Here is a 72,089-nt window from a genome sequence, read left to right on the forward strand (position 1 = left end):
TCTTTTTCCATCCTGATCCAGTTTTCTTTTTCTGCAACCATTACTGAGTTTCCCCCTCATTTAGACAGCCTTGATGGATTTGAAGCAGACAAGATGAGCATGGGATCTAGGTTGCCTTTTCTGTATGGCTTTTTTTCACGAAGAATGTTTTTAATGTTCATTTTTGTAACAAATATCAGCACTACACTTTTTTCATTGTCATTAAAAATACAAAACATGACTTTAACATTTAATTCTTTTTACGTATACAGATTTGTGGTATTAACTACCTTCATATAGTTGCACAAACAAGTTAACTAACATGTGTACCTCCTGTGTGCATGGGAGATACCCAGGAAATTGAGTAACACCCTGAAACGGCCCAAGACATCACCTTAAATACCGTCTTCATCTAAAAGGAAAAAAAGGAAGGCTATAGTTGCTTCTGCTACATTCATTTGATTGTATATGGTTTCCAATTGATGTTGTATAACTAGTTGTGGAGAAGTCATGGGATACTTGGCTTCATTGCAGTTTGAATTTCCAAATTTAGTGCATTCTGCAGGCTTGATACAAGGTTTAGAAACTTCATATTGGATCAGGACATCCCATGGTGTAACAGGGATTAATGGTTTGTTCAAAAATTAAAGTTCCCTGTGATATGAATTCATCCTGGAGTAATCCAGGTTAGTTTCTGTTATACATTTTTCCCAGTATAAAAGGAAAAGAGAAATAAGGCCTAATTTATAAAAATGCCTTCAAACTAATTGATACTGAAGTATAGTTGACTTACAATATTGTGTTAATTTCTGCTGCACAGCAAAGTGATTCATATATATATATACATACATATATACATATTTTTCATATTTTAATACTTTTATACATACTTTTTGCATACTTTAATACATACTTTTTAACCTGTTCCTTAAAACACTAGTGCTTAGGAAATCTATTGGAGGCAGAAGCAGTCAAGGCTAGCTTAGGGTTAGGGTTAGTGTTAGGGTTAGGGTACGGCTTAGGGTACGGATTCGGGTACGGCATAGGGTATGGGTTAGGGTTAGGGTCAGAGTTAGTTTTAGAGTTAGGGCTCAGTTTAGGGTACGGGTTAGGATTAGGGTACGTGTTAGGGTTAGGGTAGGGGTTAGGGTAAGGGTACGCATTAGGTTAAGGGTATTTATTAAACCTATCCCACATTCTAGATAAAACTTTGCACGTAAAGGAATATTATTTGGGGTCCAACCATGGAGAAGAGTTTATACAGTAGGAAAAGATAAGGAACAAACCCATTATAAAGAAATCACATTAGGATTTTCTTTTTAACCTGTTCCTTAAAACACTAGTGCTTAGGAAATCTAATGGAGGCAAAAGCAGTCAAGGGTAGCTTAGGGTTGGCGTTAGGGTTAGGTTACGACTTAGGGTATGGGTTCGGGTACGGCGAAGGTTTTGTGTTAGGGTTAGGGTTAGTTTTAGGGTTAGGGCTCGGTTTAAGGTACGGGTTAGGATTAGGTTACGTGTTAGGGTTAGGGTAGGGGATAGGGTTAGGGTACGCGTTAGGGTTAGGTTATTTATTAAACCTATCCCACTCTCTAGATACCACTTAGCACATAAAGGAATATTATTTTGGGTCCAGCCATGGAGAAGACTTTAGACAGTAGGATAAGATAAGGAACACACCCATTATAAAGAAATCACATTGGGATTCTCTTTTTAATTGTTCCTTAAAACACTAGTGCTTAGGAAATCTATTGGAGGCAGAAGCAGTCAAGCGTAGCTAAGGGTTAGCGTTAGGGTTAGGGTTAGTGTTAGGGTACAGCTTAGGGTACGGGTTCGGGTACGGATTCGAGTACGGCGTACAGTACGTTTTAGGGATAGGGTTAGGGTTAGTTTTAGGGTTACGGCTCGTTTTAGGGTACGGGTTAAGATTAGGGTACGTGTTAGGGTTAGGTTAGGGGATAGGATTAGGGTACACGTTAGGGTTAGGGTATTTATTAAACCTATCCCACTCTCTAGATACCACTTAGCACGTAAAGGAATATTATTTGGTGTCCAGCCATGGAGAAGAGTTTAGACACTAGGATAAGATAAGGAACACACCCATTATAAAGATATCACATTAGGATTCTCTTTTTACTCTGTTCCTTAAAACACTAGTGCTTATGAAATCTATTGGAGGCAGAAGCAGTCAAGGGTAGCTTAGGGTTAGGGTTAGGGTTAGGGTACGGATTAGGGTACGGGTTCAGGTACGGCGTAGGGTATGGGTTAGGGTTAGGGTTACGGTTAGTTTTAGAGTTATGGCTCGGTTTAGTGTACGTGATAGGGCTAGGGTAGGGGTTAGGGATAGGGTACGCATTAAGTTTAGTGTATGTATTAAACCTATCCCACACTCTAGATAACACTTAGCACGTAAAGGAATATTATTTGGGTTCCAGCCATGGAGAAAAATTTAGACAGTAGGAAAAGATAAGGAACACACCCAATATAAAGTAATCACATTAGGATTCTCTTTTTAACCTGTTCCTTAAAACACTAGTGCTTAGGAAATCTATTGGAAGCAGAAGAAGTCAAGGGTAGCTTAGCATTAGAGTTAGGGTTAGGGTACTGCTTATGGTATGGGTTCGGGTACGGGTTCAGGTACGGGGTAGGGTATGGGTTAGGGTTAGGGTTAAGTTTAGTTTTAGGGTTAGGGATCAGTTTAGGGTACGGGTTAGGATTGGGGTACGTGTTAGGGTTAAGGTAGGTGTTAGGGTTAGGTTACGCGTTAGGGTTAGGGTATTTATTAAAACTATCCCACTCTCTAGATACCACTTAGCACGTAAAGGAATAATATTTGGGGTCCAGCCATGGAGAAGAGTTTAGACATTAGGATAAGATAAGGAACACACCCATTATAAAGAAATCACATTAGGATTCTCTTTTTAACCTGTTCCTTAAAACACTAGTGCTTAGGAAATGTATTGGAGGCCAAAGCAGTCAAGGGTAGCTTAGGGTTAGGGTTAGGGTACGATTTAGGGTACGGGTTCGCGTATGTCATGGAGTATGGGTTAGTGTTAGGTTTAGGGTTAGTTTTAGAGTTAGGGCTTGGTTTTTTGGTACGGGTTGGGATTAGGTTACGTGTTAGGGTTAGGGTAGGGGTTAGGGTTAAGGTACGCGTTAGGGTTAGGGTATTTATTAAACCTATCCCACTCTCTAGATACCACTTCGTACGTCAAGGAATATTATTTGGGGTCCAGCCATGGCGAAGAGTTTAGACACAAGGATAAGATAAGGAACACACCCGTTATAAAGGAATCACATTACGATTATCTTTTTAACCTGTTCCTTAAAACACTAGTGCTTACGAAATCTATTGGAGGCAGAAGCAGTCAAGGGTACCTTAGGGTTATGATTAGGATTAGGCTACGGCTTATTGTACGGGTTCGGGTACGGGTTCGGTTATGTCGTAGGGTACGGTTTAGGGTTAGGGTTAGGGTTACTTTTAGGGTTAGGGCTGGGTTTAGGGTACAGGTTAGGATTAGGTTACGTGTTAGGGTTAGGGTAGGGGTTAGGGTTAAGGTACACATTAGGGTTAGGGTATTTATTAAACCTATCCCACTCTCTAGATACCACTTAGCATGTAAAGGAATATTATTTGTGGTTCCCCCATGGAGAAGAGTTTAGACACTAGGATAAGATAAGGAACACACCCATTATAAAGAAATCACATTAGGATTCTCTTTTTAACCTGTTCTTTAAAACACTAGTGCTTAGGAAATCTATTGGAGGCCGAAGCAGTCAAGGGTAGCTTAGGGTTAGGGTTAGGGTACGATTTAGGTTACGGGTTCGCGTATGTCGTGGAGTATGGGTTAGTGTTAGGTTTAGGGTTAGTTTTAGAGTTAGGGCTCGGTTTAGGTTACGGGTTAAGATTAGTGTACTTGTTAGAGTTATGGTAGGGTTTAGGGTTAGGGTACGCAGTAGGATTAGGGTATTTATTAAACGTATCCCACTCTCTAGATACCACTTAGAACGTAAAGGAATATTATTAGGAATCCAGCCTTGGAGAAGAGTTTAGGCACTAGGATAATATCAGGAACACACCCATTATAAAGAAATCACATTAGGATGCTCTTTTTAACTTGTTCCTTAAAACACTAGCGCTTAGGAAGTCTATTGGAAGCAGAAGCGGTCAAGGGTAGCTTAGGGTTAGGGTTAGGGTTAGGGTACTGCTTATGGTACGGGTTCGGGTACGGGTTCAGGTACGGCATAGTGTATGGGTTAGGGTTAGGATTAAGTTTAGTTTTAGGGTTAGGGCTCGGTTTAGGGTACGGGTTAGGATTGGTGTACGTGTTAGTGTAACGGTGGGCATAGGGTAAGGGTACGCGTTAGGGTTAGGGTATTTATTAAACCTATCCCACTGTCTAGATACCACTTAGCATGTAAAGGAATATTATTTGGGTCCAGCCATGGAGAAGAGTTTAGACACTAGGATAAGATAAGGAACACACCCATTATAAAGAAATCACATTAGGATTCTCTTTTTAACCTGTTCCTTAAAACACTAGTGCTTAGGAAATCTATTGGAGGCAGAAGCAGTCAAGGGTACCTTAGGGTTAGGGTACGGCTTATGGTTCGGGTTCGGTTACGGGTTTGGGTACGTCGTAGGGTATGGTTTAGGGTTAGGTTTAGGGTTAGTTTTAGGGTTAGGGCTCGTTTTAGGGTACAGGTTAGGATTAGGTTACGTGTTAGGTTAACGGTAATGGATAGGGTTAGGGTACGCGTTAGGGTTAGGGTATTTATTAAACCTATCCCACTCTCTAGATACCACTTAGCACGTAAAGAATATTATTTGGGATCCAGCCATGTAGAATTGTTTAAACATTAGGATAAGATAAGGAACACACCCATTATAAAGTAATCGCATTAGGATTCTCTTTTTAACATGTTCCTTAAAACACTAGTACTTAGGAAATCTATTGGAAGCAGAAGCAGTCAAGGGTAGCTTAGGGTTAGGGTTAGGGTTACTGTTAGGGTACTGCTTATGGTACGGGTTCGGGTACGGGTTGGGGTACGGCGTAGGGTAAGGGTTAGGATTAGGGTTAGTTTTAGGGTTAGGGCTCGGTTTAGGGTACGGGTTAGGATTGGGGTACCTGTTAGGGTTAGGGTAGGGTTTAGCGTTAGGGTACGCGATAGAGTTAGGTTATTTATTAAACCTATCCCATTCTCTCGATACCACTTAGCACGTAAAGGAATAGTATTTGGGGTCCAGCCATGGAGAATAGTTTACACACTAGGATAACATAAGGAACACACCTATTATAAACAAATCACATTAGGATTCTCTTTTTAACCTGTTCCTTAAAACACTAGTGCTTAGGAAATCTATTGGAGGCAGAAGCAGTCAAGGCTAGCTTAGGGTTAGGGTTAGTGTTAGGGTTAGGGTACGGCTTAGGGTACGGATTCGGGTACGGCATAGGGTATGGGTTAGGGTTAGGGTCAGAGTTAGTTTTAGGGTTAGGGCTCAGTTTAGGGTACGGGTTAGAATTAGGGTACGTGTTAGGGTTAGGGTAGGGGTTAGGGTAAGGGTACGCATTAGGTTAAGGGTATTTATTAAATCTATCCCACACTCTAGATAACACTTTGCACGTAAAGGTATATTATTTGGGGTCCAACAATGGAGAAGAGTTTATACAGTAGGAAAAGATAAGGAACACACCCATTATAAAGAAATCACATTAGGATTGTCCTTTTAACCTGTTCCTTACAACACTACTGCTTAGGAAATGTATTGGAAGCAGAAGCAGTCAAGGGTAGCTTAGGGTTAGGGTTAGGGTTAGGGTTAGGTTTAGGGTACTGCTTATGCTAAGGTTTCGGGTACAGATTCGGGTACGGCGTAGGGTATGGTTTAGGGTTAGGATTAGGGTTAGTTTTAGGGTTAGGGCTCGGTTTAGGGTACGTGTTAGGATTAGGGTACGTGTTAGGGTTAGGGTAGTTGATAGGGTTAGGGTACGCGTTAAGGTTAAGTTAGTTATTAAACCTATCCCACTCTCTAGATACCACTTAGCACGTAAAGAAATATTATTTGGGGTCCAGCCATGTAGAAGAATTTAGACATAAGGATAAGATAAGGAACACACCCATTAAAAACAAAGCACATTAGGATTCTCTTTTTAACCTATTCCTTAAAACACTAGTGCTTAGGAAATCTATTGGAGGCAGAAGCAGTCAAGGGTAGCTTAGGGTTAGGGTTAGGGTTAGGGTACGATTTAGGGTACGGGTTCGGTCACGTCGTGGAGTATGGGTTATGGTTAGGTTTAGGGTTAGTTTTAGAGTTAGGGCTCGGTTTTTTGGTACGGGTTGGGATTAGGTTACGTGTTAGGGTTAGGGTAGGGGTTAGGGTTAAGGTACGTGTTAGGTTTAGGGTATTTATTAAACCTATCCCACTCTCTAGATACCACTTAGCATGTAAAGGAATATTATTTGGGTCCAGCCATGGAGAAGAGTTTAGACACTAGGATAAGATAAGGAAGACACCCGTTATAAAGGAATCACATTACGATTACCTTTTTAACCTGTTCCTTAAAACACTAGTGCTTAGGAAATCTATTGGAGGCAGAAGCAGTCAAGGGTACCTTAGGGTTATGATTAGGGTTAGGGTACGGCTTATGGTACGGGTTCGGGTACGTCATAGTGTATGGTTTAGGGTAGGGTTAGGGTTAGTTATAGGGTTAGGGCTCGGTTTAGGGTACAGGTTAGGATTAGGTTACGTGTTAGGGTTAGGGTAGGCGTTAGGGTTAAGGTACGTGTTAGGTTTAGGGTATTTATTAAACTTATCCTACTCTCTAGATACCACTTAGCATGTAAAGTAATATTATTTGGGTCCAGCCATGGAGAAGAGTTTAGACACTAGGATAAGATAGGAACACACCCATTATAAAGAAATCACATTAGGATGCTCTTTTTAACCTGTTCCTTAAAACACTAGTGCTTAAGAAATCTATTGGAAGCAGAAGCAGTCAAGGCTAGCTTACGGTTAGGGTTAGGGTTATGGTTAGGGTACGGCTTAGGGTACGGATTCGGGTACGGTATAGGGTATGGGTTAGAGTTAGGGTTAGAGTTAGTTTTAGGGTTAGGGCTCAGTTTAGGGTACGGCTTAGTATTAGGGTACGTGTTAGGGTTAGGGTATGGGTTATGGTTAGGGTACGCATTAGGTTTAGTGTATTTATTAAACCTATCCCACACTCTAGATAACACTTAACACGTAAAGCAATATTATTTGGGGTCAAGCCATGGAGAAGTGTTTAGACAGTAGGTAAAGATAAGGAACAAACCCATTAAAAAGAAATCACATTAGGATTCTCTTTTTAACCTGTTTCTTAAAACACTAGGGCTTAGGAAATCTATTTGAGGCATAAGCAGTCAAGGGTAGCTTTGGGTTAGTGTTAGGGTTAGGGTTAGTGTTAGGGTACGGCTTAGGGTACGGATTCGGGTACGGGTTCGGGTACGGTGCAGAGTATGGGTTAGGGTTAGTGTTAGTTTTACAGTTAGGGCTCGGATTTGGGTACGGGTTAGGATTAGGTTATGTGTTAGGTTTAGGGTACGCGTTAGGGTTAGGGTATTTATTAAACCTATCCCACTCTCTAGATACCACTTAGCCTGTAAAGGAATATTATTTGTGGTTCCCCCATGGAGAAGAGTTTAGACACTAGGATAAGATAAGGAACACACCCATTATAAAGAAATCACATTATGATTCTCTTGTTAACCTGTTCCTTAAAACACTAGTGCTTAGGAAATCTATTGGAGGCAGAAGGAGTCAAGGGTAGCTTCGGGTTAGGGTTAGTGTTAGGGTTAGTGTTAGGGTACGGCTTAGGGTATGGATTCGGGTACGGGTTCGGGTACGGCGTAGGGTATGGGTTAGGGTTAGGGTTAGTTTTAGGGTTAGGTTTCGGTTTAGGGTACGGGTTAAGATTAGTTTACGTGTTAGGGTTAGGGTATGGGTTAGTGTTAGGGTACGCGTTAGGATTAGGGTATTTATTAAACATATCCCACTCTCTAGATACGACTTAGAACGTAAAGGATTATTATTTGGAATCCAGCCTTGGAGAAGAGTTTAGGTACAAGGATAATATCAGGAACACAGCCATTATACAGAAATCACATTAGGATTCTCTTTTTAACCTGTTCCTTAAAACACTAGTGCTTAGGAAATCTATTGGAAGCAGAAGCAGTCAAGGGTAGCTTAGGGTTAGTGTTAGGGTTAGGGTTAGGGAACTGCTTAAGGTAAGATTTCTGGTACGGGTTCGGGTACGGCGTAGGGTGTGGTTTAGGGTTAGGGTTATGGTTAGTTTTAGGGTTAGGGATCGCTTTAAAGTACGGGTTAGGATTGGGGTACGTGTTAGGGTTAGGATTAGGTTATGCGTTAGGGTTAGGGTATTTATTAAACCTATCCCAATCTCTAGATACCACTTAGCACGTAAAGGAATATTATTTGGGGTCCAGCCATGGAGAAGAGTTTACACACTATGATAACATAAGGAACACACCTATTATAAAGAAATGACATTACGATTCTCTTTTTAACCTGTTCCTTAAAACACTAGTGCTTAGGAAATCTAATGGAGGTAGAAGCAGTCAAGGGGAGCTTAGGGTTAGCGTTAGGGTTATGGTACGGCTTAGGGTACGAGTTCGTGTATGGCTTAGGTTTTGTGTTTGGGTTAGGATTAGGGTTAGTTTTAGGGTTAGGGCTCGATTTAGGGTACGTTTTAGGATTTGGGTACGTGTTAGTGTTAGGGTAGTGGATAGGGTTAGGGTACGCGTTAAGGTTAGGTTAGTTATTAAACCTATCCCACTCTCTAGATACCACTTATCACATAAAGGAATATTATTTTGGGTCCAGCCATGGAGAAGAGTTTAGACACTAGGATAAGATAAGGAACACACGTATTATAATGAAATCACATTAGGATTCTCTTTTTAACCTGTTCCATAAAACACTAGTGCTTAGGACATCTATTGGAGGCAGAAGCAGTCAAGGATAGCTTGAGTTAGGCTTAGGGTTAGGGTTAGGGTATGGCTTAGGGTTCGGATTCGGGTACGGCATAGGGTATGTGTTAGGGTTGGGTTAGAGTTAGTTGTAGGATTAGGGCTCGGTTTAGGGTATGGGTTAGGATTAGGGTACGTGTTAGGGTTAGGGTAGGGGTTAGGGTTAGGGTACGCCTTAGTTTTAGGGTATTTATTAAACCTTTCCCACACTGTAGATAACACTTAGCACGTAAAGGAGTATTATTTGGTGTCCAGTCATGGAGAAGAGTTTAGACACTAGGATAAGATAAGGAACACACCCGATATAAAGAAATCACATTACGATTGTCTTTTCAACGTGTTCCTTAAAACACTAGTGCTTAGGAAATCTATTTGAGGCATAATCAGTCCAGGGTAGCTTCGGGTTACATTTAGGGTTAGGGTTAGTGTTAGGGTACGGCTTAGGGTACAGATTCGGGTACGGGTTCGGGTATGGGTTAGGGTTATGTTTAGTTTTAGGGTTAGGGCTCGGTTTAGGGTACAGGTTAGGATTAGTGTAGGTGTTAGGGTTAGGGTAGGGGTTAGGATTTGGGTACGCGTTAGGGTTAGGGTATTTATTAAACCTATCCCACTCTCTAGATACCACTTAGAACGTAAAAGAATATTATTTGGAATCCAGCCATGGAAAAGAGTTTAGACACTAGGATAAGATAAGGAACACACCCATTATAAAGAAATCACATTAGGATTCTCTTTTTAATCTGTTCCTTAAAACACTAGTGCTTAGGAAATCTATTGGTAGCAGAAGCAGTCAAGGGTAGCTTAGGGTTAGAGTTAGGGTTAGGGTTAGGCTACTGCTTATAGTACGGGTTCGGGTACGGGTTCAGGTACGGCGTAGTGTATGGGTTAGGGTTAGGGTTAGGTTTAGGTTTAGGGTTAGGGATCAGTTTATGGTACGGGTTAGGATTGGGGTACGTGTTAGGATTAAGGGAGGAGTTAGGTTTAGTGTACGCGTTAGGGTTAGGTTAGTTATTAAAACTATCCCACACTCTAGATACCACTTAGCACGTAAAGGGATATTTTTTGGGGTCCAGCCATGGAAAAGAGTTTAGACACTAGGTTAAGATAAGGAACACACCCGTTATAAAGAAATCACATTACGATTAACTTTTTAACCTGTTCCTTAAAACACTAGTGCTTACGAAATATATTGGAGGCAGAAGCAGTCAAGGGTACCTTAGGGTTAGGGTTAGGTATAGGGTACGGCTTATGGTACGGGTTCGGGTCGGGTGTGGGTATGTCGTAGGTTATGGTTTAGGGTTAGGTTTAGGGTTAGTTTTACGGTTAGGGCTCGGTTTTAGGGTACAGGTTAGGATTAGGCTACGTGTTAGGGTAATGGTAGGAGATAGGGTTGGGGTATGCGTTAGGGTTAGGGTATTTATTAAACCTATCCCACTCTCTAGATACCACTTAGCATGTAAAGGAATATTATTTCTGGTTCCCCCATGGAGAAGAGTTTAGACACTAGGATAAGATAAAAAACACACCCATTATAAAGAAATCACATTAGGATTCTCTTTTTAACCTGTTCCTTAAAACACTAGTGCTTAGGAAACCTATTGGAGGCAGAAGGAGTCAAGGATACCTTAGGGTTATGATTAGGGTTAGGGTACGGCTTATGGTACGGGTTCGGGTACGGGTTCGGGTACGTCGTAGGGTACGGTTTAGGGTTAGGGTTAGGGTTACTTTTAGGGTTAGGGCTCGGTTTAGGGTACAGGTTAGGATTAGTTTACGTGTTAGGATTAGGGTAGGCGTTAGGGTTAAGGTACGTGTTAGGTTTAGGGTATTTATTAAACCTATCCCACTCTCTAGATACCACTTAGCATGTAAAGGAATATTATTTGTGGTTCCCCCATGGAGAAGAGTTTAGACACTAGGATAAGATAAGGAACACACCCATTATAAAGAAATCACATTAGGATTCTCTTTTTAACCTGTTCCTTAAAACACTAGTGCTTAGCAAATCTATTGGAGGCAGAAGGAGTCAAGGGTAGCTTCGGGTTAGGGTTAGTGTTAGGTTACGGCTTAGGGTACGGATTCGGGTACGGGTTGGGTACGGCGTAGCGTATGGGTTAGTGTTAGGGTTAGTTTTAGGGTTATGGCTCGCTTTAGGGTACGGGTTAAGATTAGGTTACGTGTTAGGGTTATGGTAGGATTAGGGTTAGGGTACACCTTAGGTTTAGTGTATTTATTAAACCTATCCCACCCTCTAGAAAACACTTAGCACGTGAATGAATATTATTTGGGGTCCAGCCATGGGGAAGAGTTTAGACACTAGGATAAGATAAGGAACACACCCGTTAAAAAGAAATCACATTATGATTATCTTTTTAACCTGTTCCTTAAAACACTAGTGCTTAGGAAATCTATTTGAGGCATAATCAGTCAAGGGTAGCTTCGGGTTACAGTTAGGGTTAGGGTTAGTGTTAGGGTACGGCTTAGGGTACGGGTTCGGGTACGGGTTCTAGTACGGGTTCGGGTATGTGTTAGGGTTACGTTTAGTTTTAGGGTTAGGGCTCGGTTTAGGGTACAGGTTAGGATTAGTGTAAGTGTTAGGGTTAGGGTAGGGGTTAGGATTTGGGTATGCGTTAGGGTTAGGGTATTTATTAAACCTTTCCCACTCTCTAGATACCACTTAGAACGTAAAAGAATATTATTTGGAATCCAGCCATGGAAAAGAGTTTAGACACTAGGATAAGATACGGAACACACTCATTATAAAGAAAACACATTAGGATTCTCTTTTTAACCTGTTCCTTAAAACACTAGTGCTTAGGAAATCTATTGGAAACAGAAGCAGTCAAGGGTAGCTTAGGGTTTGGGTTAGGGTTAGGGTACTGCTTATGGTACGGGTTCGGGTACGGGTTCAGGTACGGCATAGTGTATGGGTTACGGTTAGGATTAAGTTTAGTTTTAGGGTTACGGCTCGGTTTAGGGTACGGGTTAGGATTGGGGTACGTGTTAGGGTTAGCGTAGGGTTTAGCGTTAGGGTACGCGTTAGGGTTAGGATATTTATTAAACCTATCCCACTCTCTAGATACCACTTAGCACGTAAAGGAATAGTATTTGGGGTCCAGCCATGGCGAATAGTTTACACACTAAGATAACATAAGGAACACACCTATTATAAAGAAATCACATTAGGATTCCCTTTTTAACCTGTTCCTTAAAACACTAGTGCTTAGGAAATCTATTGGAGGCAGAAGCAGTCAAGGCTAGCTTAGGGTTAGGGTTAGTGTTAGGGTTAGGGTACGGCTTAGGGTACGGATTCGGGTACGGCATAGGGTATGGGTTAGGGTTACGGTCAGAGTTAGTTTTAGAGTTAGGGCTCAGTTTAGGGTACGGGTTAGGATTAGGGTACGTGTTAGGGTTAGGGTAGGGGTTAGGGTAAGGGTACGCATTAGGTTAAGGGTATTTATTAAACCTATCCCACATTCTAGATAAAACTTTGCACGTAAAGGAATATTATTTGGGGTCCAACCATGGAGAAGAGTTTATACAGTAGGAAAAGATAAGGAACACACCCATTATAAAGGAATCACATTAGGATTCTCTTTTTAACCTGTTCCTTAAAACAATAGTGCTTAGGAAATCTATTGGATGCAGAAGCAGTCAAGGGTAGGTTAGGGTTATGGTTAGGGTTAGGGTTAGGGTACTGCTTATGGTTAGGTTTCGGGTACAGGTTCGGATACGGTGTAGGTTATGGGTTAGGGTTAGCGTTAGGGTTAGTTTTAGGGTTAGGGATCGGTTTAGGGTACAGGCTAGTATTGGGGTACGTGTTAGGATTAGGGTAGGGGTTACGGTTAGGGTACGCATTAGGGTTAGGGTATTTATTAAACCTATCCCACTCTCTAGATACCACTTAGCACGTAAAGGAATATTATTTGGGGTCCAGCCATGGAGAATAGTTTACACACTAGGATAACATAAGGAACACACCTATTATAAAGAAATCACATTAGGATTCTCTTTTTAACCTGTTCATTAAAACACTAGTGCTTAGGAAATCCATTGGAGGCAGAAGCAGTCAAGGCTAGCTTAGGATTAGGTTTAGGGTACGGCTTAGGGTAAGGATTCGGGTACGGCATAGGGCATGTTTTAGGGTTAGGGTTAGAGTTAGTTGTAGTGTTAGGGCTTAGTTTAGGTTACGGATTAGGATTAGGGTACGTGTTAGGGTTAGGGTAGGGGTTAGGGTTAGGGTACGCTTTAAGGTTAGGTTATTTATTAAATCTATCCCACTCTCTAGATACCACTTAGCACATAAAGGAATATTATTTTCTGTCCAGCCATGCAGAAGAGTTTAGACACTAGGATAAGATAAGGAACACACCCATAATAAAGAAATCACATTGGGATTCTCTTTTTAATCTGTTCCTTAAAACACTAGTGTTTAAGAAATCTATTGGAGGCAGAAGCAGTCAAGGATAGCTTAGGGTTAGGGTGAGGGTTAGGGTTAGTGTTAGGGTACGGCATAGGGTACGGGTTCGGGTACGGGTTCGGGTACGGCGTAGGGTATGGTTTAGGGTTAGGGTTAGGGTTAGTTTTAGGGTTGGGGATCGGTTTAGGGTACGGGTTAAGATTAGGGTACATGTTAGAGTTAGGGTAGGGGATAGGTTTAGGGTAAACGTTAGGGTTAGGGTATTTATTAAAGCTATCCCAGTCTCTAGATACCACTTACCATGTAAAGGAATATTATTTGGGGTCCAGCCATGGAGAAGAGTTTAGACACTAGGATAAGATAAGGAACACACCCATTATAAAGGAATCACATTAGGATTCTCTTTTTAACCTGTTTCTTAAAACACTAGGGCTTAGGAAATCTATTTGAGGCATAAGCAGTCAAGGGTGGCTTCGGGTTAGTGTTAGGGTTAGGGTTAGTGTTAGGGTACGGCTTAGGGTACAGATTCGGGTACGGGTTCGAGTATGGGTTAGGGTTAGGGTTAGTTTTAGGGTTAGGGCTCGGTTTAGGGTAGGAATTAGGATTAGTGTAGGTGTTAGGGTTAGGGTAGGGGTTAGGGTTAGTGTACGCGTTAGCTTTAGGGTATTTATTAAACCTATCCCACTCTCTAGATACCACTTAGAACGTAAAAGAGAATTATTTGGAATCCAGGGATGGAAAAGAGTTTAGACACTAGGATAGGATAAGGAACACACCCATTGTAAAGAAATCACATTAGGATTCTCTTTTTAATCTGTTCTTTAAAACACTAGTGCTTAGGAAATCTATTGGAGGCAGAAGCATTCAAGGGTACCTTAGGTTTAGGGTTAGGGTTAGTGTACGGCTTATGGTACGGGTTCGGTTACGGGTTCGGGTATGGCGTATGGTATAGTTTAGGGTTAGTTTTAGGGTTAATTTTAGGGTTAGGGCTCGGTTTAGGGTACAGGTTAGGATTAGGGTAGGTGTTAGGGTAATGGTAGGGGATAGGGTTAGGATACGCGTTAGGGTTAGGGTATTTATTAAACCTATCCCACTCTCTACATACCACTTAGCACATAAAGAATATTATTTGGGGTCTAGCCATGTAGAAGAGTTTAGACATTAGGATAAGATAAGGAACACAACCATTACAAAGAAATCACATTAGGATTCTCTTTTTAACCTGTTCCTTAAAACACTAGTGCTTAGGGAATCTATTGGAGGCAGGAGCAATCAAGGGTAGCTTAGGTTTAGGGTTAGGGATAGTGTTAGGCTTAGGGTATGGGTTCGGGTACGGTGCAGAGAATGGGTTAGCGTTAGGGTTAGGGTTAGTTTTACAGTTAGGGCTCAGTTTTGGGTACGGGATAGGATTAGGTTACGTGTTAGGATTAGGGTAGGGGTTAGGGTTAAGGTACGCGTTAGAGCTAGGGCATTTATTAAACCTATCCCACTCTCTAGATACCACTTAGCATGTGAAGGAATATTATTTGTGGTTCCCCATGGAGAAGAGTTTAGACACTAGGATGAGATAAGGAACACACCCATTATAAAGAAATCACATTAGGATTGTCTTTTTAACCTGTTACTTAAAACACTAGTGCTTATGAAATCTATTGGAGGCAGAAGCAGTCAAGGGTAGCTTAGGGTTAGGGTTAGGGTTAGGGTACGGATTAGGGTACGGGTTCAGGTACGGCGTAGGTTATGGGTTAGGGTTAGGGTTACGGTTAGTTTTAGAGTTATGGCTCGGTTTAGTGTACGTGATAGGGCTAGGGTAGGGGTTAGGGATAGGGTACGCATTAAGTTTAGTGTATGTATTAAACCTATCCCACACTCTAGATAACACTTAGCACGTAAAGGAATATTATTTGGGTTCCAGCCATGGAGAAAAATTTAGACAGTAGGAAAAGATAAGGAACACACCCAATATAAAGTAATCCCATTAGGATTCTCTTTTTAACCTGTTCCTTAAAACACTAGTGCTTAGGAAATCTATTGGAAGCAGAAGAAGTCAAGGGTAGCTTAGCATTAGAGTTAGGGTTAGGGTACTGCTTATGGTATGGGTTCGGGTACGGGTTCAGGTACGGGGTAGGGTATGGGATAGGGTTAGGGTTAAGTTTAGTTTTAGGGTTAGGGATCAGTTTAGGGTACGGGTTAGGATTGGGGTACGTGTTAGGGTTAAGGTAGGTGTTAGGGTTAGGTTACGCGTTAGGGTTAGGGTATTTATTAAAACTATCCCACTCTCTAGATACCACTTAGCACGTAAAGGAATAATATTTGGGGTCCAGCCATGGAGAAGAGTTTAGACATTAGGATAAGATAAGGAACACACCCATTATAAAGAAATCACATTAGGATTCTCTTTTTAACCTGTTCCTTAAAACACTAGTGCTTAGGAAATGTATTGGAGGCCGAAGCAGTCAAGGGTAGCTTAGGGTTAGGGTTAGGGTACGATTTAGGGTACGGGTTCGCGTATGTCATGGAGTATGGGTTAGTGTTAGGTTTAGGGTTAGTTTTAGAGTTAGGGCTTGGTTTTTTGGTACGGGTTGGGATTAGGTTACGTGTTAGGGTTAGGGTAGGGGTTAGGGTTAAGGTACGCGTTAGGGTTAGGGTATTTATTAAACCTATCCCACTCTCTAGATACCACTTAGTACGTCAAGGAATATTATTTGGGGTCCAGCCATGGCGAAGAGTTTAGACACAAGGATAAGATAAGGAACACACCCGTTATAAAGGAATCACATTACGATTATCTTTTTAACCTGTTCCTTAAAACACTAGTGCTTAGGAAATCTATTGGAGGCAGAAGCAGTCAAGGGTACCTTAGGGTTATGATTAGGATTAGGCTACGGCTTATGGTACGGGTTCGGGTACGGGTTCGGTTATGTCGTAGGGTACGGTTTAGGGTTAGGGTTAGGGTTACTTTTAGGGTTAGGGCTGGGTTTAGGGTACAGGTTAGGATTAGGTTACGTGTTAGGGTTAGGGTAGGGGTTAGGGTTAAGGTACACATTAGGGTTAGGGTATTTATTAAACCTATCCCACTCTCTAGATACCACTTAGCATGTAAAGGAATATTATTTGTGGTTCCCCCATGGAGAAGAGTTTAGACACTAGGATAAGATAAGGAACACACCCATTATAAAGAAATCACATTAGGATTCTCTTTTTAACCTGTTCTTTAAAACACTAGTGCTTAGGAAATCTATTGGAGGCCGAAGCAGTCAAGGGTAGCTTAGGGTTTGGGTTAGGGTACGATTTAGGTTACGGGTTCGCATATGTCGTGGAGTATGGGTTAGTGTTAGGTTTAGGGTTAGTTTTAGAGTTAGGGCTCGGTTTAGGTTACGGGTTAAGATTAGTGTACTTGTTAGAGTTATGGTAGGGTTTAGGGTTAGGGTACGCAGTAGGATTAGGGTATTTATTAAACGTATCCCACTCTCTAGATACCACTTAGAACGTAAAGGAATATTATTAGGAATCCAGCCTTGGAGAAGAGTTTAGGCACTAGGATAATATCAGGAACACACCCATTATAAAGAAATCACATTAGGATGCTCTTTTTAACTTGTTCCTTAAAACACTAGCGCTTAGGAAGTCTATTGGAAGCAGAAGTGGTCAAGGGTAGCTTAGGGTTAGGGTTAGGGTTAGGGTACTGCTTATGGTACGGATTCGGGTACGGGTTCAGGTACGGCATAGTGTATGGGTTAGGGTTAGGATTAAGTTTAGTTTTAGGGTTAGGGCTCGGTTTAGGGTACGGGTTAGGATTGGTGTACGTGTTAGTGTAACGGTGGGCATAGGGTAAGGGTACGCGTTAGGGTTAGGGTATTTATTAAACCTATCCCACTCTCTAGATACCACTTAGCATGTAAAGGAATATTATTTGGGTCCAGCCATGGAGAAGAGTTTAGACACTAGGATAAGATAAGGAACACACCCATTATAAAGAAATCACATTAGGATTCTCTTTTTAACCTGTTCCTTAAAACACTAGTGCTTAGGAAATCTATTGGAGGCAGAAGCAGTCAAGGGTACCTTAGGGTTAGGGTACGGCTTATGGTTCGGGTTCGGTTACGGGTTTGGGTACGTCGTAGGGTATGGTTTAGGGTTAGGTTTAGGGTTAGTTTTAGGGTTAGGGCTCGTTTTAGGGTACAGGTTAGGATTAGGTTACGTGTTAGGTTAACGGTAATGGATAGGGTTAGGGTACGCGTTAGGGTTAGGGTATTTATTAAACCTATCCCACTCTCTAGATACCACTTAGCACGTAAAGAATATTATTTGGGATCCAGCCATGTAGAATTGTTTAAACATTAGGATAAGATAAGGAACACACCCATTATAAAGTAATCGCATTAGGATTCTCTTTTTAACATGTTCCTTAAAACACTAGTACTTAGGAAATCTATTGGAAGCAGAAGCAGTCAAGGGTAGCTTAGGGTTAGGGTTAGGGTTACTGTTAGGGTACTGCTTATGGTACGGGTTCGGGTACGGGTTGGGGTACGGCGTAGGGTAAGGGTTAGGATTAGGGTTAGTTTTAGGGTTAGGGCTCGGTTTAGGGTACGGGTTAGGATTGGGGTACCTGTTAGGGTTAGGGTAGGGTTTAGCGTTAGGGTACGCGATAGAGTTAGGTTATTTATTAAACCTATCCCATTCTCTCGATACCACTTAGCACGTAAAGGAATAGTATTTGGGGTCCAGCCATGGAGAATAGTTTACACACTAGGATAACATAAGGAACACACCTATTATAAACAAATCACATTAGGATTCTCTTTTTAACCTGTTCCTTAAAACACTAGTGCTTAGGAAATCTATTGGAGGCAGAAGCAGTCAAGGCTAGCTTAGGGTTAGGGTTAGTGTTAGGGTTAGGGTACGGCTTAGGGTACGGATTCGGGTACGGCATAGGGTATGGGTTAGGGTTAGGGTCAGAGTTAGTTTTAGGGTTAGGGCTCAGTTTAGGGTAAGGGTTAGAATTAGGGTACGTGTTAGGGTTAGGGTAGGGGTTAGGGTAAGGGTACGCATTAGGTTAAGGGTATTTATTAAATCTATCCCACACTCTAGATAACACTTTGCACGTAAAGGTATATTATTTGGGGTCCAACAATGGAGAAGAGTTTATACAGTAGGAAAAGATAAGGAACACACCCATTATAAAGAAATCACATTAGGATTGTCCTTTTAACCTGTTCCTTACAACACTACTGCTTAGGAAATGTATTGGAAGCAGAAGCAGTCAAGGGTAGCTTAGGGTTAGGGTTAGGGTTAGGGTTAGGGTTAGGGTTAGGGTACTGCTTATGCTAAGGTTTCGGGTACAGATTCGGGTACGGCGTAGGGTATGGTTTAGGGTTAGGATTAGGGTTAGTTTTAGGGTTAGGGCTCGGTTTAGGGTACGTGTTAGGATTAGGGTACGTGTTAGGGTTAGGGTAGTTGATAGGGTTAGGGTACGCGTTAAGGTTAAGTTAGTTATTAAACCTATCCCACTCTCTAGATACCACTTAGCACGTAAAGAAATATTATTTGGGGTCCAGCCATGTAGAAGAATTTAGACATAAGGATAAGATAAGGAACACACCCATTAAAAACAAAGCACATTAGGATTCTCTTTTTAACCTATTCCTTAAAACACTAGTGCTTAGGAAATCTATTGGAGGCAGAAGCAGTCAAGGGTAGCTTAGGGTTAGGGTTAGGGTTAGGGTACGGCTTAGGGTACGGGTTCGGGTACGGGTTCTAGTACGGGTTCGGGTATGTGTTAGGGTTACGTTTAGTTTTAGGGTTAGGGCTCGGTTTAGGGTACAGGTTAGGATTAGTGTAAGTGTTAGGGTTAGGGTAGGGGTTAGGATTTGGGTATGCGTTAGGGTTAGGGTATTTATTAAACCTTTCCCACTCTCTAGATACCACTTAGAACGTAAAAGAATATTATTTGGAATCCAGCCATGGAAAAGAGTTTAGACACTAGGATAAGATACGGAACACACTCATTATAAAGAAAACACATTAGGATTCTCTTTTTAACCTGTTCCTTAAAACACTAGTGCTTAGGAAATCTATTGGAAACAGAAGCAGTCAAGGGTAGCTTAGGGTTTGGGTTAGGGTTAGGGTACTGCTTATGGTACGGGTTCGGGTACGGGTTCAGGTACGGCATAGTGTATGGGTTACGGTTAGGATTAAGTTTAGTTTTAGGGTTACGGCTCGGTTTAGGGTACGGGTTAGGATTGGGGTACGTGTTAGGGTTAGCGTAGGGTTTAGCGTTAGGGTACGCGTTAGGGTTAGGATATTTATTAAACCTATCCCACTCTCTAGATACCACTTAGCACGTAAAGGAATAGTATTTGGGGTCCAGCCATGGCGAATAGTTTACACACTAAGATAACATAAGGAACACACCTATTATAAAGAAATCACATTAGGATTCCCTTTTTAACCTGTTCCTTAAAACACTAGTGCTTAGGAAATCTATTGGAGGCAGAAGCAGTCAAGGCTAGCTTAGGGTTAGGGTTAGTGTTAGGGTTAGGGTACGGCTTAGGGTACGGATTCGGGTACGGCATAGGGTATGGGTTAGGGTTACGGTCAGAGTTAGTTTTAGAGTTAGGGCTCAGTTTAGGGTACGGGTTAGGATTAGGGTACGTGTTAGGGTTAGGGTAGGGGTTAGGGTAAGGGTACGCATTAGGTTAAGGGTATTTATTAAACCTATCCCACATTCTAGATAAAACTTTGCACGTAAAGGAATATTATTTGGGGTCCAACCATGGAGAAGAGTTTATACAGTAGGAAAAGATAAGGAACACACCCATTATAAAGGAATCACATTAGGATTCTCTTTTTAACCTGTTCCTTAAAACAATAGTGCTTAGGAAATCTATTGGATGCAGAAGCAGTCAAGGGTAGGTTAGGGTTATGGTTAGGGTTAGGGTTAGGGTACTGCTTATGGTTAGGTTTCGGGTACAGGTTCGGATACGGTGTAGGTTATGGGTTAGGGTTAGCGTTAGGGTTAGTTTTAGGGTTAGGGATCGGTTTAGGGTACAGGCTAGTATTGGGGTACGTGTTAGGATTAGGGTAGGGGTTACGGTTAGGGTACGCATTAGGGTTAGGGTATTTATTAAACCTATCCCACTCTCTAGATACCACTTAGCACGTAAAGGAATATTATTTGGGGTCCAGCCATGGAGAATAGTTTACACACTAGGATAACATAAGGAACACACCTATTATAAAGAAATCACATTAGGATTCTCTTTTTAACCTGTTCATTAAAACACTAGTGCTTAGGAAATCCATTGGAGGCAGAAGCAGTCAAGGCTAGCTTAGGATTAGGTTTAGGGTACGGCTTAGGGTAAGGATTCGGGTACGGCATAGGGCATGTTTTAGGGTTAGGGTTAGAGTTAGTTGTAGTGTTAGGGCTTAGTTTAGGTTACGGATTAGGATTAGGGTACGTGTTAGGGTTAGGGTAGGGGTTAGGGTTAGGGTACGCTTTAAGGTTAGGTTATTTATTAAATCTATCCCACTCTCTAGATACCACTTAGCACATAAAGGAATATTATTTTCTGTCCAGCCATGCAGAAGAGTTTAGACACTAGGATAAGATAAGGAACACACCCATAATAAAGAAATCACATTGGGATTCTCTTTTTAATCTGTTCCTTAAAACACTAGTGTTTAAGAAATCTATTGGAGGCAGAAGCAGTCAAGGATAGCTTAGGGTTAGGGTGAGGGTTAGGGTTAGTGTTAGGGTACGGCATAGGGTACGGGTTCGGGTACGGGTTCGGGTACGGCGTAGGGTATGGTTTAGGGTTAGGGTTAGGGTTAGTTTTAGGGTTGGGGATCGGTTTAGGGTACGGGTTAAGATTAGGGTACATGTTAGAGTTAGGGTAGGGGATAGGTTTAGGGTAAACGTTAGGGTTAGGGTATTTATTAAAGCTATCCCAGTCTCTAGATACCACTTACCATGTAAAGGAATATTATTTGGGGTCCAGCCATGGAGAAGAGTTTAGACACTAGGATAAGATAAGGAACACACCCATTATAAAGGAATCACATTAGGATTCTCTTTTTAACCTGTTTCTTAAAACACTAGGGCTTAGGAAATCTATTTGAGGCATAAGCAGTCAAGGGTGGCTTCGGGTTAGTGTTAGGGTTAGGGTTAGTGTTAGGGTACGGCTTAGGGTACAGATTCGGGTACGGGTTCGAGTATGGGTTAGGGTTAGGGTTAGTTTTAGGGTTAGGGCTCGGTTTAGGGTAGGAATTAGGATTAGTGTAGGTGTTAGGGTTAGGGTAGGGGTTAGGGTTAGTGTACGCGTTAGCTTTAGGGTATTTATTAAACCTATCCCACTCTCTAGATACCACTTAGAACGTAAAAGAGAATTATTTGGAATCCAGGGATGGAAAAGAGTTTAGACACTAGGATAGGATAAGGAACACACCCATTGTAAAGAAATCACATTAGGATTCTCTTTTTAATCTGTTCTTTAAAACACTAGTGCTTAGGAAATCTATTGGAGGCAGAAGCATTCAAGGGTACCTTAGGTTTAGGGTTAGGGTTAGTGTACGGCTTATGGTACGGGTTCGGTTACGGGTTCGGGTATGGCGTATGGTATAGTTTAGGGTTAGTTTTAGGGTTAATTTTAGGGTTAGGGCTCGGTTTAGGGTACAGGTTAGGATTAGGGTAGGTGTTAGGGTAATGGTAGGGGATAGGGTTAGGATACGCGTTAGGGTTAGGGTATTTATTAAACCTATCCCACTCTCTACATACCACTTAGCACATAAAGAATATTATTTGGGGTCTAGCCATGTAGAAGAGTTTAGACATTAGGATAAGATAAGGAACACAACCATTACAAAGAAATCACATTAGGATTCTCTTTTTAACCTGTTCCTTAAAACACTAGTGCTTAGGGAATCTATTGGAGGCAGGAGCAATCAAGGGTAGCTTAGGTTTAGGGTTAGGGATAGTGTTAGGCTTAGGGTATGGGTTCGGGTACGGTGCAGAGAATGGGTTAGCGTTAGGGTTAGGGTTAGTTTTACAGTTAGGGCTCAGTTTTGGGTACGGGATAGGATTAGGTTACGTGTTAGGATTAGGGTAGGGGTTAGGGTTAAGGTACGCGTTAGAGCTAGGGCATTTATTAAACCTATCCCACTCTCTAGATACCACTTAGCATGTGAAGGAATATTATTTGTGGTTCCCCATGGAGAAGAGTTTAGACACTAGGATGAGATAAGGAACACACCCATTATAAAGAAATCACATTAGGATTGTCTTTTTAACCTGTTACTTAAAACACTAGTGCTTATGAAATCTATTGGAGGCAGAAGCAGTCAAGGGTAGCTTAGGGTTAGGGTTAGGGTTAGGGTACGGATTAGGGTACGGGTTCAGGTACGGCGTAGGTTATGGGTTAGGGTTAGGGTTACGGTTAGTTTTAGAGTTATGGCTCGGTTTAGTGTACGTGATAGGGCTAGGGTAGGGGTTAGGGATAGGGTACGCATTAAGTTTAGTGTATGTATTAAACCTATCCCACACTCTAGATAACACTTAGCACGTAAAGGAATATTATTTGGGTTCCAGCCATGGAGAAAAATTTAGACAGTAGGAAAAGATAAGGAACACACCCAATATAAAGTAATCCCATTAGGATTCTCTTTTTAACCTGTTCCTTAAAACACTAGTGCTTAGGAAATCTATTGGAAGCAGAAGAAGTCAAGGGTAGCTTAGCATTAGAGTTAGGGTTAGGGTACTGCTTATGGTATGGGTTCGGGTACGGGTTCAGGTACGGGGTAGGGTATGGGATAGGGTTAGGGTTAAGTTTAGTTTTAGGGTTAGGGATCAGTTTAGGGTACGGGTTAGGATTGGGGTACGTGTTAGGGTTAAGGTAGGTGTTAGGGTTAGGTTACGCGTTAGGGTTAGGGTATTTATTAAAACTATCCCACTCTCTAGATACCACTTAGCACGTAAAGGAATAATATTTGGGGTCCAGCCATGGAGAAGAGTTTAGACATTAGGATAAGATAAGGAACACACCCATTATAAAGAAATCACATTAGGATTCTCTTTTTAACCTGTTCCTTAAAACACTAGTGCTTAGGAAATGTATTGGAGGCCGAAGCAGTCAAGGGTAGCTTAGGGTTAGGGTTAGGGTACGATTTAGGGTACGGGTTCGCGTATGTCATGGAGTATGGGTTAGTGTTAGGTTTAGGGTTAGTTTTAGAGTTAGGGCTTGGTTTTTTGGTACGGGTTGGGATTAGGTTACGTGTTAGGGTTAGGGTAGGGGTTAGGGTTAAGGTACGCGTTAGGGTTAGGGTATTTATTAAACCTATCCCACTCTCTAGATACCACTTAGTACGTCAAGGAATATTATTTGGGGTCCAGCCATGGCGAAGAGTTTAGACACAAGGATAAGATAAGGAACACACCCGTTATAAAGGAATCACATTACGATTATCTTTTTAACCTGTTCCTTAAAACACTAGTGCTTAGGAAATCTATTGGAGGCAGAAGCAGTCAAGGGTACCTTAGGGTTATGATTAGGATTAGGCTACGGCTTATGGTACGGGTTCGGGTACGGGTTCGGTTATGTCGTAGGGTACGGTTTAGGGTTAGGGTTAGGGTTACTTTTAGGGTTAGGGCTGGGTTTAGGGTACAGGTTAGGATTAGGTTACGTGTTAGGGTTAGGGTAGGGGTTAGGGTTAAGGTACACATTAGGGTTAGGGTATTTATTAAACCTATCCCACTCTCTAGATACCACTTAGCATGTAAAGGAATATTATTTGTGGTTCCCCCATGGAGAAGAGTTTAGACACTAGGATAAGATAAGGAACACACCCATTATAAAGAAATCACATTAGGATTCTCTTTTTAACCTGTTCTTTAAAACACTAGTGCTTAGGAAATCTATTGGAGGCCGAAGCAGTCAAGGGTAGCTTAGGGTTTGGGTTAGGGTACGATTTAGGTTACGGGTTCGCATATGTCGTGGAGTATGGGTTAGTGTTAGGTTTAGGGTTAGTTTTAGAGTTAGGGCTCGGTTTAGGTTACGGGTTAAGATTAGTGTACTTGTTAGAGTTATGGTAGGGTTTAGGGTTAGGGTACGCAGTAGGATTAGGGTATTTATTAAACGTATCCCACTCTCTAGATACCACTTAGAACGTAAAGGAATATTATTAGGAATCCAGCCTTGGAGAAGAGTTTAGGCACTAGGATAATATCAGGAACACACCCATTATAAAGAAATCACATTAGGATGCTCTTTTTAACTTGTTCCTTAAAACACTAGCGCTTAGGAAGTCTATTGGAAGCAGAAGTGGTCAAGGGTAGCTTAGGGTTAGGGTTAGGGTTAGGGTACTGCTTATGGTACGGATTCGGGTACGGGTTCAGGTACGGCATAGTGTATGGGTTAGGGTTAGGATTAAGTTTAGTTTTAGGGTTAGGGCTCGGTTTAGGGTACGGGTTAGGATTGGTGTACGTGTTAGTGTAACGGTGGGCATAGGGTAAGGGTACGCGTTAGGGTTAGGGTATTTATTAAACCTATCCCACTCTCTAGATACCACTTAGCATGTAAAGGAATATTATTTGGGTCCAGCCATGGAGAAGAGTTTAGACACTAGGATAAGATAAGGAACACACCCATTATAAAGAAATCACATTAGGATTCTCTTTTTAACCTGTTCCTTAAAACACTAGTGCTTAGGAAATCTATTGGAGGCAGAAGCAGTCAAGGGTACCTTAGGGTTAGGGTACGGCTTATGGTTCGGGTTCGGTTACGGGTTTGGGTACGTCGTAGGGTATGGTTTAGGGTTAGGTTTAGGGTTAGTTTTAGGGTTAGGGCTCGTTTTAGGGTACAGGTTAGGATTAGGTTACGTGTTAGGTTAACGGTAATGGATAGGGTTAGGGTACGCGTTAGGGTTAGGGTATTTATTAAACCTATCCCACTCTCTAGATACCACTTAGCACGTAAAGAATATTATTTGGGATCCAGCCATGTAGAATTGTTTAAACATTAGGATAAGATAAGGAACACACCCATTATAAAGTAATCGCATTAGGATTCTCTTTTTAACATGTTCCTTAAAACACTAGTACTTAGGAAATCTATTGGAAGCAGAAGCAGTCAAGGGTAGCTTAGGGTTAGGGTTAGGGTTACTGTTAGGGTACTGCTTATGGTACGGGTTCGGGTACGGGTTGGGGTACGGCGTAGGGTAAGGGTTAGGATTAGGGTTAGTTTTAGGGTTAGGGCTCGGTTTAGGGTACGGGTTAGGATTGGGGTACCTGTTAGGGTTAGGGTAGGGTTTAGCGTTAGGGTACGCGATAGAGTTAGGTTATTTATTAAACCTATCCCATTCTCTCGATACCACTTAGCACGTAAAGGAATAGTATTTGGGGTCCAGCCATGGAGAATAGTTTACACACTAGGATAACATAAGGAACACACCTATTATAAACAAATCACATTAGGATTCTCTTTTTAACCTGTTCCTTAAAACACTAGTGCTTAGGAAATCTATTGGAGGCAGAAGCAGTCAAGGCTAGCTTAGGGTTAGGGTTAGTGTTAGGGTTAGGGTACGGCTTAGGGTACGGATTCGGGTACGGCATAGGGTATGGGTTAGGGTTAGGGTCAGAGTTAGTTTTAGGGTTAGGGCTCAGTTTAGGGTAAGGGTTAGAATTAGGGTACGTGTTAGGGTTAGGGTAGGGGTTAGGGTAAGGGTACGCATTAGGTTAAGGGTATTTATTAAATCTATCCCACACTCTAGATAACACTTTGCACGTAAAGGTATATTATTTGGGGTCCAACAATGGAGAAGAGTTTATACAGTAGGAAAAGATAAGGAACACACCCATTATAAAGAAATCACATTAGGATTGTCCTTTTAACCTGTTCCTTACAACACTACTGCTTAGGAAATGTATTGGAAGCAGAAGCAGTCAAGGGTAGCTTAGGGTTAGGGTTAGGGTTAGGGTTAGGGTTAGGGTTAGGGTACTGCTTATGCTAAGGTTTCGGGTACAGATTCGGGTACGGCGTAGGGTATGGTTTAGGGTTAGGATTAGGGTTAGTTTTAGGGTTAGGGCTCGGTTTAGGGTACGTGTTAGGATTAGGGTACGTGTTAGGGTTAGGGTAGTTGATAGGGTTAGGGTACGCGTTAAGGTTAAGTTAGTTATTAAACCTATCCCACTCTCTAGATACCACTTAGCACGTAAAGAAATATTATTTGGGGTCCAGCCATGTAGAAGAATTTAGACATAAGGATAAGATAAGGAACACACCCATTAAAAACAAAGCACATTAGGATTCTCTTTTTAACCTATTCCTTAAAACACTAGTGCTTAGGAAATCTATTGGAGGCAGAAGCAGTCAAGGGTAGCTTAGGGTTAGGGTTAGGGTTAGGGTACGATTTAGGGTACGGGTTCGGTCACGTCGTGGAGTATGGGTTATGGTTAGGTTTAGGGTTAGTTTTAGAGTTAGGGCTCGGTTTTTTGGTACGGGTTGGGATTAGGTTACGTGTTAGGGTTAGGGTAGGGGTTAGGGTTAAGGTACGTGTTAGGTTTAGGGTATTTATTAAACCTATCCCACTCTCTAGATACCACTTAGCATGTAAAGGAATATTATTTGGGTCCAGCCATGGAGAAGAGTTTAGACACTAGGATAAGATAAGGAAGACACCCGTTATAAAGGAATCACATTACGATTACCTTTTTAACCTGTTCCTTAAAACACTAGTGCTTAGGAAATCTATTGGAGGCAGAAGCAGTCAAGGGTACCTTAGGGTTATGATTAGGGTTAGGGTACGGCTTATGGTACGGGTTCGGGTACGTCATAGTGTATGGTTTAGGGTAGGGTTAGGGTTAGTTATAGGGTTAGGGCTCGGTTTAGGGTACAGGTTAGGATTAGGTTACGTGTTAGGGTTAGGGTAGGCGTTAGGGTTAAGGTACGTGTTAGGTTTAGGGTATTTATTAAACTTATCCTACTCTCTAGATACCACTTAGCATGTAAAGTAATATTATTTGGGTCCAGCCATGGAGAAGAGTTTAGACACTAGGATAAGATAGGAACACACCCATTATAAAGAAATCACATTAGGATGCTCTTTTTAACCTGTTCCTTAAAACACTAGTGCTTAAGAAATCTATTGGAAGCAGAAGCAGTCAAGGCTAGCTTACGGTTAGGGTTAGGGTTATGGTTAGGGTACGGCTTAGGGTACGGATTCGGGTACGGTATAGGGTATGGGTTAGAGTTAGGGTTAGAGTTAGTTTTAGGGTTAGGGCTCAGTTTAGGGTACGGCTTAGTATTAGGGTACGTGTTAGGGTTAGGGTATGGGTTATGGTTAGGGTACGCATTAGGTTTAGTGTATTTATTAAACCTATCCCACACTCTAGATAACACTTAGCACGTAAAGCAATATTATTTGGGGTCAAGCCATGGAGAAGTGTTTAGACAGTAGGTAAAGATAAGGAACAAACCCATTAAAAAGAAATCACATTAGGATTCTCTTTTTAACCTGTTTCTTAAAACACTAGGGCTTAGGAAATCTATTTGAGGCATAAGCAGTCAAGGGTAGCTTTGGGTTAGTGTTAGGGTTAGGGTTAGTGTTAGGGTACGGCTTAGGGTACGGATTCGGGTACGGGTTCGGGTACGGTGCAGAGTATGGGTTAGGGTTAGTGTTAGTTTTACAGTTAGGGCTCGGATTTGGGTACGGGTTAGGATTAGGTTATGTGTTAGGTTTAGGGTACGCGTTAGGGTTAGGGTATTTATTAAACCTATCCCACTCTCTAGATACCACTTAGCCTGTAAAGGAATATTATTTGTGGTTCCCCCATGGAGAAGAGTTTAGACACTAGGATAAGATAAGGAACACACCCATTATAAAGAAATCACATTATGATTCTCTTGTTAACCTGTTCCTTAAAACACTAGTGCTTAGGAAATCTATTGGAGGCAGAAGGAGTCAAGGGTAGCTTCGGGTTAGGGTTAGTGTTAGGGTTAGTGTTAGGGTACGGCTTAGGGTATGGATTCGGGTACGGGTTCGGGTACGGCGTAGGGTATGGGTTAGGGTTAGGGTTAGTTTTAGGGTTAGGTTTCGGTTTAGGGTACGGGTTAAGATTAGTTTACGTGTTAGGGTTAGGGTATGGGTTAGTGTTAGGGTACGCGTTAGGATTAGGGTATTTATTAAACATATCCCACTCTCTAGATACGACTTAGAACGTAAAGGATTATTATTTGGAATCCAGCCTTGGAGAAGAGTTTAGGTACAAGGATAATATCAGGAACACAGCCATTATACAGAAATCACATTAGGATTCTCTTTTTAACCTGTTCCTTAAAACACTAGTGCTTAGGAAATCTATTGGAAGCAGAAGCAGTCAAGGGTAGCTTAGGGTTAGTGTTAGGGTTAGGGTTAGGGAACTGCTTAAGGTAAGATTTCTGGTACGGGTTCGGGTACGGCGTAGGGTGTGGTTTAGGGTTAGGGTTATGGTTAGTTTTAGGGTTAGGGATCGCTTTAAAGTACGGGTTAGGATTGGGGTACGTGTTAGGGTTAGGATTAGGTTATGCGTTAGGGTTAGGGTATTTATTAAACCTATCCCAATCTCTAGATACCACTTAGCACGTAAAGGAATATTATTTGGGGTCCAGCCATGGAGAAGAGTTTACACACTATGATAACATAAGGAACACACCTATTATAAAGAAATGACATTACGATTCTCTTTTTAACCTGTTCCTTAAAACACTAGTGCTTAGGAAATCTAATGGAGGTAGAAGCAGTCAAGGGGAGCTTAGGGTTAGCGTTAGGGTTATGGTACGGCTTAGGGTACGAGTTCGTGTATGGCTTAGGTTTTGTGTTTGGGTTAGGATTAGGGTTAGTTTTAGGGTTAGGGCTCGATTTAGGGTACGTTTTAGGATTTGGGTACGTGTTAGTGTTAGGGTAGTGGATAGGGTTAGGGTACGCGTTAAGGTTAGGTTAGTTATTAAACCTATCCCACTCTCTAGATACCACTTATCACATAAAGGAATATTATTTTGGGTCCAGCCATGGAGAAGAGTTTAGACACTAGGATAAGATAAGGAACACACGTATTATAATGAAATCACATTAGGATTCTCTTTTTAACCTGTTCCATAAAACACTAGTGCTTAGGACATCTATTGGAGGCAGAAGCAGTCAAGGATAGCTTGAGTTAGGCTTAGGGTTAGGGTTAGGGTATGGCTTAGGGTTCGGATTCGGGTACGGCATAGGGTATGTGTTAGGGTTGGGTTAGAGTTAGTTGTAGGATTAGGGCTCGGTTTAGGGTATGGGTTAGGATTAGGGTACGTGTTAGGGTTAGGGTAGGGGTTAGGGTTAGGGTACGCCTTAGTTTTAGGGTATTTATTAAACCTTTCCCACACTGTAGATAACACTTAGCACGTAAAGGAGTATTATTTGGTGTCCAGTCATGGAGAAGAGTTTAGACACTAGGATAAGATAAGGAACACACCCGATATAAAGAAATCACATTACGATTGTCTTTTCAACGTGTTCCTTAAAACACTAGTGCTTAGGAAATCTATTTGAGGCATAATCAGTCCAGGGTAGCTTCGGGTTACATTTAGGGTTAGGGTTAGTGTTAGGGTACGGCTTAGGGTACAGATTCGGGTACGGGTTCGGGTATGGGTTAGGGTTATGTTTAGTTTTAGGGTCAGGGCTCGGTTTAGGGTACAGGTTAGGATTAGTGTAGGTGTTAGGGTTAGGGTAGGGGTTAGGATTTGGGTACGCGTTAGGGTTAGGGTATTTATTAAACCTATCCCACTCTCTAGATACCACTTAGAACGTAAAAGAATATTATTTGGAATCCAGCCATGGAAAAGAGTTTAGACACTAGGATAAGATAAGGAACACACCCATTATAAAGAAATCACATTAGGATTCTCTTTTTAATCTGTTCCTTAAAACACTAGTGCTTAGGAAATCTATTGGTAGCAGAAGCAGTCAAGGGTAGCTTAGGGTTAGAGTTAGGGTTAGGGTTAGGCTACTGCTTATAGTACGGGTTCGGGTACGGGTTCAGGTACGGCGTAGTGTATGGGTTAGGGTTAGGGTTAGGTTTAGTTTTAGGGTTAGGGATCAGTTTATGGTACGGGTTAGGATTGGGGTACGTGTTAGGATTAAGGGAGGAGTTAGGTTTAGTGTACGCGTTAGGGTTAGGTTAGTTATTAAAACTATCCCACACTCTAGATACCACTTAGCACGTAAAGGGATATTTTTTGGGGTCCAGCCATGGAAAAGAGTTTAGACACTAGGTTAAGATAAGGAACACACCCGTTATAAAGAAATCACATTACGATTAACTTTTTAACCTGTTCCTTAAAACACTAGTGCTTACGAAATATATTGGAGGCAGAAGCAGTCAAGGGTACCTTAGGGTTAGGGTTAGGTATAGGGTACGGCTTATGGTACGGGTTCGGGTCGGGTGTGGGTATGTCGTAGGTTATGGTTTAGGGTTAGGTTTAGGGTTAGTTTTACGGTTAGGGCTCGGTTTTAGGGTACAGGTTAGGATTAGGCTACGTGTTAGGGTAATGGTAGGAGATAGGGTTGGGGTATGCGTTAGGGTTAGGGTATTTATTAAACCTATCCCACTCTCTAGATACCACTTAGCATGTAAAGGAATATTATTTCTGGTTCCCCCATGGAGAAGAGTTTAGACACTAGGATAAGATAAAAAACACACCCATTATAAAGAAATCACATTAGGATTCTCTTTTTAACCTGTTCCTTAAAACACTAGTGCTTAGGAAACCTATTGGAGGCAGAAGGAGTCAAGGGTACCTTAGGGTTATGATTAGGGTTAGGGTACGGCTTATGGTACGGGTTCGGGTACGGGTTCGGGTACGTCGTAGGGTACGGTTTAGGGTTAGGGTTAGGGTTACTTTTAGGGTTAGGGCTCGGTTTAGGGTACAGGTTAGGATTAGTTTACGTGTTAGGATTAGGGTAGGCGTTAGGGTTAAGGTACGTGTTAGGTTTAGGGTATTTATTAAACCTATCCCACTCTCTAGATACCACTTAGCATGTAAAGGAATATTATTTGTGGTTCCCCCATGGAGAAGAGTTTAGACACTAGGATAAGATAAGGAACACACCCATTATAAAGAAATCACATTAGGATTCTCTTTTTAACCTGTTCCTTAAAACACTAGTGCTTAGCAAATCTATTGGAGGCAGAAGGAGTCAAGGGTAGCTTCGGGTTAGGGTTAGTGTTAGGTTACGGCTTAGGGTACGGATTCGGGTACGGGTTGGGTACGGCGTAGCGTATGGGTTAGTGTTAGGGTTAGTTTTAGGGTTATGGCTCGCTTTAGGGTACGGGTTAAGATTAGGTTACGTGTTAGGGTTATGGTAGGATTAGGGTTAGGGTACACCTTAGGTTTAGTGTATTTATTAAACCTATCCCACCCTCTAGAAAACACTTAGCACGTGAATGAATATTATTTGGGGTCCAGCCATGGGGAAGAGTTTAGACACTAGGATAAGATAAGGAACACACCCGTTAAAAAGAAATCACATTATGATTATCTTTTTAACCTGTTCCTTAAAACACTAGTGCTTAGGAAATCTATTTGAGGCATAATCAGTCAAGGGTAGCTTCGGGTTACAGTTAGGGTTAGGGTTAGTGTTAGGGTACGGCTTAGGGTACGGGTTCGGGTACGGGTTCTAGTACGGGTTCGGGTATGTGTTAGGGTTACGTTTAGTTTTAGGGTTAGGGCTCGGTTTAGGGTACAGGTTAGGATTAGTGTAAGTGTTAGGGTTAGGGTAGGGGTTAGGATTTGGGTATGCGTTAGGGTTAGGGTATTTATTAAACCTTTCCCACTCTCTAGATACCACTTAGAACGTAAAAGAATATTATTTGGAATCCAGCCATGGAAAAGAGTTTAGACACTAGGATAAGATACGGAACACACTCATTATAAAGAAAACACATTAGGATTCTCTTTTTAACCTGTTCCTTAAAACACTAGTGCTTAGGAAATCTATTGGAAACAGAAGCAGTCAAGGGTAGCTTAGGGTTTGGGTTAGGGTTAGGGTACTGCTTATGGTACGGGTTCGGGTACGGGTTCAGGTACGGCATAGTGTATGGGTTACGGTTAGGATTAAGTTTAGTTTTAGGGTTACGGCTCGGTTTAGGGTACGGGTTAGGATTGGGGTACGTGTTAGGGTTAGCGTAGGGTTTAGCGTTAGGGTACGCGTTAGGGTTAGGATATTTATTAAACCTATCCCACTCTCTAGATACCACTTAGCACGTAAAGGAATAGTATTTGGGGTCCAGCCATGGCGAATAGTTTACACACTAAGATAACATAAGGAACACACCTATTATAAAGAAATCACATTAGGATTCCCTTTTTAACCTGTTCCTTAAAACACTAGTGCTTAGGAAATCTATTGGAGGCAGAAGCAGTCAAGGCTAGCTTAGGGTTAGGGTTAGTGTTAGGGTTAGGGTACGGCTTAGGGTACGGATTCGGGTACGGCATAGGGTATGGGTTAGGGTTACGGTCAGAGTTAGTTTTAGAGTTAGGGCTCAGTTTAGGGTACGGGTTAGGATTAGGGTACGTGTTAGGGTTAGGGTAGGGGTTAGGGTAAGGGTACGCATTAGGTTAAGGGTATTTATTAAACCTATCCCACATTCTAGATAAAACTTTGCACGTAAAGGAATATTATTTGGGGTCCAACCATGGAGAAGAGTTTATACAGTAGGAAAAGATAAGGAACACACCCATTATAAAGGAATCACATTAGGATTCTCTTTTTAACCTGTTCCTTAAAACAATAGTGCTTAGGAAATCTATTGGATGCAGAAGCAGTCAAGGGTAGGTTAGGGTTATGGTTAGGGTTAGGGTTAGGGTACTGCTTATGGTTAGGTTTCGGGTACAGGTTCGGATACGGTGTAGGTTATGGGTTAGGGTTAGCGTTAGGGTTAGTTTTAGGGTTAGGGATCGGTTTAGGGTACAGGCTAGTATTGGGGTACGTGTTAGGATTAGGGTAGGGGTTACGGTTAGGGTACGCATTAGGGTTAGGGTATTTATTAAACCTATCCCACTCTCTAGATACCACTTAGCACGTAAAGGAATATTATTTGGGGTCCAGCCATGGAGAATAGTTTACACACTAGGATAACATAAGGAACACACCTATTATAAAGAAATCACATTAGGATTCTCTTTTTAACCTGTTCATTAAAACACTAGTGCTTAGGAAATCCATTGGAGGCAGAAGCAGTCAAGGCTAGCTTAGGATTAGGTTTAGGGTACGGCTTAGGGTAAGGATTCGGGTACGGCATAGGGCATGTTTTAGGGTTAGGGTTAGAGTTAGTTGTAGTGTTAGGGCTTAGTTTAGGTTACGGATTAGGATTAGGGTACGTGTTAGGGTTAGGGTAGGGGTTAGGGTTAGGGTACGCTTTAAGGTTAGGTTATTTATTAAATCTATCCCACTCTCTAGATACCACTTAGCACATAAAGGAATATTATTTTCTGTCCAGCCATGCAGAAGAGTTTAGACACTAGGATAAGATAAGGAACACACCCATAATAAAGAAATCACATTGGGATTCTCTTTTTAATCTGTTCCTTAAAACACTAGTGTTTAAGAAATCTATTGGAGGCAGAAGCAGTCAAGGATAGCTTAGGGTTAGGGTGAGGGTTAGGGTTAGTGTTAGGGTACGGCATAGGGTACGGGTTCGGGTACGGGTTCGGGTACGGCGTAGGGTATGGTTTAGGGTTAGGGTTAGGGTTAGTTTTAGGGTTGGGGATCGGTTTAGGGTACGGGTTAAGATTAGGGTACATGTTAGAGTTAGGGTAGGGGATAGGTTTAGGGTAAACGTTAGGGTTAGGGTATTTATTAAAGCTATCCCAGTCTCTAGATACCACTTACCATGTAAAGGAATATTATTTGGGGTCCAGCCATGGAGAAGAGTTTAGACACTAGGATAAGATAAGGAACACACCCATTATAAAGGAATCACATTAGGATTCTCTTTTTAACCTGTTTCTTAAAACACTAGGGCTTAGGAAATCTATTTGAGGCATAAGCAGTCAAGGGTGGCTTCGGGTTAGTGTTAGGGTTAGGGTTAGTGTTAGGGTACGGCTTAGGGTACAGATTCGGGTACGGGTTCGAGTATGGGTTAGGGTTAGGGTTAGTTTTAGGGTTAGGGCTCGGTTTAGGGTAGGAATTAGGATTAGTGTAGGTGTTAGGGTTAGGGTAGGGGTTAGGGTTAGTGTACGCGTTAGCTTTAGGGTATTTATTAAACCTATCCCACTCTCTAGATACCACTTAGAACGTAAAAGAGAATTATTTGGAATCCAGGGATGGAAAAGAGTTTAGACACTAGGATAGGATAAGGAACACACCCATTGTAAAGAAATCACATTAGGATTCTCTTTTTAATCTGTTCTTTAAAACACTAGTGCTTAGGAAATCTATTGGAGGCAGAAGCATTCAAGGGTACCTTAGGTTTAGGGTTAGGGTTAGTGTACGGCTTATGGTACGGGTTCGGTTACGGGTTCGGGTATGGCGTATGGTATAGTTTAGGGTTAGTTTTAGGGTTAATTTTAGGGTTAGGGCTCGGTTTAGGGTACAGGTTAGGATTAGGGTACGTGTTAGGGTAATGGTAGGGGATAGGGTTAGGATACGCGTTAGGGTTAGGGTATTTATTAAACCTATCCCACTCTCTACATACCACTTAGCACATAAAGAATATTATTTGGGGTCTAGCCATGTAGAAGAGTTTAGACATTAGGATAAGATAAGGAACACAACCATTACAAAGAAATCACATTAGGATTCTCTTTTTAACCTGTTCCTTAAAACACTAGTGCTTAGGGAATCTATTGGAGGCAGGAGCAATCAAGGGTAGCTTAGGTTTAGGGTTAGGGATAGTGTTAGGCTTAGGGTATGGGTTCGGGTACGGTGCAGAGAATGGGTTAGCGTTAGGGTTAGGGTTAGTTTTACAGTTAGGGCTCAGTTTTGGGTACGGGATAGGATTAGGTTACGTGTTAGGATTAGGGTAGGGGTTAGGGTTAAGGTACGCGTTAGAGCTAGGGCATTTATTAAACCTATCCCACTCTCTAGATACCACTTAGCATGTGAAGGAATATTATTTGTGGTTCCCCATGGAGAAGAGTTTAGACACTAGGATGAGATAAGGAACACACCCATTATAAAGAAATCACATTAGGATTGTCTTTTTAACCTGTTACTTAAAACACTAGTGCTTATGAAATCTATTGGAGGCAGAAGCAGTCAAGGGTAGCTTAGGGTTAGGGTTAGGGTTAGGGTACGGATTAGGGTATGGGTTCAGGTACGGCGTAGGTTATGGGTTAGGGTTAGGGTTACGGTTAGTTTTAGAGTTATGGCTCGGTTTAGTGTACGTGATAGGGCTAGGGTAGGGGTTAGGGATAGGGTACGCATTAAGTTTAGTGTATGTATTAAACCTATCCCACACTCTAGATAACACTTAGCACGTAAAGGAATATTATTTGGGTTCCAGCCATGGAGAAAAATTTAGACAGTAGGAAAAGATAAGGAACACACCCAATATAAAGTAATCCCATTAGGATTCTCTTTTTAACCTGTTCCTTAAAACACTAGTGCTTAGGAAATCTATTGGAAGCAGAAGAAGTCAAGGGTAGCTTAGCATTAGAGTTAGGGTTAGGGTACTGCTTATGGTATGGGTTCGGGTACGGGTTCAGGTACGGGGTAGGGTATGGGATAGGGTTAGGGTTAAGTTTAGTTTTAGGGTTAGGGATCAGTTTAGGGTACGGGTTAGGATTGGGGTACGTGTTAGGGTTAAGGTAGGTGTTAGGGTTAGGTTACGCGTTAGGGTTAGGGTATTTATTAAAACTATCCCACTCTCTAGATACCACTTAGCACGTAAAGGAATAATATTTGGGGTCCAGCCATGGAGAAGAGTTTAGACATTAGGATAAGATAAGGAACACACCCATTATAAAGAAATCACATTAGGATTCTCTTTTTAACCTGTTCCTTAAAACACTAGTGCTTAGGAAATGTATTGGAGGCCGAAGCAGTCAAGGGTAGCTTAGGGTTAGGGTTAGGGTACGATTTAGGGTACGGGTTCGCGTATGTCATGGAGTATGGGTTAGTGTTAGGTTTAGGGTTAGTTTTAGAGTTAGGGCTTGGTTTTTTGGTACGGGTTGGGATTAGGTTACGTGTTAGGGTTAGGGTAGGGGTTAGGGTTAAGGTACGCGTTAGGGTTAGGGTATTTATTAAACCTATCCCACTCTCTAGATACCACTTAGTACGTCAAGGAATATTATTTGGGGTCCAGCCATGGCGAAGAGTTTAGACACAAGGATAAGATAAGGAACACACCCGTTATAAAGGAATCACATTACGATTATCTTTTTAACCTGTTCCTTAAAACACTAGTGCTTAGGAAATCTATTGGAGGCAGAAGCAGTCAAGGGTACCTTAGGGTTATGATTAGGATTAGGCTACGGCTTATGGTACGGGTTCGGGTACGGGTTCGGTTATGTCGTAGGGTACGGTTTAGGGTTAGGGTTAGGGTTACTTTTAGGGTTAGGGCTGGGTTTAGGGTACAGGTTAGGATTAGGTTACGTGTTAGGGTTAGGGTAGGGGTTAGGGTTAAGGTACACATTAGGGTTAGGGTATTTATTAAACCTATCCCACTCTCTAGATACCACTTAGCATGTAAAGGAATATTATTTGTGGTTCCCCCATGGAGAAGAGTTTAGACACTAGGATAAGATAAGGAACACACCCATTATAAAGAAATCACATTAGGATTCTCTTTTTAACCTGTTCTTTAAAACACTAGTGCTTAGGAAATCTATTGGAGGCCGAAGCAGTCAAGGGTAGCTTAGGGTTTGGGTTAGGGTACGATTTAGGTTACGGGTTCGCATATGTCGTGGAGTATGGGTTAGTGTTAGGTTTAGGGTTAGTTTTAGAGTTAGGGCTCGGTTTAGGTTACGGGTTAAGATTAGTGTACTTGTTAGAGTTATGGTAGGGTTTAGGGTTAGGGTACGCAGTAGGATTAGGGTATTTATTAAACGTATCCCACTCTCTAGATACCACTTAGAACGTAAAGGAATATTATTAGGAATCCAGCCTTGGAGAAGAGTTTAGGCACTAGGATAATATCAGGAACACACCCATTATAAAGAAATCACATTAGGATGCTCTTTTTAACTTGTTCCTTAAAACACTAGCGCTTAGGAAGTCTATTGGAAGCAGAAGTGGTCAAGGGTAGCTTAGGGTTAGGGTTAGGGTTAGGGTACTGCTTATGGTACGGATTCGGGTACGGGTTCAGGTACGGCATAGTGTATGGGTTAGGGTTAGGATTAAGTTTAGTTTTAGGGTTAGGGCTCGGTTTAGGGTACGGGTTAGGATTGGTGTACGTGTTAGTGTAACGGTGGGCATAGGGTAAGGGTACGCGTTAGGGTTAGGGTATTTATTAAACCTATCCCACTCTCTAGATACCACTTAGCATGTAAAGGAATATTATTTGGGTCCAGCCATGGAGAAGAGTTTAGACACTAGGATAAGATAAGGAACACACCCATTATAAAGAAATCACATTAGGATTCTCTTTTTAACCTGTTCCTTAAAACACTAGTGCTTAGGAAATCTATTGGAGGCAGAAGCAGTCAAGGGTACCTTAGGGTTAGGGTACGGCTTATGGTTCGGGTTCGGTTACGGGTTTGGGTACGTCGTAGGGTATGGTTTAGGGTTAGGTTTAGGGTTAGTTTTAGGGTTAGGGCTCGTTTTAGGGTACAGGTTAGGATTAGGTTACGTGTTAGGTTAACGGTAATGGATAGGGTTAGGGTACGCGTTAGGGTTAGGGTATTTATTAAACCTATCCCACTCTCTAGATACCACTTAGCACGTAAAGAATATTATTTGGGATCCAGCCATGTAGAATTGTTTAAACATTAGGATAAGATAAGGAACACACCCATTATAAAGTAATCGCATTAGGATTCTCTTTTTAACATGTTCCTTAAAACACTAGTACTTAGGAAATCTATTGGAAGCAGAAGCAGTCAAGGGTAGCTTAGGGTTAGGGTTAGGGTTACTGTTAGGGTACTGCTTATGGTACGGGTTCGGGTACGGGTTGGGGTACGGCGTAGGGTAAGGGTTAGGATTAGGGTTAGTTTTAGGGTTAGGGCTCGGTTTAGGGTACGGGTTAGGATTGGGGTACCTGTTAGGGTTAGGGTAGGGTTTAGCGTTAGGGTACGCGATAGAGTTAGGTTATTTATTAAACCTATCCCATTCTCTCGATACCACTTAGCACGTAAAGGAATAGTATTTGGGGTCCAGCCATGGAGAATAGTTTACACACTAGGATAACATAAGGAACACACCTATTATAAACAAATCACATTAGGATTCTCTTTTTAACCTGTTCCTTAAAACACTAGTGCTTAGGAAATCTATTGGAGGCAGAAGCAGTCAAGGCTAGCTTAGGGTTAGGGTTAGTGTTAGGGTTAGGGTACGGCTTAGGGTACGGATTCGGGTACGGCATAGGGTATGGGTTAGGGTTAGGGTCAGAGTTAGTTTTAGGGTTAGGGCTCAGTTTAGGGTACGGGTTAGAATTAGGGTACGTGTTAGGGTTAGGGTAGGGGTTAGGGTAAGGGTACGCATTAGGTTAAGGGTATTTATTAAATCTATCCCACACTCTAGATAACACTTTGCACGTAAAGGTATATTATTTGGGGTCCAACAATGGAGAAGAGTTTATACAGTAGGAAAAGATAAGGAACACACCCATTATAAAGAAATCACATTAGGATTGTCCTTTTAACCTGTTCCTTACAACACTACTGCTTAGGAAATGTATTGGAAGCAGAAGCAGTCAAGGGTAGCTTAGGGTTAGGGTTAGGGTTAGGGTTAGGGTTAGGGTACTGCTTATGCTAAGGTTTCGGGTACAGATTCGGGTACGGCGTAGGGTATGGTTTAGGGTTAGGATTAGGGTTAGTTTTAGGGTTAGGGCTCGGTTTAGGGTACGTGTTAGGATTAGGGTACGTGTTAGGGTTAGGGTAGTTGATAGGGTTAGGGTACGCGTTAAGGTTAAGTTAGTTATTAAACCTATCCCACTCTCTAGATACCACTTAGCACGTAAAGAAATATTATTTGGGGTCCAGCCATGTAGAAGAATTTAGACATAAGGATAAGATAAGGAACACACCCATTAAAAACAAAGCACATTAGGATTCTCTTTTTAACCTATTCCTTAAAACACTAGTGCTTAGGAAATCTATTGGAGGCAGAAGCAGTCAAGGGTAGCTTAGGGTTAGGGTTAGGGTTAGGGTACGATTTAGGGTACGGGTTCGGTCACGTCGTGGAGTATGGGTTATGGTTAGGTTTAGGGTTAGTTTTAGAGTTAGGGCTCGGTTTTTTGGTACGGGTTGGGATTAGGTTACGTGTTAGGGTTAGGGTAGGGGTTAGGGTTAAGGTACGTGTTAGGTTTAGGGTATTTATTAAACCTATCCCACTCTCTAGATACCACTTAGCATGTAAAGGAATATTATTTGGGTCCAGCCATGGAGAAGAGTTTAGACACTAGGATAAGATAAGGAAGACACCCGTTATAAAGGAATCACATTACGATTACCTTTTTAACCTGTTCCTTAAAACACTAGTGCTTAGGAAATCTATTGGAGGCAGAAGCAGTCAAGGGTACCTTAGGGTTATGATTAGGGTTAGGGTACGGCTTATGGTACGGGTTCGGGTACGTCATAGTGTATGGTTTAGGGTAGGGTTAGGGTTAGTTATAGGGTTAGGGCTCGGTTTAGGGTACAGGTTAGGATTAGGTTACGTGTTAGGGTTAGGGTAGGCGTTAGGGTTAAGGTACGTGTTAGGTTTAGGGTATTTATTAAACTTATCCTACTCTCTAGATACCACTTAGCATGTAAAGTAATATTATTTGGGTCCAGCCATGGAGAAGAGTTTAGACACTAGGATAAGATAGGAACACACCCATTATAAAGAAATCACATTAGGATGCTCTTTTTAACCTGTTCCTTAAAACACTAGTGCTTAAGAAATCTATTGGAAGCAGAAGCAGTCAAGGCTAGCTTACGGTTAGGGTTAGGGTTATGGTTAGGGTACGGCTTAGGGTACGGATTCGGGTACGGTATAGGGTATGGGTTAGAGTTAGGGTTAGAGTTAGTTTTAGGGTTAGGGCTCAGTTTAGGGTACGGCTTAGTATTAGGGTACGTGTTAGGGTTAGGGTATGGGTTATGGTTAGGGTACGCATTAGGTTTAGTGTATTTATTAAACCTATCCCACACTCTAGATAACACTTAACACGTAAAGCAATATTATTTGGGGTCAAGCCATGGAGAAGTGTTTAGACAGTAGGTAAAGATAAGGAACAAACCCATTAAAAAGAAATCACATTAGGATTCTCTTTTTAACCTGTTTCTTAAAACACTAGGGCTTAGGAAATCTATTTGAGGCATAAGCAGTCAAGGGTAGCTTTGGGTTAGTGTTAGGGTTAGGGTTAGTGTTAGGGTACGGCTTAGGGTACGGATTCGGGTACGGGTTCGGGTACGGTGCAGAGTATGGGTTAGGGTTAGTGTTAGTTTTACAGTTAGGGCTCGGATTTGGGTACGGGTTAGGATTAGGTTATGTGTTAGGTTTAGGGTACGCGTTAGGGTTAGGGTATTTATTAAACCTATCCCACTCTCTAGATACCACTTAGCCTGTAAAGGAATATTATTTGTGGTTCCCCCATGGAGAAGAGTTTAGACACTAGGATAAGATAAGGAACACACCCATTATAAAGAAATCACATTATGATTCTCTTGTTAACCTGTTCCTTAAAACACTAGTGCTTAGGAAATCTATTGGAGGCAGAAGGAGTCAAGGGTAGCTTCGGGTTAGGGTTAGTGTTAGGGTTAGTGTTAGGGTACGGCTTAGGGTATGGATTCGGGTACGGGTTCGGGTACGGCGTAGGGTATGGGTTAGGGTTAGGGTTAGTTTTAGGGTTAGGTTTCGGTTTAGGGTACGGGTTAAGATTAGTTTACGTGTTAGGGTTAGGGTATGGGTTAGTGTTAGGGTACGCGTTAGGATTAGGGTATTTATTAAACATATCCCACTCTCTAGATACGACTTAGAACGTAAAGGATTATTATTTGGAATCCAGCCTTGGAGAAGAGTTTAGGTACAAGGATAATATCAGGAACACAGCCATTATACAGAAATCACATTAGGATTCTCTTTTTAACCTGTTCCTTAAAACACTAGTGCTTAGGAAATCTATTGGAAGCAGAAGCAGTCAAGGGTAGCTTAGGGTTAGTGTTAGGGTTAGGGTTAGGGAACTGCTTAAGGTAAGATTTCTGGTACGGGTTCAGGTACGGCGTAGGGTGTGGTTTAGGGTTAGGGTTATGGTTAGTTTTAGGGTTAGGGATCGCTTTAAAGTACGGGTTAGGATTGGGGTACGTGTTAGGGTTAGGATTAGGTTATGCGTTAGGGTTAGGGTATTTATTAAACCTATCCCAATCTCTAGATACCACTTAGCACGTAAAGGAATATTATTTGGGGTCCAGCCATGGAGAAGAGTTTACACACTATGATAACATAAGGAACACACCTATTATAAAGAAATGACATTACGATTCTCTTTTTAACCTGTTCCTTAAAACACTAGTGCTTAGGAAATCTAATGGAGGTAGAAGCAGTCAAGGGGAGCTTAGGGTTAGCGTTAGGGTTATGGTACGGCTTAGGGTACGAGTTCGTGTATGGCTTAGGTTTTGTGTTTGGGTTAGGATTAGGGTTAGTTTTAGGGTTAGGGCTCGATTTAGGGTACGTTTTAGGATTTGGGTACGTGTTAGTGTTAGGGTAGTGGATAGGGTTAGGGTACGCGTTAAGGTTAGGTTAGTTATTAAACCTATCCCACTCTCTAGATACCACTTATCACATAAAGGAATATTATTTTGGGTCCAGCCATGGAGAAGAGTTTAGACACTAGGATAAGATAAGGAACACACGTATTATAATGAAATCACATTAGGATTCTCTTTTTAACCTGTTCCATAAAACACTAGTGCTTAGGACATCTATTGGAGGCAGAAGCAGTCAAGGATAGCTTGAGTTAGGCTTAGGGTTAGGGTTAGGGTATGGCTTAGGGTTCGGATTCGGGTACGGCATAGGGTATGTGTTAGGGTTGGGTTAGAGTTAGTTGTAGGATTAGGGCTCGGTTTAGGGTATGGGTTAGGATTAGGGTACGTGTTAGGGTTAGGGTAGGGGTTAGGGTTAGGGTACGCCTTAGTTTTAGGGTATTTATTAAACCTTTCCCACACTGTAGATAACACTTAGCACGTAAAGGAGTATTATTTGGTGTCCAGTCATGGAGAAGAGTTTAGACACTAGGATAAGATAAGGAACACACCCGATATAAAGAAATCACATTACGATTGTCTTTTCAACGTGTTCCTTAAAACACTAGTGCTTAGGAAATCTATTTGAGGCATAATCAGTCCAGGGTAGCTTCGGGTTACATTTAGGGTTAGGGTTAGTGTTAGGGTACGGCTTAGGGTACAGATTCGGGTACGGGTTCGGGTATGGGTTAGGGTTATGTTTAGTTTTAGGGTTAGGGCTCAGTTTAGGGTACAGGTTAGGATTAGTGTAGGTGTTAGGGTTAGGGTAGGGGTTAGGATTTGGGTACGCGTTAGGGTTAGGGTATTTATTAAACCTATCCCACTCTCTAGATACCACTTAGAACGTAAAAGAATATTATTTGGAATCCAGCCATGGAAAAGAGTTTAGACACTAGGATAAGATAAGGAACACACCCATTATAAAGAAATCACATTAGGATTCTCTTTTTAATCTGTTCCTTAAAACACTAGTGCTTAGGAAATCTATTGGTAGCAGAAGCAGTCAAGGGTAGCTTAGGGTTAGAGTTAGGGTTAGGGTTAGGCTACTGCTTATAGTACGGGTTCGGGTACGGGTTCAGGTACGGCGTAGTGTATGGGTTAGGGTTAGGGTTAAGTTTAGTTTTAGGGTTAGGGCTCGGTTTAGGGTACGGGTTAGGATTGGTGTACGTGTTAGTGTAACGGTGGGCATAGGGTAAGGGTACGCGTTAGGGTTAGGGTATTTATTAAACCTATCCCACTCTCTAGATACCACTTAGCATGTAAAGGAATATTATTTCTGGTTCCCCCATGGAGAAGAGTTTAGACACTAGGATAAGATAAAAAACACACCCATTATAAAGAAATCACATTAGGATTCTCTTTTTAACCTGTTCCTTAAAACACTAGTGCTTAGGAAACCTATTGGAGGCAGAAGGAGTCAAGGGTACCTTAGGGTTATGATTAGGGTTAGGGTACGGCTTATGGTACGGGTTCGGGTACGGGTTCGGGTACGTCGTAGGGTACGGTTTAGGGTTAGGGTTAGGGTTACTTTTAGGGTTAGGGCTCGGTTTAGGGTACAGGTTAGGATTAGTTTACGTGTTAGGATTAGGGTAGGCGTTAGGGTTAAGGTACGTGTTAGGTTTAGGGTATTTATTAAACCTATCCCACTCTCTAGATACCACTTAGCATGTAAAGGAATATTATTTGTGGTTCCCCCATGGAGAAGAGTTTAGACACTAGGATAAGATAAGGAACACACCCATTATAAAGAAATCACATTAGGATTCTCTTTTTAACCTGTTCCTTAAAACACTAGTGCTTAGCAAATCTATTGGAGGCAGAAGGAGTCAAGGGTAGCTTCGGGTTAGGGTTAGTGTTAGGTTACGGCTTAGGGTACGGATTCGGGTACGGGTTGGGTACGGCGTAGCGTATGGGTTAGTGTTAGGGTTAGTTTTAGGGTTATGGCTCGCTTTAGGGTACGGGTTAAGATTAGGTTACGTGTTAGGGTTATGGTAGGATTAGGGTTAGGGTACACCTTAGGTTTAGTGTATTTATTAAACCTATCCCACCCTCTAGAAAACACTTAGCACGTGAATGAATATTATTTGGGGTCCAGCCATGGGGAAGAGTTTAGACACTAGGATAAGATAAGGAACACACCCGTTAAAAAGAAATCACATTATGATTATCTTTTTAACCTGTTCCTTAAAACACTAGTGCTTAGGAAATCTATTTGAGGCATAATCAGTCAAGGGTAGCTTCGGGTTACAGTTAGGGTTAGGGTTAGTGTTAGGGTACGGCTTAGGGTACGGGTTCGGGTACGGGTTCTAGTACGGGTTCGGGTATGTGTTAGGGTTACGTTTAGTTTTAGGGTTAGGGCTCGGTTTAGGGTACAGGTTAGGATTAGTGTAAGTGTTAGGGTTAGGGTAGGGGTTAGGATTTGGGTATGCGTTAGGGTTAGGGTATTTATTAAACCTTTCCCACTCTCTAGATACCACTTAGAACGTAAAAGAATATTATTTGGAATCCAGCCATGGAAAAGAGTTTAGACACTAGGATAAGATACGGAACACACTCATTATAAAGAAAACACATTAGGATTCTCTTTTTAACCTGTTCCTTAAAACACTAGTGCTTAGGAAATCTATTGGAAACAGAAGCAGTCAAGGGTAGCTTAGGGTTTGGGTTAGGGTTAGGGTACTGCTTATGGTACGGGTTCGGGTACGGGTTCAGGTACGGCATAGTGTATGGGTTACGGTTAGGATTAAGTTTAGTTTTAGGGTTACGGCTCGGTTTAGGGTACGGGTTAGGATTGGGGTACGTGTTAGGGTTAGCGTAGGGTTTAGCGTTAGGGTACGCGTTAGGGTTAGGATATTTATTAAACCTATCCCACTCTCTAGATACCACTTAGCACGTAAAGGAATAGTATTTGGGGTCCAGCCATGGCGAATAGTTTACACACTAAGATAACATAAGGAACACACCTATTATAAAGAAATCACATTAGGATTCCCTTTTTAACCTGTTCCTTAAAACACTAGTGCTTAGGAAATCTATTGGAGGCAGAAGCAGTCAAGGCTAGCTTAGGGTTAGGGTTAGTGTTAGGGTTAGGGTACGGCTTAGGGTACGGATTCGGGTACGGCATAGGGTATGGGTTAGGGTTACGGTCAGAGTTAGTTTTAGAGTTAGGGCTCAGTTTAGGGTACGGGTTAGGATTAGGGTACGTGTTAGGGTTAGGGTAGGGGTTAGGGTAAGGGTACGCATTAGGTTAAGGGTATTTATTAAACCTATCCCACATTCTAGATAAAACTTTGCACGTAAAGGAATATTATTTGGGGTCCAACCATGGAGAAGAGTTTATACAGTAGGAAAAGATAAGGAACACACCCATTATAAAGGAATCACATTAGGATTCTCTTTTTAACCTGTTCCTTAAAACAATAGTGCTTAGGAAATCTATTGGATGCAGAAGCAGTCAAGGGTAGGTTAGGGTTATGGTTAGGGTTAGGGTTAGGGTACTGCTTATGGTTAGGTTTCGGGTACAGGTTCGGATACGGTGTAGGTTATGGGTTAGGGTTAGCGTTAGGGTTAGTTTTAGGGTTAGGGATCGGTTTAGGGTACAGGCTAGTATTGGGGTACGTGTTAGGATTAGGGTAGGGGTTACGGTTAGGGTACGCATTAGGGTTAGGGTATTTATTAAACCTATCCCACTCTCTAGATACCACTTAGCACGTAAAGGAATATTATTTGGGGTCCAGCCATGGAGAATAGTTTACACACTAGGATAACATAAGGAACACACCTATTATAAAGAAATCACATTAGGATTCTCTTTTTAACCTGTTCATTAAAACACTAGTGCTTAGGAAATCCATTGGAGGCAGAAGCAGTCAAGGCTAGCTTAGGATTAGGTTTAGGGTACGGCTTAGGGTAAGGATTCGGGTACGGCATAGGGCATGTTTTAGGGTTAGGGTTAGAGTTAGTTGTAGTGTTAGGGCTTAGTTTAGGTTACGGATTAGGATTAGGGTACGTGTTAGGGTTAGGGTAGGGGTTAGGGTTAGGGTACGCTTTAAGGTTAGGTTATTTATTAAATCTATCCCACTCTCTAGATACCACTTAGCACATAAAGGAATATTATTTTCTGTCCAGCCATGCAGAAGAGTTTAGACACTAGGATAAGATAAGGAACACACCCATAATAAAGAAATCACATTGGGATTCTCTTTTTAATCTGTTCCTTAAAACACTAGTGTTTAAGAAATCTATTGGAGGCAGAAGCAGTCAAGGATAGCTTAGGGTTAGGGTGAGGGTTAGGGTTAGTGTTAGGGTACGGCATAGGGTACGGGTTCGGGTACGGGTTCGGGTACGGCGTAGGGTATGGTTTAGGGTTAGGGTTAGGGTTAGTTTTAGGGTTGGGGATCGGTTTAGGGTACGGGTTAAGATTAGGGTACATGTTAGAGTTAGGGTAGGGGATAGGTTTAGGGTAAACGTTAGGGTTAGGGTATTTATTAAAGCTATCCCAGTCTCTAGATACCACTTACCATGTAAAGGAATATTATTTGGGGTCCAGCCATGGAGAAGAGTTTAGACACTAGGATAAGATAAGGAACACACCCATTATAAAGGAATCACATTAGGATTCTCTTTTTAACCTGTTTCTTAAAACACTAGGGCTTAGGAAATCTATTTGAGGCATAAGCAGTCAAGGGTGGCTTCGGGTTAGTGTTAGGGTTAGGGTTAGTGTTAGGGTACGGCTTAGGGTACAGATTCGGGTACGGGTTCGAGTATGGGTTAGGGTTAGGGTTAGTTTTAGGGTTAGGGCTCGGTTTAGGGTAGGAATTAGGATTAGTGTAGGTGTTAGGGTTAGGGTAGGGGTTAGGGTTAGTGTACGCGTTAGCTTTAGGGTATTTATTAAACCTATCCCACTCTCTAGATACCACTTAGAACGTAAAAGAGAATTATTTGGAATCCAGGGATGGAAAAGAGTTTAGACACTAGGATAGGATAAGGAACACACCCATTGTAAAGAAATCACATTAGGATTCTCTTTTTAATCTGTTCTTTAAAACACTAGTGCTTAGGAAATCTATTGGAGGCAGAAGCATTCAAGGGTACCTTAGGTTTAGGGTTAGGGTTAGTGTACGGCTTATGGTACGGGTTCGGTTACGGGTTCGGGTATGGCGTATGGTATAGTTTAGGGTTAGTTTTAGGGTTAATTTTAGGGTTAGGGCTCGGTTTAGGGTACAGGTTAGGATTAGGGTACGTGTTAGGGTAATGGTAGGGGATAGGGTTAGGATACGCGTTAGGGTTAGGGTATTTATTAAACCTATCCCACTCTCTACATACCACTTAGCACATAAAGAATATTATTTGGGGTCTAGCCATGTAGAAGAGTTTAGACATTAGGATAAGATAAGGAACACAACCATTACAAAGAAATCACATTAGGATTCTCTTTTTAACCTGTTCCTTAAAACACTAGTGCTTAGGGAATCTATTGGAGGCAGGAGCAATCAAGGGTAGCTTAGGTTTAGGGTTAGGGATAGTGTTAGGCTTAGGGTATGGGTTCGGGTACGGTGCAGAGAATGGGTTAGCGTTAGGGTTAGGGTTAGTTTTACAGTTAGGGCTCAGTTTTGGGTACGGGATAGGATTAGGTTACGTGTTAGGATTAGGGTAGGGGTTAGGGTTAAGGTACGCGTTAGAGCTAGGGCATTTATTAAACCTATCCCACTCTCTAGATACCACTTAGCATGTGAAGGAATATTATTTGTGGTTCCCCATGGAGAAGAGTTTAGACACTAGGATAAGATAAGGAACACACCCATTATAAAGAAATCACATTAGGATTGTCTTTTTAACCTGTTACTTAAAACACTAGTGCTTATGAAATCTATTGGAGGCAGAAGCAGTCAAGGGTAGCTTAGGGTTAGGGTTAGGGTTAGGGTACGGATTAGGGTACGGGTTCAGGTACGGCGTAGGTTATGGGTTAGGGTTAGGGTTACGGTTAGTTTTAGAGTTATGGCTCGGTTTAGTGTACGTGATAGGGCTAGGGTAGGGGTTAGGGATAGGGTACGCATTAAGTTTAGTGTATGTATTAAACCTATCCCACACTCTAGATAACACTTAGCACGTAAAGGAATATTATTTGGGTTCCAGCCATGGAGAAAAATTTAGACAGTAGGAAAAGATAAGGAACACACCCAATATAAAGTAATCCCATTAGGATTCTCTTTTTAACCTGTTCCTTAAAACACTAGTGCTTAGGAAATCTATTGGAAGCAGAAGAAGTCAAGGGTAGCTTAGCATTAGAGTTAGGGTTAGGGTACTGCTTATGGTATGGGTTCGGGTACGGGTTCAGGTACGGGGTAGGGTATGGGATAGGGTTAGGGTTAAGTTTAGTTTTAGGGTTAGGGATCAGTTTAGGGTACGGGTTAGGATTGGGGTACGTGTTAGGGTTAAGGTAGGTGTTAGGGTATTTATTAAAACTATCCCACTCTCTAGATACCACTTAGCACGTAAAGGAATAATATTTGGGGTCCAGCCATGGAGAAGAGTTTAGACATTAGGATAAGATAAGGAACACACCCATTATAAAGAAATCACATTAGGATTCTCTTTTTAACCTGTTCCTTAAAACACTAGTGCTTAGGAAATGTATTGGAGGCCGAAGCAGTCAAGGGTAGCTTAGGGTTAGGGTTAGGGTACGATTTAGGGTACGGGTTCGCGTATGTCATGGAGTATGGGTTAGTGTTAGGTTTAGGGTTAGTTTTAGAGTTAGGGCTTGGTTTTTTGGTACGGGTTGGGATTAGGTTACGTGTTAGGGTTAGGGTAGGGGTTAGGGTTAAGGTACGCGTTAGGGTTAGGGTATTTATTAAACCTATCCCACTCTCTAGATACCACTTAGTACGTCAAGGAATATTATTTGGGGTCCAGCCATGGCGAAGAGTTTAGACACAAGGATAAGATAAGGAACACACCCGTTATAAAGGAATCACATTACGATTATCTTTTTAACCTGTTCCTTAAAACACTAGTGCTTAGGAAATCTATTGGAGGCAGAAGCAGTCAAGGGTACCTTAGGGTTATGATTAGGATTAGGCTACGGCTTATGGTACGGGTTCGGGTACGGGTTCGGTTATGTCGTAGGGTACGGTTTAGGGTTAGGGTTAGGGTTACTTTTAGGGTTAGGGCTGGGTTTAGGGTACAGGTTAGGATTAGGTTACGTGTTAGGGTTAGGGTAGGGGTTAGGGTTAAGGTACACATTAGGGTTAGGGTATTTATTAAACCTATCCCACTCTCTAGATACCACTTAGCATGTAAAGGAATATTATTTGTGGTTCCCCCATGGAGAAGAGTTTAGACACTAGGATAAGATAAGGAACACACCCATTATAAAGAAATCACATTAGGATTCTCTTTTTAACCTGTTCTTTAAAACACTAGTGCTTAGGAAATCTATTGGAGGCCGAAGCAGTCAAGGGTAGCTTAGGGTTAGGGTTAGGGTACGATTTAGGTTACGGGTTCGCGTATGTCGTGGAGTATGGGTTAGTGTTAGGTTTAGGGTTAGTTTTAGAGTTAGGGCTCGGTTTAGGTTACGGGTTAAGATTAGTGTACTTGTTAGAGTTATGGTAGGGTTTAGGGTTAGGGTACGCAGTAGGATTAGGGTATTTATTAAACGTATCCCACTCTCTAGATACCACTTAGAACGTAAAGGAATATTATTAGGAATCCAGCCTTGGAGAAGAGTTTAGGCACTAGGATAATATCAGGAACACACCCATTATAAAGAAATCACATTAGGATGCTCTTTTTAACTTGTTCCTTAAAACACTAGCGCTTAGGAAGTCTATTGGAAGCAGAAGCGGTCAAGGGTAGCTTAGGGTTAGGGTTAGGGTTAGGGTACTGCTTATGGTACGGGTTCGGGTACGGGTTCAGGTACGGCATAGTGTATGGGTTAGGGTTAGGATTAAGTTTAGTTTTAGGGTTAGGGCTCGGTTTAGGGTACGGGTTAGGATTGGTGTACGTGTTAGTGTAACGGTGGGCATAGGGTAAGGGTACGCGTTAGGGTTAGGGTATTTATTAAACCTATCCCACTGTCTAGATACCACTTAGCATGTAAAGGAATATTATTTGGGTCCAGCCATGGAGAAGAGTTTAGACACTAGGATAAGATAAGGAACACACCCATTATAAAGAAATCACATTAGGATTCTCTTTTTAACCTGTTCCTTAAAACACTAGTGCTTAGGAAATCTATTGGAGGCAGAAGCAGTCAAGGGTACCTTAGGGTTAGGGTACGGCTTATGGTTCGGGTTCGGTTACGGGTTTGGGTACGTCGTAGGGTATGGTTTAGGGTTAGGTTTAGGGTTAGTTTTAGGGTTAGGGCTCGTTTTAGGGTACAGGTTAGGATTAGGTTACGTGTTAGGTTAACGGTAATGGATAGGGTTAGGGTACGCGTTAGGGTTAGGGTATTTATTAAACCTATCCCACTCTCTAGATACCACTTAGCACGTAAAGAATATTATTTGGGATCCAGCCATGTAGAATTGTTTAAACATTAGGATAAGATAAGGAACACACCCATTATAAAGTAATCGCATTAGGATTCTCTTTTTAACATGTTCCTTAAAACACTAGTACTTAGGAAATCTATTGGAAGCAGAAGCAGTCAAGGGTAGCTTAGGGTTAGGGTTAGGGTTACTGTTAGGGTACTGCTTATGGTACGGGTTCGGGTACGGGTTGGGGTACGGCGTAGGGTAAGGGTTAGGATTAGGGTTAGTTTTAGGGTTAGGGCTCGGTTTAGGGTACGGGTTAGGATTGGGGTACCTGTTAGGGTTAGGGTAGGGTTTAGCGTTAGGGTACGCGATAGAGTTAGGTTATTTATTAAACCTATCCCATTCTCTCGATACCACTTAGCACGTAAAGGAATAGTATTTGGGGTCCAGCCATGGAGAATAGTTTACACACTAGGATAACATAAGGAACACACCTATTATAAACAAATCACATTAGGATTCTCTTTTTAACCTGTTCCTTAAAACACTAGTGCTTAGGAAATCTATTGGAGGCAGAAGCAGTCAAGGCTAGCTTAGGGTTAGGGTTAGTGTTAGGGTTAGGGTACGGCTTAGGGTACGGATTCGGGTACGGCATAGGGTATGGGTTAGGGTTAGGGTCAGAGTTAGTTTTAGGGTTAGGGCTCAGTTTAGGGTAAGGGTTAGAATTAGGGTACGTGTTAGGGTTAGGGTAGGGGTTAGGGTAAGGGTACGCATTAGGTTAAGGGTATTTATTAAATCTATCCCACACTCTAGATAACACTTTGCACGTAAAGGTATATTATTTGGGGTCCAACAATGGAGAAGAGTTTATACAGTAGGAAAAGATAAGGAACACACCCTTTATAAAGAAATCACATTAGGATTGTCCTTTTAACCTGTTCCTTACAACACTACTGCTTAGGAAATGTATTGGAAGCAGAAGCAGTCAAGGGTAGCTTAGGGTTAGGGTTAGGGTTAGGGTTAGGGTTAGGGTACTGCTTATGCTAAGGTTTCGGGTACAGATTCGGGTACGGCGTAGGGTATGGTTTAGGGTTAGGATTAGGGTTAGTTTTAGGGTTAGGGCTCGGTTTAGGGTACGTGTTAGGATTAGGGTACGTGTTAGGGTTAGGGTAGTTGATAGGGTTAGGGTACGCGTTAAGGTTAAGTTAGTTATTAAACCTATCCCACTCTCTAGATACCACTTAGCACGTAAAGAAATATTATTTGGGGTCCAGCCATGTAGAAGAATTTAGACATAAGGATAAGATAAGGAACACACCCATTAAAAACAAAGCACATTAGGATTCTCTTTTTAACCTATTCCTTAAAACACTAGTGCTTAGGAAATCTATTGGAGGCAGAAGCAGTCAAGGGTAGCTTAGGGTTAGGGTTAGGGTTAGGGTACGATTTAGGGTACGGGTTCGGTCACGTCGTGGAGTATGGGTTATGGTTAGGTTTAGGGTTAGTTTTAGAGTTAGGGCTCGGTTTTTTGGTACGGGTTGGGATTAGGTTACGTGTTAGGGTTAGGGTAGGGGTTAGGGTTAAGGTACGTGTTAGGTTTAGGGTATTTATTAAACCTATCCCACTCTCTAGATACCACTTAGCATGTAAAGGAATATTATTTGGGTCCAGCCATGGAGAAGAGTTTAGACACTAGGATAAGATAAGGAAGACACCCGTTATAAAGGAATCACATTACGATTACCTTTTTAACCTGTTCCTTAAAACACTAGTGCTTAGGAAATCTATTGGAGGCAGAAGCAGTCAAGGGTACCTTAGGGTTATGATTAGGGTTAGGGTACGGCTTATGGTACGGGTTCGGGTACGTCATAGTGTATGGTTTAGGGTAGGGTTAGGGTTAGTTATAGGGTTAGGGCTCGGTTTAGGGTACAGGTTAGGATTAGGTTACGTGTTAGGGTTAGGGTAGGCGTTAGGGTTAAGGTACGTGTTAGGTTTAGGGTATTTATTAAACTTATCCTACTCTCTAGATACCACTTAGCATGTAAAGTAATATTATTTGGGTCCAGCCATGGAGAAGAGTTTAGACACTAGGATAAGATAGGAACACACCCATTATAAAGAAATCACATTAGGATGCTCTTTTTAACCTGTTCCTTAAAACACTAGTGCTTAAGAAATCTATTGGAAGCAGAAGCAGTCAAGGCTAGCTTACGGTTAGGGTTAGGGTTATGGTTAGGGTACGGCTTAGGGTACGGATTCGGGTACGGTATAGGGTATGGGTTAGAGTTAGGGTTAGAGTTAGTTTTAGGGTTAGGGCTCAGTTTAGGGTACGGCTTAGTATTAGGGTACGTGTTAGGGTTAGGGTATGGGTTATGGTTAGGGTACGCATTAGGTTTAGTGTATTTATTAAACCTATCCCACACTCTAGATAACACTTAACACGTAAAGCAATATTATTTGGGGTCAAGCCATGGAGAAGTGTTTAGACAGTAGGTAAAGATAAGGAACAAACCCATTAAAAAGAAATCACATTAGGATTCTCTTTTTAACCTGTTTCTTAAAACACTAGGGCTTAGGAAATCTATTTGAGGCATAAGCAGTCAAGGGTAGCTTTGGGTTAGTGTTAGGGTTAGGGTTAGTGTTAGGGTACGGCTTAGGGTACGGATTCGGGTACGGGTTCGGGTACGGTGCAGAGTATGGGTTAGGGTTAGTGTTAGTTTTACAGTTAGGGCTCGGATTTGGGTACGGGTTAGGATTAGGTTATGTGTTAGGTTTAGGGTACGCGTTAGGGTTAGGGTATTTATTAAACCTATCCCACTCTCTAGATACCACTTAGCCTGTAAAGGAATATTATTTGTGGTTCCCCCATGGAGAAGAGTTTAGACACTAGGATAAGATAAGGAACACACCCATTATAAAGAAATCACATTATGATTCTCTTGTTAACCTGTTCCTTAAAACACTAGTGCTTAGGAAATCTATTGGAGGCAGAAGGAGTCAAGGGTAGCTTCGGGTTAGGGTTAGTGTTAGGGTTAGTGTTAGGGTACGGCTTAGGGTATGGATTCGGGTACGGGTTCGGGTACGGCGTAGGGTATGGGTTAGGGTTAGGGTTAGTTTTAGGGTTAGGTTTCGGTTTAGGGTACGGGTTAAGATTAGTTTACGTGTTAGGGTTAGGGTATGGGTTAGTGTTAGGGTACGCGTTAGGATTAGGGTATTTATTAAACATATCCCACTCTCTAGATACGACTTAGAACGTAAAGGATTATTATTTGGAATCCAGCCTTGGAGAAGAGTTTAGGTACAAGGATAATATCAGGAACACAGCCATTATACAGAAATCACATTAGGATTCTCTTTTTAACCTGTTCCTTAAAACACTAGTGCTTAGGAAATCTATTGGAAGCAGAAGCAGTCAAGGGTAGCTTAGGGTTAGTGTTAGGGTTAGGGTTAGGGAACTGCTTAAGGTAAGATTTCTGGTACGGGTTCGGGTACGGCGTAGGGTGTGGTTTAGGGTTAGGGTTATGGTTAGTTTTAGGGTTAGGGATCGCTTTAAAGTACGGGTTAGGATTGGGGTACGTGTTAGGGTTAGGATTAGGTTATGCGTTAGGGTTAGGGTATTTATTAAACCTATCCCAATCTCTAGATACCACTTAGCACGTAAAGGAATATTATTTGGGGTCCAGCCATGGAGAAGAGTTTACACACTATGATAACATAAGGAACACACCTATTATAAAGAAATGACATTACGATTCTCTTTTTAACCTGTTCCTTAAAACACTAGTGCTTAGGAAATCTAATGGAGGTAGAAGCAGTCAAGGGGAGCTTAGGGTTAGCGTTAGGGTTATGGTACGGCTTAGGGTACGAGTTCGTGTATGGCTTAGGTTTTGTGTTTGGGTTAGGATTAGGGTTAGTTTTAGGGTTAGGGCTCGATTTAGGGTACGTTTTAGGATTTGGGTACGTGTTAGTGTTAGGGTAGTGGATAGGGTTAGGGTACGCGTTAAGGTTAGGTTAGTTATTAAACCTATCCCACTCTCTAGATACCACTTATCACATAAAGGAATATTATTTTGGGTCCAGCCATGGAGAAGAGTTTAGACACTAGGATAAGATAAGGAACACACGTATTATAATGAAATCACATTAGGATTCTCTTTTTAACCTGTTCCATAAAACACTAGTGCTTAGGACATCTATTGGAGGCAGAAGCAGTCAAGGATAGCTTGAGTTAGGCTTAGGGTTAGGGTTAGGGTATGGCTTAGGGTTCGGATTCGGGTACGGCATAGGGTATGTGTTAGGGTTGGGTTAGAGTTAGTTGTAGGATTAGGGCTCGGTTTAGGGTATGGGTTAGGATTAGGGTACGTGTTAGGGTTAGGGTAGGGGTTAGGGTTAGGGTACGCCTTAGTTTTAGGGTATTTATTAAACCTTTCCCACACTGTAGATAACACTTAGCACGTAAAGGAGTATTATTTGGTGTCCAGTCATGGAGAAGAGTTTAGACACTAGGATAAGATAAGGAACACACCCGATATAAAGAAATCACATTACGATTGTCTTTTCAACGTGTTCCTTAAAACACTAGTGCTTAGGAAATCTATTTGAGGCATAATCAGTCCAGGGTAGCTTCGGGTTACATTTAGGGTTAGGGTTAGTGTTAGGGTACGGCTTAGGGTACAGATTCGGGTACGGGTTCGGGTATGGGTTAGGGTTATGTTTAGTTTTAGGGTCAGGGCTCGGTTTAGGGTACAGGTTAGGATTAGTGTAGGTGTTAGGGTTAGGGTAGGGGTTAGGATTTGGGTACGCGTTAGGGTTAGGGTATTTATTAAACCTATCCCACTCTCTAGATACCACTTAGAACGTAAAAGAATATTATTTGGAATCCAGCCATGGAAAAGAGTTTAGACACTAGGATAAGATAAGGAACACACCCATTATAAAGAAATCACATTAGGATTCTCTTTTTAATCTGTTCCTTAAAACACTAGTGCTTAGGAAATCTATTGGTAGCAGAAGCAGTCAAGGGTAGCTTAGGGTTAGAGTTAGGGTTAGGGTTAGGCTACTGCTTATAGTACGGGTTCGGGTACGGGTTCAGGTACGGCGTAGTGTATGGGTTAGGGTTAGGGTTAGGTTTAGGTTTAGGGTTAGGGATCAGTTTATGGTACGGGTTAGGATTGGGGTACGTGTTAGGATTAAGGGAGGAGTTAGGTTTAGTGTACGCGTTAGGGTTAGGTTAGTTATTAAAACTATCCCACACTCTAGATACCACTTAGCACGTAAAGGGATATTTTTTGGGGTCCAGCCATGGAAAAGAGTTTAGACACTAGGTTAAGATAAGGAACACACCCGTTATAAAGAAATCACATTACGATTAACTTTTTAACCTGTTCCTTAAAACACTAGTGCTTACGAAATATATTGGAGGCAGAAGCAGTCAAGGGTACCTTAGGGTTAGGGTTAGGTATAGGGTACGGCTTATGGTACGGGTTCGGGTCGGGTGTGGGTATGTCGTAGGTTATGGTTTAGGGTTAGGTTTAGGGTTAGTTTTACGGTTAGGGCTCGGTTTTAGGGTACAGGTTAGGATTAGGCTACGTGTTAGGGTAATGGTAGGAGATAGGGTTGGGGTATGCGTTAGGGTTAGGGTATTTATTAAACCTATCCCACTCTCTAGATACCACTTAGCATGTAAAGGAATATTATTTCTGGTTCCCCCATGGAGAAGAGTTTAGACACTAGGATAAGATAAAAAACACACCCATTATAAAGAAATCACATTAGGATTCTCTTTTTAACCTGTTCCTTAAAACACTAGTGCTTAGGAAACCTATTGGAGGCAGAAGGAGTCAAGGGTACCTTAGGGTTATGATTAGGGTTAGGGTACGGCTTATGGTACGGGTTCGGGTACGGGTTCGGGTACGTCGTAGGGTACGGTTTAGGGTTAGGGTTAGGGTTACTTTTAGGGTTAGGGCTCGGTTTAGGGTACAGGTTAGGATTAGTTTACGTGTTAGGATTAGGGTAGGCGTTAGGGTTAAGGTACGTGTTAGGTTTAGGGTATTTATTAAACCTATCCCACTCTCTAGATACCACTTAGCATGTAAAGGAATATTATTTGTGGTTCCCCCATGGAGAAGAGTTTAGACACTAGGATAAGATAAGGAACACACCCATTATAAAGAAATCACATTAGGATTCTCTTTTTAACCTGTTCCTTAAAACACTAGTGCTTAGCAAATCTATTGGAGGCAGAAGGAGTCAAGGGTAGCTTCGGGTTAGGGTTAGTGTTAGGTTACGGCTTAGGGTACGGATTCGGGTACGGGTTGGGTACGGCGTAGCGTATGGGTTAGTGTTAGGGTTAGTTTTAGGGTTATGGCTCGCTTTAGGGTACGGGTTAAGATTAGGTTACGTGTTAGGGTTATGGTAGGATTAGGGTTAGGGTACACCTTAGGTTTAGTGTATTTATTAAACCTATCCCACCCTCTAGAAAACACTTAGCACGTGAATGAATATTATTTGGGGTCCAGCCATGGGGAAGAGTTTAGACACTAGGATAAGATAAGGAACACACCCGTTAAAAAGAAATCACATTATGATTATCTTTTTAACCTGTTCCTTAAAACACTAGTGCTTAGGAAATCTATTTGAGGCATAATCAGTCAAGGGTAGCTTCGGGTTACAGTTAGGGTTAGGGTTAGTGTTAGGGTACGGCTTAGGGTACGGGTTCGGGTACGGGTTCTAGTACGGGTTCGGGTATGTGTTAGGGTTACGTTTAGTTTTAGGGTTAGGGCTCGGTTTAGGGTACAGGTTAGGATTAGTGTAAGTGTTAGGGTTAGGGTAGGGGTTAGGATTTGGGTATGCGTTAGGGTTAGGGTATTTATTAAACCTTTCCCACTCTCTAGATACCACTTAGAACGTAAAAGAATATTATTTGGAATCCAGCCATGGAAAAGAGTTTAGACACTAGGATAAGATACGGAACACACTCATTATAAAGAAAACACATTAGGATTCTCTTTTTAACCTGTTCCTTAAAACACTAGTGCTTAGGAAATCTATTGGAAACAGAAGCAGTCAAGGGTAGCTTAGGGTTTGGGTTAGGGTTAGGGTACTGCTTATGGTACGGGTTCGGGTACGGGTTCAGGTACGGCATAGTGTATGGGTTACGGTTAGGATTAAGTTTAGTTTTAGGGTTACGGCTCGGTTTAGGGTACGGGTTAGGATTGGGGTACGTGTTAGGGTTAGCGTAGGGTTTAGCGTTAGGGTACGCGTTAGGGTTAGGATATTTATTAAACCTATCCCACTCTCTAGATACCACTTAGCACGTAAAGGAATAGTATTTGGGGTCCAGCCATGGCGAATAGTTTACACACTAAGATAACATAAGGAACACACCTATTATAAAGAAATCACATTAGGATTCCCTTTTTAACCTGTTCCTTAAAACACTAGTGCTTAGGAAATCTATTGGAGGCAGAAGCAGTCAAGGCTAGCTTAGGGTTAGGGTTAGTGTTAGGGTTAGGGTACGGCTTAGGGTACGGATTCGGGTACGGCATAGGGTATGGGTTAGGGTTACGGTCAGAGTTAGTTTTAGAGTTAGGGCTCAGTTTAGGGTACGGGTTAGGATTAGGGTACGTGTTAGGGTTAGGGTAGGGGTTAGGGTAAGGGTACGCATTAGGTTAAGGGTATTTATTAAACCTATCCCACATTCTAGATAAAACTTTGCACGTAAAGGAATATTATTTGGGGTCCAACCATGGAGAAGAGTTTATACAGTAGGAAAAGATAAGGAACACACCCATTATAAAGGAATCACATTAGGATTCTCTTTTTAACCTGTTCCTTAAAACAATAGTGCTTAGGAAATCTATTGGATGCAGAAGCAGTCAAGGGTAGGTTAGGGTTATGGTTAGGGTTAGGGTTAGGGTACTGCTTATGGTTAGGTTTCGGGTACAGGTTCGGATACGGTGTAGGTTATGGGTTAGGGTTAGCGTTAGGGTTAGTTTTAGGGTTAGGGATCGGTTTAGGGTACAGGCTAGTATTGGGGTACGTGTTAGGATTAGGGTAGGGGTTACGGTTAGGGTACGCATTAGGGTTAGGGTATTTATTAAACCTATCCCACTCTCTAGATACCACTTAGCACGTAAAGGAATATTATTTGGGGTCCAGCCATGGAGAATAGTTTACACACTAGGATAACATAAGGAACACACCTATTATAAAGAAATCACATTAGGATTCTCTTTTTAACCTGTTCATTAAAACACTAGTGCTTAGGAAATCCATTGGAGGCAGAAGCAGTCAAGGCTAGCTTAGGATTAGGTTTAGGGTACGGCTTAGGGTAAGGATTCGGGTACGGCATAGGGCATGTTTTAGGGTTAGGGTTAGAGTTAGTTGTAGTGTTAGGGCTTAGTTTAGGTTACGGATTAGGATTAGGGTACGTGTTAGGGTTAGGGTAGGGGTTAGGGTTAGGGTACGCTTTAAGGTTAGGTTATTTATTAAATCTATCCCACTCTCTAGATACCACTTAGCACATAAAGGAATATTATTTTCTGTCCAGCCATGCAGAAGAGTTTAGACACTAGGATAAGATAAGGAACACACCCATAATAAAGAAATCACATTGGGATTCTCTTTTTAATCTGTTCCTTAAAACACTAGTGTTTAAGAAATCTATTGGAGGCAGAAGCAGTCAAGGATAGCTTAGGGTTAGGGTGAGGGTTAGGGTTAGTGTTAGGGTACGGCATAGGGTACGGGTTCGGGTACGGGTTCGGGTACGGCGTAGGGTATGGTTTAGGGTTAGGGTTAGGGTTAGTTTTAGGGTTGGGGATCGGTTTAGGGTACGGGTTAAGATTAGGGTACATGTTAGAGTTAGGGTAGGGGATAGGTTTAGGGTAAACGTTAGGGTTAGGGTATTTATTAAAGCTATCCCAGTCTCTAGATACCACTTACCATGTAAAGGAATATTATTTGGGGTCCAGCCATGGAGAAGAGTTTAGACACTAGGATAAGATAAGGAACACACCCATTATAAAGGAATCACATTAGGATTCTCTTTTTAACCTGTTTCTTAAAACACTAGGGCTTAGGAAATCTATTTGAGGCATAAGCAGTCAAGGGTGGCTTCGGGTTAGTGTTAGGGTTAGGGTTAGTGTTAGGGTACGGCTTAGGGTACAGATTCGGGTACGGGTTCGAGTATGGGTTAGGGTTAGGGTTAGTTTTAGGGTTAGGGCTCGGTTTAGGGTAGGAATTAGGATTAGTGTAGGTGTTAGGGTTAGGGTAGGGGTTAGGGTTAGTGTACGCGTTAGCTTTAGGGTATTTATTAAACCTATCCCACTCTCTAGATACCACTTAGAACGTAAAAGAGAATTATTTGGAATCCAGGGATGGAAAAGAGTTTAGACACTAGGATAGGATAAGGAACACACCCATTGTAAAGAAATCACATTAGGATTCTCTTTTTAATCTGTTCTTTAAAACACTAGTGCTTAGGAAATCTATTGGAGGCAGAAGCATTCAAGGGTACCTTAGGTTTAGGGTTAGGGTTAGTGTACGGCTTATGGTACGGGTTCGGTTACGGGTTCGGGTATGGCGTATGGTATAGTTTAGGGTTAGTTTTAGGGTTAATTTTAGGGTTAGGGCTCGGTTTAGGGTACAGGTTAGGATTAGGGTACGTGTTAGGGTAATGGTAGGGGATAGGGTTAGGATACGCGTTAGGGTTAGGGTATTTATTAAACCTATCCCACTCTCTACATACCACTTAGCACATAAAGAATATTATTTGGGGTCTAGCCATGTAGAAGAGTTTAGACATTAGGATAAGATAAGGAACACAACCATTACAAAGAAATCACATTAGGATTCTCTTTTTAACCTGTTCCTTAAAACACTAGTGCTTAGGGAATCTATTGGAGGCAGGAGCAATCAAGGGTAGCTTAGGTTTAGGGTTAGGGATAGTGTTAGGCTTAGGGTATGGGTTCGGGTACGGTGCAGAGAATGGGTTAGCGTTAGGGTTAGGGTTAGTTTTACAGTTAGGGCTCAGTTTTGGGTACGGGATAGGATTAGGTTACGTGTTAGGATTAGGGTAGGGGTTAGGGTTAAGGTACGCGTTAGAGCTAGGGCATTTATTAAACCTATCCCACTCTCTAGATACCACTTAGCATGTGAAGGAATATTATTTGTGGTTCCCCATGGAGAAGAGTTTAGACACTAGGATAAGATAAGGAACACACCCATTATAAAGAAATCACATTAGGATTGTCTTTTTAACCTGTTACTTAAAACACTAGTGCTTATGAAATCTATTGGAGGCAGAAGCAGTCAAGGGTAGCTTAGGGTTAGGGTTAGGGTTAGGGTACGGATTAGGGTACGGGTTCAGGTACGGCGTAGGTTATGGGTTAGGGTTAGGGTTACGGTTAGTTTTAGAGTTATGGCTCGGTTTAGTGTACGTGATAGGGCTAGGGTAGGGGTTAGGGATAGGGTACGCATTAAGTTTAGTGTATGTATTAAACCTATCCCACACTCTAGATAACACTTAGCACGTAAAGGAATATTATTTGGGTTCCAGCCATGGAGAAAAATTTAGACAGTAGGAAAAGATAAGGAACACACCCAATATAAAGTAATCCCATTAGGATTCTCTTTTTAACCTGTTCCTTAAAACACTAGTGCTTAGGAAATCTATTGGAAGCAGAAGAAGTCAAGGGTAGCTTAGCATTAGAGTTAGGGTTAGGGTACTGCTTATGGTATGGGTTCGGGTACGGGTTCAGGTACGGGGTAGGGTATGGGATAGGGTTAGGGTTAAGTTTAGTTTTAGGGTTAGGGATCAGTTTAGGGTACGGGTTAGGATTGGGGTACGTGTTAGGGTTAAGGTAGGTGTTAGGGTTAGGTTACGCGTTAGGGTTAGGGTATTTATTAAAACTATCCCACTCTCTAGATACCACTTAGCACGTAAAGGAATAATATTTGGGGTCCAGCCATGGAGAAGAGTTTAGACATTAGGATAAGATAAGGAACACACCCATTATAAAGAAATCACATTAGGATTCTCTTTTTAACCTGTTCCTTAAAACACTAGTGCTTAGGAAATGTATTGGAGGCCGAAGCAGTCAAGGGTAGCTTAGGGTTAGGGTTAGGGTACGATTTAGGGTACGGGTTCGCGTATGTCATGGAGTATGGGTTAGTGTTAGGTTTAGGGTTAGTTTTAGAGTTAGGGCTTGGTTTTTTGGTACGGGTTGGGATTAGGTTACGTGTTAGGGTTAGGGTAGGGGTTAGGGTTAAGGTACGCGTTAGGGTTAGGGTATTTATTAAACCTATCCCACTCTCTAGATACCACTTAGTACGTCAAGGAATATTATTTGGGGTCCAGCCATGGCGAAGAGTTTAGACACAAGGATAAGATAAGGAACACACCCGTTATAAAGGAATCACATTACGATTATCTTTTTAACCTGTTCCTTAAAACACTAGTGCTTAGGAAATCTATTGGAGGCAGAAGCAGTCAAGGGTACCTTAGGGTTATGATTAGGATTAGGCTACGGCTTATGGTACGGGTTCGGGTACGGGTTCGGTTATGTCGTAGGGTACGGTTTAGGGTTAGGGTTAGGGTTACTTTTAGGGTTAGGGCTGGGTTTAGGGTACAGGTTAGGATTAGGTTACGTGTTAGGGTTAGGGTAGGGGTTAGGGTTAAGGTACACATTAGGGTTAGGGTATTTATTAAACCTATCCCACTCTCTAGATACCACTTAGCATGTAAAGGAATATTATTTGTGGTTCCCCCATGGAGAAGAGTTTAGACACTAGGATAAGATAAGGAACACACCCATTATAAAGAAATCACATTAGGATTCTCTTTTTAACCTGTTCTTTAAAACACTAGTGCTTAGGAAATCTATTGGAGGCCGAAGCAGTCAAGGGTAGCTTAGGGTTTGGGTTAGGGTACGATTTAGGTTACGGGTTCGCATATGTCGTGGAGTATGGGTTAGTGTTAGGTTTAGGGTTAGTTTTAGAGTTAGGGCTCGGTTTAGGTTACGGGTTAAGATTAGTGTACTTGTTAGAGTTATGGTAGGGTTTAGGGTTAGGGTACGCAGTAGGATTAGGGTATTTATTAAACGTATCCCACTCTCTAGATACCACTTAGAACGTAAAGGAATATTATTAGGAATCCAGCCTTGGAGAAGAGTTTAGGCACTAGGATAATATCAGGAACACACCCATTATAAAGAAATCACATTAGGATGCTCTTTTTAACTTGTTCCTTAAAACACTAGCGCTTAGGAAGTCTATTGGAAGCAGAAGTGGTCAAGGGTAGCTTAGGGTTAGGGTTAGGGTTAGGGTACTGCTTATGGTACGGATTCAGGTACGGGTTCAGGTACGGCATAGTGTATGGGTTAGGGTTAGGATTAAGTTTAGTTTTAGGGTTAGGGCTCGGTTTAGGGTACGGGTTAGGATTGGTGTACGTGTTAGTGTAACGGTGGGCATAGGGTAAGGGTACGCGTTAGGGTTAGGGTATTTATTAAACCTATCCCACTCTCTAGATACCACTTAGCATGTAAAGGAATATTATTTCTGGTTCCCCCATGGAGAAGAGTTTAGACACTAGGATAAGATAAAAAACACACCCATTATAAAGAAATCACATTAGGATTCTCTTTTTAACCTGTTCCTTAAAACACTAGTGCTTAGGAAACCTATTGGAGGCAGAAGGAGTCAAGGGTACCTTAGGGTTATGATTAGGGTTAGGGTACGGCTTATGGTACGGGTTCGGGTACGGGTTCGGGTACGTCGTAGGGTACGGTTTAGGGTTAGGGTTAGGGTTACTTTTAGGGTTAGGGCTCGGTTTAGGGTACAGGTTAGGATTAGTTTACGTGTTAGGATTAGGGTAGGCGTTAGGGTTAAGGTACGTGTTAGGTTTAGGGTATTTATTAAACCTATCCCACTCTCTAGATACCACTTAGCATGTAAAGGAATATTATTTGTGGTTCCCCCATGGAGAAGAGTTTAGACACTAGGATAAGATAAGGAACACACCCATTATAAAGAAATCACATTAGGATTCTCTTTTTAACCTGTTCCTTAAAACACTAGTGCTTAGCAAATCTATTGGAGGCAGAAGGAGTCAAGGGTAGCTTCGGGTTAGGGTTAGTGTTAGGTTACGGCTTAGGGTACGGATTCGGGTACGGGTTGGGTACGGCGTAGCGTATGGGTTAGTGTTAGGGTTAGTTTTAGGGTTATGGCTCGCTTTAGGGTACGGGTTAAGATTAGGTTACGTGTTAGGGTTATGGTAGGATTAGGGTTAGGGTACACCTTAGGTTTAGTGTATTTATTAAACCTATCCCACCCTCTAGAAAACACTTAGCACGTGAATGAATATTATTTGGGGTCCAGCCATGGGGAAGAGTTTAGACACTAGGATAAGATAAGGAACACACCCGTTAAAAAGAAATCACATTATGATTATCTTTTTAACCTGTTCCTTAAAACACTAGTGCTTAGGAAATCTATTTGAGGCATAATCAGTCAAGGGTAGCTTCGGGTTACAGTTAGGGTTAGGGTTAGTGTTAGGGTACGGCTTAGGGTACGGGTTCGGGTACGGGTTCTAGTACGGGTTCGGGTATGTGTTAGGGTTACGTTTAGTTTTAGGGTTAGGGCTCGGTTTAGGGTACAGGTTAGGATTAGTGTAAGTGTTAGGGTTAGGGTAGGGGTTAGGATTTGGGTATGCGTTAGGGTTAGGGTATTTATTAAACCTTTCCCACTCTCTAGATACCACTTAGAACGTAAAAGAATATTATTTGGAATCCAGCCATGGAAAAGAGTTTAGACACTAGGATAAGATACGGAACACACTCATTATAAAGAAAACACATTAGGATTCTCTTTTTAACCTGTTCCTTAAAACACTAGTGCTTAGGAAATCTATTGGAAACAGAAGCAGTCAAGGGTAGCTTAGGGTTTGGGTTAGGGTTAGGGTACTGCTTATGGTACGGGTTCGGGTACGGGTTCAGGTACGGCATAGTGTATGGGTTACGGTTAGGATTAAGTTTAGTTTTAGGGTTACGGCTCGGTTTAGGGTACGGGTTAGGATTGGGGTACGTGTTAGGGTTAGCGTAGGGTTTAGCGTTAGGGTACGCGTTAGGGTTAGGATATTTATTAAACCTATCCCACTCTCTAGATACCACTTAGCACGTAAAGGAATAGTATTTGGGGTCCAGCCATGGCGAATAGTTTACACACTAAGATAACATAAGGAACACACCTATTATAAAGAAATCACATTAGGATTCCCTTTTTAACCTGTTCCTTAAAACACTAGTGCTTAGGAAATCTATTGGAGGCAGAAGCAGTCAAGGCTAGCTTAGGGTTAGGGTTAGTGTTAGGGTTAGGGTACGGCTTAGGGTACGGATTCGGGTACGGCATAGGGTATGGGTTAGGGTTACGGTCAGAGTTAGTTTTAGAGTTAGGGCTCAGTTTAGGGTACGGGTTAGGATTAGGGTACGTGTTAGGGTTAGGGTAGGGGTTAGGGTAAGGGTACGCATTAGGTTAAGGGTATTTATTAAACCTATCCCACATTCTAGATAAAACTTTGCACGTAAAGGAATATTATTTGGGGTCCAACCATGGAGAAGAGTTTATACAGTAGGAAAAGATAAGGAACACACCCATTATAAAGGAATCACATTAGGATTCTCTTTTTAACCTGTTCCTTAAAACAATAGTGCTTAGGAAATCTATTGGATGCAGAAGCAGTCAAGGGTAGGTTAGGGTTATGGTTAGGGTTAGGGTTAGGGTACTGCTTATGGTTAGGTTTCGGGTACAGGTTCGGATACGGTGTAGGTTATGGGTTAGGGTTAGCGTTAGGGTTAGTTTTAGGGTTAGGGATCGGTTTAGGGTACAGGCTAGTATTGGGGTACGTGTTAGGATTAGGGTAGGGGTTACGGTTAGGGTACGCATTAGGGTTAGGGTATTTATTAAACCTATCCCACTCTCTAGATACCACTTAGCACGTAAAGGAATATTATTTGGGGTCCAGCCATGGAGAATAGTTTACACACTAGGATAACATAAGGAACACACCTATTATAAAGAAATCACATTAGGATTCTCTTTTTAACCTGTTCATTAAAACACTAGTGCTTAGGAAATCCATTGGAGGCAGAAGCAGTCAAGGCTAGCTTAGGATTAGGTTTAGGGTACGGCTTAGGGTAAGGATTCGGGTACGGCATAGGGCATGTTTTAGGGTTAGGGTTAGAGTTAGTTGTAGTGTTAGGGCTTAGTTTAGGTTACGGATTAGGATTAGGGTACGTGTTAGGGTTAGGGTAGGGGTTAGGGTTAGGGTACGCTTTAAGGTTAGGTTATTTATTAAATCTATCCCACTCTCTAGATACCACTTAGCACATAAAGGAATATTATTTTCTGTCCAGCCATGCAGAAGAGTTTAGACACTAGGATAAGATAAGGAACACACCCATAATAAAGAAATCACATTGGGATTCTCTTTTTAATCTGTTCCTTAAAACACTAGTGTTTAAGAAATCTATTGGAGGCAGAAGCAGTCAAGGATAGCTTAGGGTTAGGGTGAGGGTTAGGGTTAGTGTTAGGGTACGGCATAGGGTACGGGTTCGGGTACGGGTTCGGGTACGGCGTAGGGTATGGTTTAGGGTTAGGGTTAGGGTTAGTTTTAGGGTTGGGGATCGGTTTAGGGTACGGGTTAAGATTAGGGTACATGTTAGAGTTAGGGTAGGGGATAGGTTTAGGGTAAACGTTAGGGTTAGGGTATTTATTAAAGCTATCCCAGTCTCTAGATACCACTTACCATGTAAAGGAATATTATTTGGGGTCCAGCCATGGAGAAGAGTTTAGACACTAGGATAAGATAAGGAACACACCCATTATAAAGGAATCACATTAGGATTCTCTTTTTAACCTGTTTCTTAAAACACTAGGGCTTAGGAAATCTATTTGAGGCATAAGCAGTCAAGGGTGGCTTCGGGTTAGTGTTAGGGTTAGGGTTAGTGTTAGGGTACGGCTTAGGGTACAGATTCGGGTACGGGTTCGAGTATGGGTTAGGGTTAGGGTTAGTTTTAGGGTTAGGGCTCGGTTTAGGGTAGGAATTAGGATTAGTGTAGGTGTTAGGGTTAGGGTAGGGGTTAGGGTTAGTGTACGCGTTAGCTTTAGGGTATTTATTAAACCTATCCCACTCTCTAGATACCACTTAGAACGTAAAAGAGAATTATTTGGAATCCAGGGATGGAAAAGAGTTTAGACACTAGGATAGGATAAGGAACACACCCATTGTAAAGAAATCACATTAGGATTCTCTTTTTAATCTGTTCTTTAAAACACTAGTGCTTAGGAAATCTATTGGAGGCAGAAGCATTCAAGGGTACCTTAGGTTTAGGGTTAGGGTTAGTGTACGGCTTATGGTACGGGTTCGGTTACGGGTTCGGGTATGGCGTATGGTATAGTTTAGGGTTAGTTTTAGGGTTAATTTTAGGGTTAGGGCTCGGTTTAGGGTACAGGTTAGGATTAGGGTACGTGTTAGGGTAATGGTAGGGGATAGGGTTAGGATACGCGTTAGGGTTAGGGTATTTATTAAACCTATCCCACTCTCTACATACCACTTAGCACATAAAGAATATTATTTGGGGTCTAGCCATGTAGAAGAGTTTAGACATTAGGATAAGATAAGGAACACAACCATTACAAAGAAATCACATTAGGATTCTCTTTTTAACCTGTTCCTTAAAACACTAGTGCTTAGGGAATCTATTGGAGGCAGGAGCAATCAAGGGTAGCTTAGGTTTAGGGTTAGGGATAGTGTTAGGCTTAGGGTATGGGTTCGGGTACGGTGCAGAGAATGGGTTAGCGTTAGGGTTAGGGTTAGTTTTACAGTTAGGGCTCAGTTTTGGGTACGGGATAGGATTAGGTTACGTGTTAGGATTAGGGTAGGGGTTAGGGTTAAGGTACGCGTTAGAGCTAGGGCATTTATTAAACCTATCCCACTCTCTAGATACCACTTAGCATGTGAAGGAATATTATTTGTGGTTCCCCATGGAGAAGAGTTTAGACACTAGGATAAGATAAGGAACACACCCATTATAAAGAAATCACATTAGGATTGTCTTTTTAACCTGTTACTTAAAACACTAGTGCTTATGAAATCTATTGGAGGCAGAAGCAGTCAAGGGTAGCTTAGGGTTAGGGTTAGGGTTAGGGTACGGATTAGGGTACGGGTTCAGGTACGGCGTAGGTTATGGGTTAGGGTTAGGGTTACGGTTAGTTTTAGAGTTATGGCTCGGTTTAGTGTACGTGATAGGGCTAGGGTAGGGGTTAGGGATAGGGTACGCATTAAGTTTAGTGTATGTATTAAACCTATCCCACACTCTAGATAACACTTAGCACGTAAAGGAATATTATTTGGGTTCCAGCCATGGAGAAAAATTTAGACAGTAGGAAAAGATAAGGAACACACCCAATATAAAGTAATCCCATTAGGATTCTCTTTTTAACCTGTTCCTTAAAACACTAGTGCTTAGGAAATCTATTGGAAGCAGAAGAAGTCAAGGGTAGCTTAGCATTAGAGTTAGGGTTAGGGTACTGCTTATGGTATGGGTTCGGGTACGGGTTCAGGTACGGGGTAGGGTATGGGATAGGGTTAGGGTTAAGTTTAGTTTTAGGGTTAGGGATCAGTTTAGGGTACGGGTTAGGATTGGGGTACGTGTTAGGGTTAAGGTAGGTGTTAGGGTTAGGTTACGCGTTAGGGTTAGGGTATTTATTAAAACTATCCCACTCTCTAGATACCACTTAGCACGTAAAGGAATAATATTTGGGGTCCAGCCATGGAGAAGAGTTTAGACATTAGGATAAGATAAGGAACACACCCATTATAAAGAAATCACATTAGGATTCTCTTTTTAACCTGTTCCTTAAAACACTAGTGCTTAGGAAATGTATTGGAGGCCGAAGCAGTCAAGGGTAGCTTAGGGTTAGGGTTAGGGTACGATTTAGGGTACGGGTTCGCGTATGTCATGGAGTATGGGTTAGTGTTAGGTTTAGGGTTAGTTTTAGAGTTAGGGCTTGGTTTTTTGGTACGGGTTGGGATTAGGTTACGTGTTAGGGTTAGGGTAGGGGTTAGGGTTAAGGTACGCGTTAGGGTTAGGGTATTTATTAAACCTATCCCACTCTCTAGATACCACTTAGTACGTCAAGGAATATTATTTGGGGTCCAGCCATGGCGAAGAGTTTAGACACAAGGATAAGATAAGGAACACACCCGTTATAAAGGAATCACATTACGATTATCTTTTTAACCTGTTCCTTAAAACACTAGTGCTTAGGAAATCTATTGGAGGCAGAAGCAGTCAAGGGTACCTTAGGGTTATGATTAGGATTAGGCTACGGCTTATGGTACGGGTTCGGGTACGGGTTCGGTTATGTCGTAGGGTACGGTTTAGGGTTAGGGTTAGGGTTACTTTTAGGGTTAGGGCTGGGTTTAGGGTACAGGTTAGGATTAGGTTACGTGTTAGGGTTAGGGTAGGGGTTAGGGTTAAGGTACACATTAGGGTTAGGGTATTTATTAAACCTATCCCACTCTCTAGATACCACTTAGCATGTAAAGGAATATTATTTGTGGTTCCCCCATGGAGAAGAGTTTAGACACTAGGATAAGATAAGGAACACACCCATTATAAAGAAATCACATTAGGATTCTCTTTTTAACCTGTTCTTTAAAACACTAGTGCTTAGGAAATCTATTGGAGGCCGAAGCAGTCAAGGGTAGCTTAGGGTTTGGGTTAGGGTACGATTTAGGTTACGGGTTCGCATATGTCGTGGAGTATGGGTTAGTGTTAGGTTTAGGGTTAGTTTTAGAGTTAGGGCTCGGTTTAGGTTACGGGTTAAGATTAGTGTACTTGTTAGAGTTATGGTAGGGTTTAGGGTTAGGGTACGCAGTAGGATTAGGGTATTTATTAAACGTATCCCACTCTCTAGATACCACTTAGAACGTAAAGGAATATTATTAGGAATCCAGCCTTGGAGAAGAGTTTAGGCACTAGGATAATATCAGGAACACACCCATTATAAAGAAATCACATTAGGATGCTCTTTTTAACTTGTTCCTTAAAACACTAGCGCTTAGGAAGTCTATTGGAAGCAGAAGTGGTCAAGGGTAGCTTAGGGTTAGGGTTAGGGTTAGGGTACTGCTTATGGTACGGATTCAGGTACGGGTTCAGGTACGGCATAGTGTATGGGTTAGGGTTAGGATTAAGTTTAGTTTTAGGGTTAGGGCTCGGTTTAGGGTACGGGTTAGGATTGGTGTACGTGTTAGTGTAACGGTGGGCATAGGGTAAGGGTACGCGTTAGGGTTAGGGTATTTATTAAACCTATCCCACTCTCTAGATACCACTTAGCATGTAAAGGAATATTATTTCTGGTTCCCCCATGGAGAAGAGTTTAGACACTAGGATAAGATAAAAAACACACCCATTATAAAGAAATCACATTAGGATTCTCTTTTTAACCTGTTCCTTAAAACACTAGTGCTTAGGAAACCTATTGGAGGCAGAAGGAGTCAAGGGTACCTTAGGGTTATGATTAGGGTTAGGGTACGGCTTATGGTACGGGTTCGGGTACGGGTTCGGGTACGTCGTAGGGTACGGTTTAGGGTTAGGGTTAGGGTTACTTTTAGGGTTAGGGCTCGGTTTAGGGTACAGGTTAGGATTAGTTTACGTGTTAGGATTAGGGTAGGCGTTAGGGTTAAGGTACGTGTTAGGTTTAGGGTATTTATTAAACCTATCCCACTCTCTAGATACCACTTAGCATGTAAAGGAATATTATTTGTGGTTCCCCCATGGAGAAGAGTTTAGACACTAGGATAAGATAAGGAACACACCCATTATAAAGAAATCACATTAGGATTCTCTTTTTAACCTGTTCCTTAAAACACTAGTGCTTAGCAAATCTATTGGAGGCAGAAGGAGTCAAGGGTAGCTTCGGGTTAGGGTTAGTGTTAGGTTACGGCTTAGGGTACGGATTCGGGTACGGGTTGGGTACGGCGTAGCGTATGGGTTAGTGTTAGGGTTAGTTTTAGGGTTATGGCTCGCTTTAGGGTACGGGTTAAGATTAGGTTACGTGTTAGGGTTATGGTAGGATTAGGGTTAGGGTACACCTTAGGTTTAGTGTATTTATTAAACCTATCCCACCCTCTAGAAAACACTTAGCACGTGAATGAATATTATTTGGGGTCCAGCCATGGGGAAGAGTTTAGACACTAGGATAAGATAAGGAACACACCCGTTAAAAAGAAATCACATTATGATTATCTTTTTAACCTGTTCCTTAAAACACTAGTGCTTAGGAAATCTATTTGAGGCATAATCAGTCAAGGGTAGCTTCGGGTTACAGTTAGGGTTAGGGTTAGTGTTAGGGTACGGCTTAGGGTACGGGTTCGGGTACGGGTTCTAGTACGGGTTCGGGTATGTGTTAGGGTTACGTTTAGTTTTAGGGTTAGGGCTCGGTTTAGGGTACAGGTTAGGATTAGTGTAAGTGTTAGGGTTAGGGTAGGGGTTAGGATTTGGGTATGCGTTAGGGTTAGGGTATTTATTAAACCTTTCCCACTCTCTAGATACCACTTAGAACGTAAAAGAATATTATTTGGAATCCAGCCATGGAAAAGAGTTTAGACACTAGGATAAGATACGGAACACACTCATTATAAAGAAAACACATTAGGATTCTCTTTTTAACCTGTTCCTTAAAACACTAGTGCTTAGGAAATCTATTGGAAACAGAAGCAGTCAAGGGTAGCTTAGGGTTTGGGTTAGGGTTAGGGTACTGCTTATGGTACGGGTTCGGGTACGGGTTCAGGTACGGCATAGTGTATGGGTTACGGTTAGGATTAAGTTTAGTTTTAGGGTTACGGCTCGGTTTAGGGTACGGGTTAGGATTGGGGTACGTGTTAGGGTTAGCGTAGGGTTTAGCGTTAGGGTACGCGTTAGGGTTAGGATATTTATTAAACCTATCCCACTCTCTAGATACCACTTAGCACGTAAAGGAATAGTATTTGGGGTCCAGCCATGGCGAATAGTTTACACACTAAGATAACATAAGGAACACACCTATTATAAAGAAATCACATTAGGATTCCCTTTTTAACCTGTTCCTTAAAACACTAGTGCTTAGGAAATCTATTGGAGGCAGAAGCAGTCAAGGCTAGCTTAGGGTTAGGGTTAGTGTTAGGGTTAGGGTACGGCTTAGGGTACGGATTCGGGTACGGCATAGGGTATGGGTTAGGGTTACGGTCAGAGTTAGTTTTAGAGTTAG

Source organism: Eschrichtius robustus, chromosome 5 (genome assembly GCF_028021215.1).
Source record: "Eschrichtius robustus isolate mEscRob2 chromosome 5, mEscRob2.pri, whole genome shotgun sequence".
Classification (NCBI taxonomy): domain Eukaryota; kingdom Metazoa; phylum Chordata; class Mammalia; order Artiodactyla; family Eschrichtiidae; genus Eschrichtius; species Eschrichtius robustus.